We start from the raw sequence: 72089 nt of genomic DNA, 5'->3' as shown, positions 1-72089 counted from the left end.
TCAATGTTCCCTCCATACTTCGATAACCAATCCATGCCTAATATCACATCCAATCCTTGCGATTCCAGTACTATTAGGTCCGAGGGAAACACGTAGTTACCAATCCTTAATGGTAACTGATCACACCATAAACTAGCCATATACTCTGCTCCTGGCGAGGTTACTAACATGGGTGACCTAAGGGCTTGGGTTGGCAGTTTATACTTATCCACAAATCCCCTTGATATGTATGAATGCGATGCACCAGTATCAAAAAGAACGATTGCAGTAAATGACTTAACCAAAAACTTACCTATTACTGCATCTGGCTGAGCTTCAACCTCCTCCACGCTAACATGGTTCACATGTCCTTTGTTGAAAGGGTTCGGCTTCTTCCCAGAGCTTCCATTGCCATTTCCATTCTGGGCTTCCGGACATTCATTGGCATAATGTCCAGTCTTCTGGCACTTAAAGCAAGGGACTTGGCTCAGGTCTCTCTTAGCTGGGGTTGAAGGGTTGGTACGGTTCTGGCCGTTGCTTCCTCCATTCCCATTACCATTCTTGGGGCCATTATGGTTGTGCGAACTACCTCTTCCATGGGTATGCTGAAACTGTTCTCCCGATTTCGGGGTAAAACGTGGCTTCTGTTGAGCTCCAGAATTGTACTTCCCTTGTCCATACTTCCTTTTACGGTTTTCAATCTACTGCTGCTTCCCTTCAATCATGAGAGCTCTATCTACCAACTCTTGGTAGTTGTTGAAGGTTGCTACCATCAACTGCATGCTCAGCTCATCATTCAGTCCTTCGAGAAACTTCTCCTGCTTGGTTGCATCTGTAGCAACGTCATCAGGAGCATAACGTGCTAACTTACTAAAGTCCTCCACATACTGGCCTACGGTGCGTCCTCCTTGGCGTAGGTTGCGAAACTCACGCTTCTTCATAGCCATAGCTCCTGCTGAAACATGGGCAGTACAGAAAGCTTGCTGAAACTGTCCCATGTGACAGTGTCAATAGGGTGTGTGGCTGTGTAATTCTCCCACCATGATGCTGCGGGTCCATCAAGCTGATGTGTGGCAAAACGCACTCTCTCCGCATCTGTGCATCCTGCAGTGGTCAACTCCCTTCCAACTTTGCGGAGCCAATCATCTGCAACAATCGGCTCGGTGCTGCTGGAAAACACCAGCGGATTTAGCCTCAAGAAACGGGCTAAGTGATCAACAGGTGGTGGTGGTGGTGGGTTGTTGTTGTTGTTGTTGTTGCCTTGGTTCTGTACTGACACTTGCATCAGGGCATTCTGCTGCTGAATCAACTAAGTGATCTCCGGTGGGAAAACAAATCCGGTGTCGCGTCTCGGAGGCATCTGATAGGTTTAGAAAAGATGAGAATTTAGAATAGAATGAGGTCTAGAGAGAAAACACTACCCATATGCACATGAGACAACACAATCAATATCACTCAATCAATTCAAACAAGGCATACAATCGATCTAACTATCGTTACAAAGTGCTCGGACTATACTATATACATGGGGGAAATACTACTACTAATTATGGTGGTCTACTAGAAATTTTGATCGGTCGAAGGCTCCATGATATCTGCTCCAGCTTCATCAACAGTCATCTTCACTAGGGTCTGAGTCGGTGTCGTCGATGATGATGTAGTTATCCGGGCAAGTAGAATCGCCATCTTCTCCTCCTGGTGCTGGGTCTCCCATGAATACTCCGATCTTCTTTATCAGGTCATCATTCTTCTCCAACAACGTGGCGATCTCCTCCTCATATCCATCGCGCGTAGACTTGAGTTCTTCCTCCAACTCCGTGATCTTGGTCAATACCTTCTTCAGATCTAACATGTCTGCGCACATCTGGTTCTCCTAGCGACGAATGTGTTGGTTTTGCTCCTGGATGAAAGCTGCAATTGATCCATCCTTCTTGGTGCTGATCATCTCCCATTGCTCATCTCGGCGTCCACAAATCTGATAAATAGTATCCTTAAGCTCCCTATGGTAGACTTCTCCAATGCGTCCCATAGAGATGTGGGCTGCCATGCTCTTCCCTAAAGTCCAGGTTGGTGCATCAAAGGAAAACTCTATAGGCTCAGTGACTGGCGTAATCGTCCTTCCTGGAACTTGAACTTGAATCTTCCAGCGCTCCTCTTCTGGTAGTGTGGCTTTGTAAGTCCCGGTGAAGCTTGGTATTCCTATGTTCAGGTACTTAGTGACTTCCTTCAAGTGTCGTCCAAAAGGTGTATCTTCATCCGGTTGCATGAACTTGTTCCTTGCATCCGCCATTCCTAAAAGAGTAGAAAGTGGAGAGGGGTCAGAAATGAGAAGAGAGTAGTGTTCTAGGTTTTAAGCTTAGTGGTCGTGTCCTACAGTCAGCATGTGCTTTGATACCACCTTTGTAGCGATCAGACCTCAAATAGTCTGATCTACCGTGCACCAGTGTCATCCCTGGATCAGTAATGCTGACACGCACAGTACAAATGGAGGATTTATAACAGAGTAGCAATCACACACTTATTACAACGAGTATCTCAAGAGAGAAATAAGTATGACAAATATGGCTTAAGGCCATCTAATACGGTAACAGCGGAAGACTTGGAAGATAAGTGAGTCCATCAACTCCAACGGCATCACTGAGTATAAGACCACGACCTAAGGCACCTTACTCGTCGTCTGAAAAGTCTGCAACATGAAACGTTGCAGCCCGAAAACGGATCAGCACATGGAATATGCTGGCAATGTAACACATAGAGAGTAATGAACATAATAATGCTATACTACATGCATATATGGCTGGTGTTAAGCTCTATGGTTACAGTTTTGCGAAAAGCCAATTTTTCCCTACTACAAAGGAATAAATTTTATTTAACTATCATGGTGGTTGTTAAACATTGAGAATGGTTGACAACATTCTCAATCCCAATTAAGTATCATCATTAACCCAACAAAATTAATTAAAGTAACATGATGAGATTCACATGATAATCCAAGTACTAGATACTCAAGATGTCCATAACCGGGGACACGGCTAACCATGATTAGTTTATACACTCTGCAGAGGTTTGTGCACTTTTCCCCACAAGACTCGATCTCCTCCGTTGGGATTCTCGCACTTCATGGTGTTTGAGAAACGGATGACCGAGACACAGTCTTTCAGAAGCGTTAACTCTCTACTCCGGGTAGACAGTACCACCTACATCCCCTACATCTGCTAGTCTACCTCTTCAAGAGCTCACACAACCTACTCAACTATGCTAGAGCCCATACTAGCTTGCGGCTGCACACGGAAATTTCTAGCATGAATAATCTCATGATCCCTTTGAACCTGGGTGGCGGTCCAAAAGAAAACAGGCAATCCTGGAATACCCAGGTACCTCAATCCACCCGGATGTGAGTTTTAGTTGCCACCTTAAGGTTAACCATTAATTAACAATCTCACATCTGCCATGGTAACACTCAAACCCAATCCACGTCTACTAGCATAGCATAGCAATATAAGCAAACGTAGAAGTAACTCCCGAAGGTTTGATAATAAACAGGTAATAGGTACTACCTCAACTACTTCCCAATTCCCACAGCTTAATTAGATCCTAACCATGCAATGTTTGAGGGTTGGTCTAATGCAATAAAACTGGGTAGTAAAAGAAGTATGATCAAAGTGTTACTTGCCTTGCTGATGATCCGTGAAACCTAGAGATTCGAAGTAGCAAGCGGCGCACTCCGGGTACTCTATCGCAAACAAACAAGCAAACAATAAGCACTCATCTAATGCACAGGTAAAACTCATCTAATGCACAGGTAAAACTCAAATAAAAATCTAACCAGAAAGTTCAACTTAAGAACTCCGGTTTGCAAAAAGAATCGAATCAAACGAAGCAACGAAAGTTAAACGGCGAAAGAAACAAGCTTCGTTTACTAATCTGGATCTAAGTCAAATTTTACAGTAGCAAACACTTGTTTGAATAGGTTAAACGGAAAGATAATTTCGAGATGAAACTCTAGGCGCTTGAATCGCCTGATTCCGATAAACGAGCTAAAAGATAAACCAGAACGAAAATCTGATCAGAAATTGCGATCTGGAATAATCGCGGAAAATCGGACGAAAAAGAAAACTGACGAACAGTTAAACGAACGGACGTTCGTTAGCTGCGATAAACCGACGAACACGTTCGTTAAAACAAACGGATCGGTGAACGTTCACTAACTAACTAAACCAAAAAAAATAAACCGATCTATTAAAAAAAATCTAGGGTTTCATAAAAAGATAAACCGAACGGTTTAAAAAAACCGGCATGGCGGCGGCTTCGGCTACCTCGGTCCGGCGGACCTCCGGCGGGGTCGGGACGGGGCTCTGGCGGGTTCGGGAGAGGGCGGCGAGGGCGGCGGGGCTCGAGCGTCGTCGGGGGCGGCGAGGGGCGACGAGGGCGGCGGCGTACGGGGCTTCCCGAGGCGGCGGCGGCGGCGTCGGCTCCTGCTCCGGCGGGTCCTCTCGGCGGCGGGGCGGCTTCGGGTCGGGTCGGGGTGAGGAGAGGGGCGGCGGGGGAGTATTTAAGGAGGGGGGTGCTGCCTTGGGGGAGGGGGCAAGGGGCGGCGGCGACGAGCGGGACTCGGGGCGGCGGCGGTCTCCATCTCGGTCTCCAGGAGGGAGACGAGGCGCGGGGGCTGGGCTGGGCCGTCGGCTGGGTTTCGGCCCAGTCGGCGCGCTTCGCGAGTTTTTTTAAAATAATTTCAACGAACCTAAAAAAATCGTAGAAAAATAAATAAAAATCCAAAAATGCCAAAACAAATTTTCACAGTCTAATTAAAATAATTAGAACGAGATGAACATTTTCTTGGCCCAAAAATGCAGTTTTGAAAACGTGCAATTTTTCTAATGCAATTAAAATCCGAATAAAATCAAATATTTGATTTTAATATTTTTCCTCCAATATTTCAATTATTTTGGAGAAGTCATATTTTCGCCTCTCATTTATTTTAATACGTAATATTTTTCGGAGAGAAAAGTAATTAAAACCAAAAATCCTCGTTTCATTATTTGATAAAAAATCAAATATGAAAACCGCGAAAAATCCCCAACTCTCTCCGAGGGTCCTTGAGTTGCTTAGGATTTTCGAGGATTTGCCAAAATGCAATAAAATATGCTATGCAATGATGACCTAATGTATAACATTCCAAATTGAAAATTTGGGATGTTACACCATCTTTGATTAACGAGCTAGTCAAGTAGAGGCATACTAGGGACACTTTGTTTGTCTATGTATTCACACATGTACTAAGTTTCCGGTTAATACAATTCTAGCATGAATAATAAATATTTATCATGAAACAACGAAATACAAATAACAACTTTATTATTGCCCCGAATTGGACTAGGGGGAGGGGCGGCGCCCCCTCCTTCCTTCTGTTTCCCCCTCCTTCCTTCTTCTCCTAGTAGGACTAGGAAAAGGGGGAGTCCTACTCCTACTAGGAGGAGGATTCCTCCCCCCTTGGCGCGCCTATGAGGGCCGGCCAGCCTCCCCCTTGCTCCTTTATATTCGGGGGTAGGGGTGAGGGAGTCCTGGACTAAGGGGTCCTCGGGCGTCCGGCCTATCATCAACGGGCCGGACTGGTGGGCTGTGAAGACATGAAGGCCGAAGACTGCACTCGTGTCCGGATTGGACTCTCCTTGGCGTGGAAGGCAAGCTTGGCGACCAACTATGAAGATTCCTTCCTATGTAACCGACTCTATGTAACCCTAGACCCCCCCGGTGTCTATATAAATCGGAGGGTGTAGTCCGGAAAGGATATACTCATTACCATAGTCATACAGGCTAGGCTTCTAGGGTTTAGCCATTACGATCTCGTGGTAGATCAACTCTTGTAATACTCATATTCATCAAGATCAATCAAGCAGGAAGTAGGGTATTACATCCATAGAGAGGGCCCAAACCTAGGTAAACATCGTGTCCCCCGTCTCCTGTAACCATCGACCTTAGACGCACAGTTCGGGACCCCCTACCCGAGATCTGCCGGTTTTGACACCGACATTGGTGCTTTCATTGAGAGTTCCACTGTGACGTCGACGAAAGGTTCGATGGCTCGCCTTGTCCTTAAAGACAACATCACCTCCGGGGGAGTCCTGGCCCCAGGCCAAACCCTCCGGCTGGGCGGCTTTACCATGATCGCCCGTTCGGCCGTTGAGCCGACGATGACCTCTCGGGCCATCGAAAAACCCCTTCGCATCAACTCCGAACACTCCAAGCAGATGGATCCGGAAGAGTTTTCGTCCTTGAACGAGCTCCTAGATCGCATCGCCGCTTTGGGAATCGCCACAGATTACGATCGGATCGGGCCTAAAACCGATCAAGGAGAAATCAAAACTCCACTGGTCACCCACCAGATAGCGGTAGTTGAGGAGCAGGACGACAATTCTTCTTCTATATCGAAGATGGACTATGTTCGGATCGTCGATCAGGAAGAACCGGAATACCCACCAGCGAAAGTATGCGACCAGCCCTCCGAACATAGAATCGGGCGATAGTCCTAAACAATCAGAAGATACTCCGGAGCCCCGACTGTTGAGTCGGGAAGGTCTTCAGACTCCGGATAATCGGTCAGGTCAGGGTTCGGATTTAATTCCACCCACCCACCCGGACATAGACGCTCTCATGAGCATAAAACAGCAGTCTCAGGAAACGGTCCACCACTTCTGGGCCAGATTCCTCCTTGTCAAAGACAAGGTAAAAGATTGCCGCGACGAGGACGCGATATTAGCGTTCTGCAACAATTGCACGGACGAAGGAATCCTGAACACCATCAATCGCCACCGCATACTGAAGTTCGCTGACTTAGCAACTATCGTACAGAAGTACATCGCGATGGAAAGCGCCTGGAAAACTCAGGCAACTTGCTGGGAACCGTCGTTCCCAACTCAACTCCTCCTATAGGCGAAGAGGGCGCACCCCCGTGGCACGCCCAGTCCAACAGTCAAGAAACATAAACCCATTATGCGGCACGGCACCGTTCTGGAGGGATGGCTCGATGGCCCATGCAAAATACACACGACACCAGATACCATGGCAACCCACAGCCTTAGAGCATGTTGGATACTCCGGCAGGTAGCCAAGAGCGGCGAGGACATCCTTATCAAGGACACCCAGAACAGCACCCTCCAGAAAACGACGACACAAGAGTATTGACGGTCTTCGAGACATTCGCTTCAAACAACAAGCGCAAAAGGGCACTTCGCGACCTCGCCGAAGTCTGCCAAATCGCTGCAATAAACCCTTGGAACGACACGGCTATAACATTTAATGCCGGTGACGAACCGAAGTACAGGACAGTCCGAGTGCCAGCCGCATTAGTCCTCAGTCCCATCGTGGACGGGTTTCCACTTACCAAGGTCCTCATGGACGGCGGCGGCGGACTAAACCTCATTTATGAGGACACACTCCACAAAATGGAAATAGAGAGGAGCCGCATCAAGCAAAGTAGCACAACTTTCCGAGGAATCATTCCCAGTTGAGAGGCGCGATGCGCGGGAAAAATCACACTTGACGTGGTATTCGGCACGCCAGAGAATTATTGGTCCGAAGAAATCACCTTCCAAGTGGCCCCTTTCAGCAGCGGATACCGCGCCCTGTTGGGGGCGGATGCTTTCACACGCTTCCAAGCTATACCTCATTACGGGTATATGAAGCTCAAAATGCCCGGACCAAATGGTATAATCACTCTCGTCAGTGATCCGGACATAGCACTCCGCGCTGAAAACAAAACCGCATCCCTGGCCCTTGAGGCGCTATCCGAAGCCCTCGCGGCCGAAGAATTAACCGCACTGCGCTCCACGGTGGACAGAGACGATGTGATCCTCGACAAACGCCCCAAATCCACCTCCTTCAAACCAGCCGAAGAAATAATCAAATTCCAGGTCCACCCAACGGACCCCAAGAAGACAGCATCTATCGGAGCGCAACTAAACCCAACAGTTGACGCCGCACTACGAGAATTCCTGCGCGAAAACTGGGACATATTTGCCTGGCACCCCTCCGATATGCCAGGGATCCCACGCAAGCTGGCCGAACATAGCCTCAATATATTAAAGGGATTTAAACCGGTCAAGCAAACACGGCGGCGCTTTTCCGAACCCAAGCGACAAGCCATGGGGGAGGAGCTGGCCAAGCTTATCGAGGCCGGATTCATTAGAGAAATCAAACATCCGGACTGGCTGGCAAACCTGGTGATGGTACCAAAGAAGGACAAATCCTGGCGCCTGTGTGTCGATTTCAAAGACCTCAACAAGGCTTGCCCTAAGGATCCCTTCCCCCTCCCCCGCATTGATCAAATCATTGACGCCACCGCAGGACACGACTCACTGTGTTTCCTCGATGCATATTCCGGATACCATCAAATCAAAATGAAGGAGTCCGATCAAGCTGCAACAACATTCATTACCCCATACGGGCCATTCTGCTTCAACACCATGCCCTTCGGGCTCAAGAACGCCGGCGCCACATACCAACGCATGATTCAAACATGCCTGGAGAAGCAGATCGACAAGACAGTAGAAGCCTACGTCGATGACGTCATCATCAAAACTAGGCATGTCGAAACACTAATAGACGACTTACGTCTTACATTCGACAACCTCCATGCATATGACATTAAGCTCAACCCGGAAAAGTGTGTCTTCGGCGTCCCCGCTGGAAAACTGTTGGGCTTCATTGTTTCCAGTAGAGGAATCGAAGCAAATCCAGCCAAAATCCGAGCTCTGTCACAGCTGGCTCTACCAACAGACCTCAAACAAGTCCAAAAACTAGCTGGTTGCGTGGCAGCATTAAGTCGCTTTATCTCCAGATTAGGAGAAAAGGCACTACCACTCTATCGCCTCTTACGGCACACCGATAACTTCGAATGGACAGACGCGGCGACTGCCGGACTGGAGGAAATAAAGGCCCTCCTAGCAAGCAACCCAATCCTGGCCGCACCAAATGCTGGCGAACCCATGCTGCTATACATATCAGCAACACATCAGGTGGTGAGCGTCGTGCTCGTCGTTGAACGAGAACAGGACGGACACAAATTCCTGCTTCAAAAACCAGTATACTACGTATCTACTATCCTCACACCATGCAAATCCCGGTACCCCCATTACCAAAAGATAGCATACGCGGTCTTCATGGCATCCCGAAAGCTATGCCACTACTTCTAGAAGTGTTCAATCACGGTGGCTTCTGAAGTCCCACTCAATGACATAATAAACAACTGCGATGCCACGGGACGGATCGCCAAATGGGCCATAGAGCTACTTCCATTTGACATAACATACAAGCCACATCGAGCCATCAAATCCCAAGTACTGGCTGACTTCATCGCCGAATGGACAGAGGCCGAACTCCCTAAAGAGTACGGTGCATATTCCAATTGGGTTATGTATTTTGACGGCTCCAAAATGCTGGCGGGGCTAGGAGCGGGAGTCGTGTTAACATCCCCCACTGGAGATGTCGTCCAGTATGTACTCCAAATACTATACACAGACTCCAACAACGCAGCCGAATACGAGGCACTATTGCATGGTCTTCGAATGGCCGTATCCATGGGCATACAATGCCTAGAGGTGCGCGGGGATTCAAACCTCGCAATATCTCAAATAAACGGAGACTTTGATGCCAAAGATCGAAAGATGGCTGCTTATCGTAATGTCGTCTTAAAAACGTCGGCTCGGTTCGAGGGGCTCGAATTTCATCACGTCACCCGTGAAAGTAATCAGGCAGCGGACGTCCTCGCTCGCATTGGCACCAAGCGCGACCCTGTCCCACCCAACATTTTCCTAGAATGGCTTTTTCAAGCCATCCGTGGTGTGGCAAGGGGAGGGCGGCAACAACAGTCCAGATTCGAATACAACCCCAAATCCCGAATACACCGATAGTATCGGGGGCTCAGCCACCGAAATAACAGCGTCGACCCATCTCATTATGGCAGTCATTGCCCCATGGACCGAACCCTTCTTGGCGTACATTAATAGGAAGGAGCTTCCTGAAGACCAGAATGAGGCTCGCCGCATTGTCCGGCGTTCGAAGGCCTACAAGGTTCACGACGGAGAGCTCTACAAGAAAAGTACTACCGGAGTACTTCAAAGATGTATCTCCGAGGAAGAGGGGCGGCAGCTTTTAGCGGAAATTCACGCTGGTCTCGGCGGACACCACGCCGCAGCTCAGGCCCTTGTTAGCAAGGCCTTCCGTACTGGGTTTTATTGGCCGACAGCCCGAGCAGACGCGCAGGACCTTGTCCAACGCTGCGTCGGATGCCAACTCTTCGTCAACCAAAGCCACATGCCCCCAACTGCCTTACAAACTATCCCCATTACTTGGCCTTTCGCGATCTGGGGACTGGATACGGTTGGACCCCTTAAAGGGGGAAGCCATAAGAAAAAATATCTGCTGGTCATGGTGGACAAATTCACTAAGTGGATAGAGGCTAAACCGGTCAAAACGGCTGAGTCCGGCCCTGTGATAGAATTCATATCCGATGTTGTGCACCGTTATGGTGTCCCACACAACATCGTCACTGACAACGGCTCTAATTTCACAGCCGACGAGGTAAAAACCTGGTGTACTAATCTTGGCATTAAACTCGATTACGCCTCCGTCTACCACCCGCAAACCAACGGTCAAGTCGAACGAGCCAATGGTCTTATTATGAGCGGCATCAAGCCCAGACTAGTGTGGTCTTTGAGAGAATCAGACAAGCACTGGGTTGAGGAGCTCGACTCCGTACTCTGGGGGCTGCGGACCACGCCCAACCGTACTACCGGATACACACCTTTCTTCATGGTGTATGGCGTGGAGGCTGTACTGCCCTGCGATATTATCCACGACTCACCTCGAGTGCGTATGTACGAAGAGAGAAGCCGAGCTTGATCGGCAGGACAACCTAGATGCCCTGGAAGAGGAGCGCGATGTCGCAAAAGCCCGTTCAGCATTTTACCAACAACAGGCTCGAAGATATCAAAGCAGAGAAGTACGGGCCAAGACCTACAACATTGGAGAACTCGTTCTACACCTGCCGGAGAAGAAAAAGGACAAACTCAAGCCCAAATGGGAGGGTCCCTTCATAATTGACGAAGTTCTCACCGGAGGGGTGTACCGTCTTCGCGATGCATCAGACAATCGCCTCGAGCCGAACCCCTGGAACACGGCCAGACTCCGAAGATTCTATGCCTAGCGCCGAACTCCTTGTTCGCCTCCTTCTCCCCTGTAGTTTCCATCATTTTTTCTCTCTTTACCGATTACCTTTTTTTCTCGCTTTAAAGCTTTCGTACGGCTAGACCGCACACCCCTGACGCATACATCTTTAAATATGTACGTCCATTATACCTGGGGGCTTCTTGGATAGAAGCTTTTTATTATTATTCCTTGAGCTTCAAGCTCTTCACATATGAGTTTTTCCATATGTACCTTTTCTTCGCCACTATATGCTTCAATATGACTTAAGTTTTGGCCAAGCTGGGTTGCCTGGCTCCTGTGCTTATGCCCTACGTTCCCGTTAGTTCGGCTAGGGCATAAAGGGAGCACCTCTGCGATTGTTACTGCCGGGTCATCCGGATGTGTACCTCAGACTGGGTGAAGCCGAAAGCTAGTGTTCTTAAGGGAATATTCGGTCGGTGAATTAAAGATGTTTTTTGCACTCACTCCATTGTGAACCCCCAGAAGCTATACACACTCTGATTTTGACATCACAATTCGGACATGTACACTAATGCATGCACACCCAGGGAAAGGAACCCTTAACGAAACTATTCTCTCTGGAAGATGTTTCTTACAATCTCAATGTAATATAACATAGCTAGTCGGATACAACTTGTCTGTTCAAGCAACTATGACCCCTACGCCTAGTTTCCGCGCATACCCCGGTCTATTTGGCCGTGCGGGTATTCGGAAACACTCCGCACCTTTGGGTCCGGAGGTTGAAGTGAAAAGGTCTACCATGACAAATTCTATACAATTCAGCTAGAGTTACATATATCAAGGAAAGTACATAGTCACTTGGACTCAAACACTTCCTCCTCTACACCGTCCAAAAGGCGGTCTAACTTACAATCCTGTTGGGAATATTTGGCGGCCACCTCTACTTGGTCATATAGTAAACTAACGGGAATTTCTTCCCATTCAACCCTAGCGGTCCGACACGGGCCATGTGATTAGGATCCAGCTTGGTATATCGCGTCTTCACCATGGCCCAGGCCTCTCGCGCACCCTCTCGGCAGGCCAATATCTTCCATAGACGGATACGCCGACGTGCTCCTTTGAACAGCTCTACAAGCTCCTCCATACTTCCTGGAGGGGAGGCGGATGGCCATAGGGCCTTGGCAACACTCCGCATCGCCAGCCGAGCCTGTTCGTGCACTTGCGACAGCCCTTGCAGCAGATCACTTGATGATCCGGACACCTCATCTTCAGGACGGCCCGTCAATATACCTGCAATCATAACTATATCAGCTCCATTTATCTCCGAACTACTTTAAAATAGTTCAGACACGTACTGAATATGCCGCCCCGCAGCTGCTTGTTCTCCTTCACGGAGTCAGCTAGCTGGGCTCGCATATCTTTCAATTCTTCACCCAATGTAGTGTTGGAATCCTGTAGCTTGTTTTTCTCCCCTCTGACTCGGGTCAGCACACGCTCGCCTATGGCATGTAGCCTTTTCGCCTCTTTTTCTCCCTCTTGGGCGATCTTCAACTTCTCTTCAAGTTGATCGGGCAATCCTATTATGCGATCAGCAATAGTATTAGTACAGTTGGTATACAATTATTGTTCCTCGATGGAGGGGAATGTTACCAGAAGACGCCTTCTTGAAGTTTTCCAGTTCGGCGGTAGCAGCATTTAGCTGCGCCCGACACTGCTCCAGCTCTTGGGCTAGCAGGCCATTCTTCTCTGTAAGGACCTGGTTATACAACGATCCTTAAATCAGTTGTACCAACTGCTTTCAGTCTCGGGGGCTACGGGCATATGGTTATCCTTTTCGGACAAAGAAAAACTTACCTGCACATATGTCAAATGTTGCTTTGTGGCTTTTCTAAGCCCATCTCGAGCAGCTCGGATGTATGCGTCAGCCAAGCTGAAGGCATTGAATGCCTCTCCCGAGAACTTGGGGTCTCGTAAGACAGCCCTGCAGCGCCGATGATTCATGGCGCTCTCTACTTCTGAATTGGTAACGGACATGTCTTCCGAACCCTCGGCCGATGGACAGTCCAGCGTTGTCCCCATAGCGGCCCCCACCTCTCCGGTGGGATCTAAATCCCGGTTGTTGGGAGTGCGACCGGCCGAATCCCCGGACATAGTCCGGCGAACCTTTTTCCTGATACAGGACCAACATAACAATCACGGTTGGGTACGACTGCCAAAGCATACCTTCAAATCCATACCTCTTCGATGAAGGACCGGCCTTGTCTTCGCCGAACTTCCTTTTCGAGGCCTTGCTCGGCGCGGGAGCCGCTCTTCTTGGAGTCATCCCCGGCGTAGCATGACGTGCCGAATGCCTCCCCTTTGAAGCATGAGACAGTGCGGTGGGTGAGGCAGTGCGAGAAAACTCTTTCGAGGGGGATTTCTCCTGATTACTTACGCGGGAAGTTGGAAGAAGACCAGGATAATCGGCGATGATGGCCACTTCTGTGCCGTCATATCTCGCCTGGTAAAACACCCCTTCCGCGAGTACCACGAATATGTCCAGGTCCTCTTCGAACCCAGGATCAAGCTCCCGGTTGTGGTTCTTCGGCTGTGGGGCAGAGCTATTAAGCCCCTCGGTTACCTTCCGCCAGTGCTGTTTCAAAATAGACGGATTGGGAATTCGTTGAAGATGGCTAAGAGAGCGGAGTGAATAAAAGCAAAGGGGTTAGGACTTACCCAGCTGGGAGGGTTGTACATGGAGTACCCGTCTCTGCGATTAATGCGGATAAATTCTTCTTCCTCCCCTTTAAACAACTCGTCTAGTATCTTGGCTAGAGCGGCGGGGGTGTCCGGACCTTTTCGACCACAACGGGAGGCATCATCCTCCCCATTGTAGTGCCACATTGGGAGCCCTCTGTATTGAAGTGGCTGAACCCCTCGCACCATGGAGGTCGCCATTACCTCTACTATTGTAAAACCAGACTGGGCAAGCATCCTTATCTTGCCCAGGAGCTGACGAACCTCCGCGATGTCCTCCTCTTCAAGACTTCGGGGACGCGAGCTGTGACGTTTCTTCAACGGAATGCTTGCAAATTCTGGGAGACCCTTGCGAACTGGGTCGGGAAGAGCGACGTCTTCTATATAGAACCATTCGGAAGGCCGTTCTTCAGATGCCTTCCTTGGTGTGCCGGACAGGTATCCGGTATCAGTGACGCGCCATACTTCAGCTCCACCCACTTCAAATATTGACCCCTGGTGGTTGCGCGAGACAAGACAGAACAACTTTCTCCACAGTTCGAAATGGGCCTCAATGCCCATGAACAGTTTGCACAAAGCGACGTAGCCCGCAATATGCAAAATGGAGGCGGGAGTAAAGTTATGCAGCTGAAGGCCATAGTATTCCAGAAGCCCCCGGAGGAATGGATGGATTGGAAACCCAACGCCCCTTAGAAGATAAGGGACGAAACAAACTCGCTCCCTCCCGGATGGATTGGGAAAATCCTCCGCCTGGGTCTCATCGTTAAGGGAAGCTTGCCCTGCTTGAATAGGGACTAGATCTGCAGGGGGAGGAATCCCTGCGTTTGCAGCTTGTCTAATTGGCTGTGGGCCACTGAGCACCTCTCCCACTCGCCTCTCTCTGAGTCGAAGGAGGAACTGGGAATGCTAGCCATGTTTGAATGGCTTCTCCTAGTAGTCTTTGGGGATTTTTCTCCGCAAGATATTGAATGGATCTAAGATCCGATCTCTTTTAAATAGGCGCTCTTCCTGGCCTGAATGGGGTGTTATTTGCAAAAATACCCTGACCCCCCGCATTCACTCGACACGTGGAAGACGAGGTTATTAACGCGCAGAAGCCGAGGGGAGACATTGAATCTACGGCCGAATACACTACTTGAAAATCATTAAAGGAGGAACCCGCTTTGCAATGCCGAGGACAATTTGTGTGCCGAACACCTCGCTATTGAAGACTGGTTCGGGGGCTACTGAGGGAGTCCTGGACTAAGGGGTCCTCGGGCGTCCGGCCTATCATCAATGGGCCGGACTGGTGGGCTGTGAAGACATGAAGGCCGAAGACTGTACCCGTGTCCGGATTGGACTCTCCTTGGCGTGGAAGGCAAGCTTGGCGACCAACTATGAAGATTCCTTCTTATGTAACCGACTCTATGTAACCCTAGATCCCCCCGGTGTCTATATAAACCGGAGGGTGTAGTCCGGAAAGGATATACTCATTACCATAGTCATTCAGGCTAGGCTTCTAGCCATTACGATCTCATGGTAGATCAACTCTTGTAATACTCATATTCATCAAGATCAATCAAGCAGGAAGTAGGGTATTACCTCCATAGAGAGGGCCGGAACCTGGGTAAACATCGTGTCCCCCGTCTCATGTAACCATCGACCTTAGACGCACAGTTCGGGACCCCCTACCCGAGATCCGCCGGTTTTGACACCGACAGGGGGCACCCTAGAACACACAAGTTGATAGTTGTCTTTGCCGTGTGCGGTGCCCCCCTCCACAGATTTCCACCTCGGTCATATCGTTGTAGTGCTTAGGCGAAGCCCTGCGTCAATAACTTCATCAACAATGTCACCACACTGTCGTGCTGACGGAACTCTCCCTCGGCCTCAGCTGGATCAAGAGTTCGAGGGACATCACCAAGCTGAACGTGTGCAGATCGCGGAGGTTCCGTGCGTTCGGTACTTTTTTTGAGAAAGAATGACAGTGGGAGAGGCTCCCACTGACTTTGTATTACTCACAAAGGAACAATTACATATGTGTTACAAAGGGTTTTTGTGGCCCCCCGGCCATGCAAGCTATCCACGGTCCTAGTGACCCAAATTTACAATGTAATTAGACAGGAAGGGATGAAGTTCCTCTCGGCAGTTATGTGTTAGCAGCTCCAAGAGATGCTTGAATCTAGCCAGCCATGCTCCATAGGAGTGCTGAATCCCTCTAAAGTGTTGATTGTTTCTCTCCATCCAAAGACTCCAAGCAGCCAAGAGAAAGATATCCATGAAAAGAGGTTGTCTCCAATTATCCCTACCTCCATGCAGAAGAGCCAGTCTGTTGTCATCTATCGGCCATGTCATTCCAACTACATCCCAGCAGCGTTGACTAAAGGGGCAATTGAAGAACAGATGTTCCACCGTTTCCTCTGGAGGGTTTTGACAGAACATGCATGCATAGTTGCCCCCCACTACAACAAAATGTCTGCGTTTGAGCATATTCCTGGTATTCAGACGATCAACTAGGAGTAGCCACCCAAACATCTTGAATTTGATCGGGCTTTTAGCTTTCCAGAGCCATCCAAATGCCTCATCTGCCACAACCTGTTTGTAGCAGTGGTTATAGAAGTTCTTGGACGAGAAACGCCCGAACATGCATTCCCAGACATCACAGCGATCGGCGGCCAGCCGATTTTGCGGCAACCCCTCCTGGATCTCTTTGATTTCCTCTCTCGTCTGGGTCGAGAGAGGTAGACTAAAAATCGTGGTTGGGTCAGTTGCAGTAAGAACCTTAGTAATGGAGTCGTCCTCATTCAAGCAAAATGAAAAGGCTCATGGGTATATATCCATTATTGGGGAATCCTGAGTATTATCAAACCAAACATCTTTCCAGAACAGAGCACTAGAGCCATCCCCGGGGGTGACTTTAGTGATCCCTCGGAAGATCCCACTGAGTTGCATCACATCCTTCCACCAGAAAGAGCCCACCGCCTCAGATGCATGCGGTATCCTGTTTCTGTAGTAGGCATCCCAAACAAGCTCCACCTAGGGAACATCTTCATGATTATAGAATTTGAATAGATGTTTTAGGAGGAGGGCTGCATTTTGTGTTTTAATATCAATAACACCAAGGCCTCCGCAGCGTTTTGGGCAGCAGACAAGTTCCCAGGCCGCGAGAGAGTTATTTTTGACCCCATCGTCAGAGTTTTTAGCCCAGAGGCAATATCTACGCAGCTTGTCCAGATGTTCAATCACCTTTGGGTGCATTTTGATTGTGCACATTGCATATATCAGCATCGAAGTCACAACTGAATTGACCAAGGTCAGTTTAGCCCCGGATGACATTAGTGACAGCGCAGTGGATGTCTTCCGCTCAACTGCATGAACCAGCGGCATAAGATCAAGGACACTAGGCCTCGTCGTGCCCATTGGCAGGCCGAGGTATGTGAAGGGCATGGAACCAACAGAGCAACCAAAAACCCCAGCCAGTTCACAAGCACGTCGGTGATCAATGTTAATGGGTATAAGAGTTGATTTCTGAAAATTGATCTTCAGCCCAATGGAAGTAGCATAATCTTCTAGGATTGCTTTCATACGGGCAGCCTGCACGGGACATGCCTGCATAACTAAAATCATGTCTTCAGCGTATTGGACAACCGGGAAGTCACCCGCCCTATCACGAGGGAGAGGAAGATCAAACAGTCCTCGAGTAAAAGCATCGTTAACTGCTGCTTGGAGGAGGTCAGCCGCAAGGACAAAGATCAACGGTGAGAGAGGGTCCCCCTGGCGCACTCCACATTTACAGTTGAATTTTCGACCAGGGACTCCATTAAGGAGTACAGAAGAAACCCCCGAGCCAAAGATCGTATTCATCCATCCAAGCCATTTGTCATCAAAACCCATGTGTTTCATAATTGCCATCATGGGGGCGTGCTCAATAGTGTCAAACGCCTTGGCAAAGTCTAGTTTGAGGAGGATGTTTTCCCTTGCCGAGGTATGGCATTGATGGATGTATTCAAACGACCACGCTAGGCAATCTTGGATTGTCCTCCCTTTGAGGAAACCGTACTGATTTCTGTGTATGATCTTGAGGATGACTTTCTGTAGCCGATTTGCCAAGATCTTAGTGATGATTTTCAGACAACAATTCAGTAAAGTAATTGGTCTATAATCATTTGCAGTTTCTGGAGAAGAGTTATTTGGGATCAAGGTGATATAGCCCTCACTAATACTGGTTATATCTAGCCCTCCGGCATGAAATGCATGGCACAACTCATAGAAGTCCGACTTGATGATCTGCCAGCAGCTCTTAAGGAAACAACCATTAAAACCATCAGGACCCGGAGCCCGATCACTCGGCATTTCCTTAATAACAGTGTCAATCTCTTCATTGGAAAAAGGTGCCGACAAGTGCTCCAGTCCCTCAATCCGACAGATGATTCTGGAAAGATCAAAACGCATGTGAGTGGGTTTAGAAGAACCCAAACGTTCCTTATAGGTTTTGAACAACACCCCTTCCTTGCCAACATGGTCATGTATTTCCACATCGCCATCACGAAGCATGGCGATAGAGTTGTGTCTGTATCTCTCTGTGGCCAGGGATTGAAAGAGTTTGGTATTTTCATCCGCAAATCTGAAGTATCTGATCGTGCATCTTTTCCTCCAGTATTCATTCTGAAACTGTAACAATGTCTGCAAGTGAGATTTCAAAAAATTTCGAAAGTTTGATTCCTGGATAAATAGAGGTCTTTTGTCCTCGAGATTATCCATCGTAGCTAAAGATTCATTACTGTTCTGAATTATGATTTTCAGCTTTGAGATATCCCTGCTCCATCGCTTGAGATCATACCTCAGAGTTTTCAGTTTTTTACAAATGCGGGCGGCAGCGTTCGGGGCATGGCATGCCTTGGACCAGGAGGCGGCAACCACCTCCATAAACCCAGAATGGTTAATCCAAAAATTCTCAAAACGGAAGAGTTTGGACTTGGGGATAGAGGACTCAATTGTAACCACACAGGGAATATAATCAGACACCAGTTTTCCTAGTGGCAAGACCATTGTGTTTGGGAACGAGGTGGTCCAGCAAGAGGACGAAAAGAACCAGTCAAGCTGTTCAAGTAAGGGGTCGTCTTGCATATTACTCCAGGTATATGTTCGGCCCTTCACAGGTAACTCCATCAGAGACTGCGCTTGAATGATTTCATTAAAAAGCAACATGTCCGCAGCGTCACCCCCAGGTTTGTTTCTGTTATTCGTGGAACGAATAAAGTTGAAGTCACCGAGGATCAACCAGTTCTCATCATCAGGTATATGTAGGTCAAATAACCAATTAGTAAAATCCACCCGACGCTGACCAGAACATGGACCATAGACATTGATCAATTTCCACGAGTCACTGGACTGTGTAGCAACAAAAGAGACACCCACAGCAAACGAATCAACATACCAAGGTGTGCCCACAAACACGGAGCTATTCCAGATAATAATAAGACCACCAGAGGAACCCACAGATGGGGCAAACACAAATTTATCAAACCGCTTAGGGCAGAAAGTTTTAATAAACGCCAGATCAAAAGAGTCACGCTTTGTTTCCTGGATACATATCACAGAGCAACCACTAGCATCGATAGCATTCCTGAGAGCCAAAGTTTTAGCATCGGAGTTGATGCCCCTGATGTTCCACGACAAAACATTCCACGACTTATTCATGAACAAGCAAAAGTTCAGTCTCCAGCTCCCGTGGACGAGCGCTGATCATCCAGCAGCTTCTCGGGAGAAAGAACATCCTGCGCAATCCCGCAGCGTTTGCCCATCTGTTGAAGATCTTCAATCGTCATAGGAGGGGGACAATCATCAGACCGAACCTGCACGGGGGCAGCAGCCAAAGAAACAGCTGTGATAAAAGAAGTTTCGCGTGGTTTCACCCGTGACTTAGAGCGTTTGATGTCAGAGACGTGATTGATCTTGAAACCATCATACTTAGTAGAACGAGTGCTTCTTCTGACAGTGGTTGTGTCAAGAGGCACAAGCACATTGCGGGACTGGGAAGCATTATAAAGATAAGTAGAAGCAATCACCTGAAGAGCCGTCTCTTGAACAGACAAGGTCACTGGATGTAACTCTGCATCTTGGGGGGCAAGTCGTGAAATCTCCTTGAGACCAGGAGAGCGAGCCGCCCTCCCCCAAGCAGTGTCAAACGCTGAAAACCTGCATTCAGCGGCCTCCTGCAGCCAAGACGACGGTATGATGGCAGCCCCCATCTGAAAGATTGAACTGAACACCTCTGTCAGAACATCACGCTCTGGGACTATGCCTTCCAGCCAGGTAGTCACAGCAACATTCAACTGGTTCTGTATAAACTTGAAAGGATTAAGGGGAAACATAACAACCTCAGATGTCTGAAAGGTTAGGGCTAGCGTATATATGCTTTTGAGCATCCCTCCCATCCAGAGCAACAAATCATGATCGACAGCCACAAAGAAACTAGCTGAATCTCCTCCAGCTCTGACGAACGCAAGTCGTGCAGTAGGATTCCCAAGCACAAAACCATCCGCCAATGCTTCCACCGCTTGAAACTCTAAGTCAGAAGACCAAACATCCGACAGGTTGTCCTGGACATTGTTTTCAGGATCCACACCATCCATCAGAGACGGTCCGTCGTACTGGAAGAACGTTCTGAAACTGAACCCTACGTATGGCGGAGGAACCACAGGCCACATAGGCCAACCATTATCCTGAAATTGCACCTGGGCCGGTTCTGGGGCGTTCCATGCCGCTTCATTCAGAGCCTCTTGGGCAGCCATCTCATCAATTCTTGCTTGCTGCATGAGGGTGTAGTAGGGAAGCTCATAAGGGTGGGGTGATGCATTCAGAAGCGGAGGAGCATCTTCATTGCCAACTAAACTGGGAATAGTATTCCTGCCGTTCAGAACATACACTGGTACAGACCAGGATCGAGCAAGCCCTGGCAGCAAACCAACCCTGGTAACCAACAGACTGTGTGGCACTTCAGCCACATCTTTGAGATATGACACTTAACCAGAACTCTAGCTTTGTTGAAACCCGGACGTGGCCACACAAGGAGCTTTCCAAAATTAGAAACGGCCTTATGAATATAGTGCTCAGTCTGGTAATTCATAGGGAAAGCTAGAAACATAACCCAAACCTCATATTCAAAAGCAGGCATGCGCATATTGAGACCTTCATCATGAGGTACTAAAGAGAAAGTAGAATCCTCAGACAGAGCGTGAGGTCCCTCCCTAATTGCAGCATCCCGACTCTCCATATCCGCAAAGACCACACAGCCAATTCCTAACGGGTAAATAAAATCATCCACCAAATCATACTCTAGATCCCCAGTGATGATGCGACAGACCTCGGCCAACCAAAGCTCCTTTTGATGATCAGGGACTGGAGGATGGACTGTAACAATGGCATACCTGTCATGATTGAGGGGCGGATCATCGACCACCATGACATGGCGCTGAATGCGATGAACAGGGCCACGGTCGAAGGTCGATCCAACCGGAGCGAAGGCGAACGGGCGCACTGGAAAGTTCGCCATAGCTAGAGTTGTCGGAGGTGTGGAATCCGCCGAAAGAGGAATCGTCGATGACGGACAACAAGAAATCGGTGGGAGCGGGGGCAATGAAGGTTGGGGTGGTGAGCTCGAGGACGCCGGCTGACTCGATTGGGGTTTTTGGCAGGCTGAAGTGACTACACCCTGACCAGGGAGGCGTATCGTCAAGCGTTGGGCGGTGGCCACTTCCGAGGAGCGTGGGATTTTCTGTTTCTGTTTCCAAATCCAACGGGCCCGCGTATCCCTCGCAACACGGGCCATACCAACAACCATAGAATTACCAAACACAGACGCCCCCAGCTCACCCCGAGGCAGGATCCTCTCAGATTTTGTTTCTGGTAAAGATTTTTGTGCCCAAACCAAATGAGGTAAAGAATTGCAATATCTGGGCTTACGGGCCGCATGACCCAGACGGTGGCATAACGTGCAACGACGAAGCCCAGGACAGAGGCTAGTCATGTGATCAATTACAGAGCAGGCATTGCATGGATGGCCTAGAGGGTCTGGGCCCACCTTGCATGGCATATGGTAATTGGGATTATTACGTGAAGAAACACAGGAGCCATGCACAGAAACATCCCCACAAGGCTGATAAAAATACCCATTGCAACGGTCAGCAACATGACCAAGCCGATCACATAAAGAGCAATGCTTAAGCCGCTTGTATATATAATCTTTGGTGGGAACTGAAGAGATTTGTACCATTTGCTTGACACTGTCATTATCATAACCAGCCTGCCATCCATCCAATATGGAATAAAGAGTATCATCCGGAATGGACTCCCATAAACCCCGATCAAACAACCCACCTCGAAAAGAGGGCAACTTGGCTGGAATATCGGAGGAAATAGGTACGGATAAGGATCCAATCCGAAAAATCCGAAGAAACCGGAGCCCGAAAACTACCAAAAGAGAGCACAGTCGGGGGCTCACCGGAATGCAAGTCCGTCGGCGGCGGGATCAAACCAAAGTTCTGAAACACTGGAATAGATGCAGGATCCATAGTCATATTATGTTGTGAGGATAACCATTTAGATTTGATCGCCGGGCCAGGTGAAGAAGCCAAACCAGTCAGCTCAGAATCCGTATGCCATGATTGAATCCTGGGGCGCTTGTCCATACCGCGATGCAAGTGAAAATGACAAATAAAGTCCGGCCAAATACGGTCCCGTAGCCCAAAAATAAAATGTCCCACTCGATTTGATGCCACAGAGAACCGGAAATGAAGATCACCCAAGCAAACGACATTGAAACCCGTCCCAAGCCCTCCAATACAAGACTGAAGAGCCAAACCAACCGAATCCACCGAAAGGGGAAAAGAGGCCGAGGAGAAGGAAACTTCAAGGAAGAATTCCTTGGAGCCGGAGTTGGGGACGAAGTGGACTGTAGATCCAAACCGTGCACGCACCTGTGCCTCGACCTTAAGGCCGGGGGAAAAGTCCCAATGGAGGAGGCCATCCATTGGGTACGCCAGGAGGAGATCGTAGGGTTAAACCCTAGAATCGCCATCGTAGTCGCCAGAGGTGGAGAGGAGAGAGGTGCGTTCGGTACTTGATCGGTTGGATCGCGAAGATGTTCGACTACATCAACCGTGTTACTTAACACTTCCGCTTTCGGTCTACGAGGGTACGTGGACACACTCTCCCGCTCGTTGTTATGTATCACATGGATAGATCTTGCGTGATCGTAGGTAAATTTTTTGAAATACTACGTTCCCCAATAGTGGCATCCGAGCCAGGTCTATGCGTAGATGTTATATGCACGAGTAGAACACAAAGAGTTGTGGGCGATAATAGTCATACTGCTTACCAGCATGTCATACTTTGATTCGGCGGTATTGTTGGATGAAGCGGCTCAGACCGACATTACGCGTACGCTTACGCGAGACTGGTTCTACCGACGTGCTTCGCACACACGTGGCCAGTGGGTGTCAGTTTCTCCAACTTTAGTTGAATCGAGTGTGACTACGCCCGGTCCTTGTTGAAGGTTAAAACAGCACACTTGATGAAAAATCGTTGTGGTTTTTGATGCGTAGGTAAGAACGGTTCTTGGCTAAGCTCGTAGCAGCCACGTAAAATTTGCAACAACAAGTACAGGACGTCTAACTTGTTTTTGCAGGGTATGCTGTGATATGATATGGTCAAGATGTGATGATATATAAATTGTTGTATGAGATGATCATGTTTTGTAACAGTTATAGGCAACTGGCAGGAGCCTTACGGTTGTCGCTTTATTGTATGAAATGCAATCGCCATGTAATTGCTTTACTTTATCACTAAGCGATAGCGATGCAATCGCCATGTAATTGCTTTACTTTATCACTAAGCGATAGCGATAGTCGTGATAGCAATAGTTGGTGAGACGACAACGATGCTTCGATGGAGATCAAGGTGTCAAGCCGCTGGCGATGGTGATCTTGACGGTGCTTTGGAGATGGAGATCAAAGGCACAAGATGATGATGGCCATATCATATCACTTATATTGATTGCATGTGATGTTTATCCTTTATGCATCTTATTTTGCTTAGTTCGGCGGTAGCATTATAAGATGACCTCTCACTAAATTTCAAGGTACAAGTGTTCTCCCTGAGTATGCACTGTTGCGAAAGTTCGTCGTGCCGAGACACCACGTGATGATCGGGTGTGATAAGCTCTACGTTCACATACAACGGGTGCAAGCCAGTTTTGCACACGCAGAATACTCGGGTTAAACTTGACGAGCCTAGCATATCCAGATATGGCCTCGGGACACTGAGACCGAAAGGTTGAGCGTGAATCATATAGGAGATGTAATCAACATAGTGATGTTCACCAGTGAAAACTACTCCATCTCACGTGATGATCGGACATGGTTTAGTTGATCTGGATCACGTGATCACTTAGATGATTAGAGGGATGTCTATCTAAGAGGGAGTTCTTAAGTAATATGATTAATTGAACTTTAATTTATCATGAACTTAGTCTTGGTAGTATTAGCATATCCATGTTGTCGATCAATAGCTCACGATGTAGCTCCCCGTTTATTTTTGATATGTCCCTAGAGAAAAATAAGTTGAAAGATGACAGTAGCAATGATGCGGACTTGGTCCGTGATCTGAGGATTATCCTCATTGCTGCACATAAATATTATGTCCTTTATGCACCGCTAGGTGACAGACCTATTGCAGGAGCAGATGCAGACGTTATGAACGTTTGACAAAGCTCGGTATGATGACTACTTGATAGTTTAGTGCACCATGCTTTACGGCTTAGAACCGGGACTTCAAAAATGTTTTGAACGCCACGGAGCATATAAGATGTTCGAATTGTTGAAATTGGTATTTCATACTCATGCCCATGTCAAGAGGTATGAGACCTCTGACAGTACTTTGCCTACAAGATGGAGGAGAATAGCTCAACCAGTGAGCATGTGCTCAAATTGTCTGGGTACTACAATTGCTTGAATCAAATGGGAGTTAATCTTCCAGATAAGATAGTAATTGACAAAGTTATCTAGTCACTATCACCAAGTTACTAGAACTTCGTGATGAACTATAATATGCAAGGGATGACGAAAGTAATTCCCGAGCTCTTCGCGATGCTGAAATCAGCGAAGGTAGAAATCAAGAAAGAGCATCAAGTGTTGATGGTTAAAAATACCACTAATTTCAAGAAAAGGGCAAAAAAGGAAACATCAAGAAGAATGACAAGCAAGTTGTCACTCCCGTGAAGAAACCCAAAGCTAGACTTGAGCCTGAAACTGAGTGCTTCTACTGCAAGGGATTAATCACTGGAAGAGGAACTACCCCAAATAATTTGCGGATAAGAAGGATGGAAAAGTTAACAAAAGTATATCTGATATACATGTTATTGATGTGTACTTTACTAGTGTTTATAGCAACCCCTCAGTATTTTATACTGGTTTTGTCGCTAAGAAAAGTAACTTGAAACAGGAGTTGCAAAATGAACAGAGACTAGTTAAGGGCGAGGTGACGATGTGTGTTGGAAGTGATTCCAAGGTTGATAAGATCACCATCGCACACTCCCTATACTTTCGGGATTGATGTTGGACCTAAATAAATGTTATTTGGTATTTGCATTGAGCATGAATGTGATTTGATCATGTTTATTGCGATACGATTATTCATTTAAGTCAAAGAATAATTGTTGTTCTGTTTACATGAATAAAACCTTCTATGGTCATACATCCAATGTAAATGGTTTATTGAATCTCGATCTTAATGATACACATATTCATAATATTGAAGCCAAAAGATGCAAAGTTAATAATGATAGTGCAACTTATTTGTGGCACTGCTGTTTAAGTCTTGGTGTAAAGCACATGAAGAAACTCCATGCTGATGGGCTTTTTGTTGGGGAACGTAGTAATTTCAAAAAATTTCCTACGCACACGCAAGATCATGGTGATGCATAGCAACGAGAGGGGAGAGTGTTGTCCACGTACCCTCGTAGACCGAAAGCGGAAGCGTTAACACAACGAGGTTGATGTAGTCGTACGTCTTCACGATCCGACCGATCAAGTACCGAAGGCACGGCACCTCCGAGTTCAGCACACGTTCAGCTCGATGACGTCCCTCGAACTCCGATCCAGCTGAGTGTTGAGGGAGAGTTTCGTCAGCACGACGACGTGGTGACGATGATGATGTTCTACCGACGCAGGGCTTCGCCTAAGCTCCGCAACGATATTATCAAGGTGTAATATGGTGGAGGGGGGCACCGCACACGGCTAAAAGATCGTTGATCAATTGTGTGTAGAGAGGTGCCCCCTGCCCCCGTATATAAAGGAGCAAGGGGGAGGCTGCCGGCCTAGGAGGTAGAGGCGCGCCAGGAGGAGTCCTACTCCTACCGGGAGTAGGACTCCCCCCTTTCCATGTTGGACTAGGAGTGGAAGGGGGAAGAGGTGGAGGGGAGGAAGGAAGGGGGGGCGCCGCCCCCTCTCCTTGTCCTATTCGGACTGGGGGGGAAGGGGGGCGCGGCCCTGCCCTAGCCTCCTCTCCTCTCTTCCACCTAGGCCCACTAAGGCCCATTAAGTTACCGGGGGGGGGGGTTCCGGTAACCTCCCGGTACTCCGGAAAAATCCCGATTTCACCCGGAACACTTCCGATGTCCAAACATAGGCTTCCAATATATCAATCTTTATGTCTCGACCATTTCGAGACTCCTCGTCATGTCCGTGATCACATCCGGGACTCCGAACAACCTTCGGTACATCAAAACATATAAACTCATAATATAACTGTCATCGTAACGTTAAGCGTGCGGACCCTACGGGTTCGAGAACTATGTAGACATGACCGAGACACCTCTCCGGTCAATAACCAATAGCGGAACCTGGATGCTCATATTGGTTCCCACATATTCTACGAAGATCTTTATCGGTCAGACCGCATAACAACATACGTTGTTCCCTTTGTCATCGGTATGTTACTTGCCCGAGATTCGATCGTCGGTATCTCGATACCTAGTTCAATCTCGTTACCGGCAAGTCTCTTTACTCGTTCCGTAATACATCATCCCGCAACTAACTCATTAGTCACAATGCTTGCAAGGCTTATAGTGATGTGTATTACTGAGTGGGCCCAGAGATACCTCTCCGACAATCGGAGTGACAAATCCTAATCTCGAAATACGCCAACCCAACAAGTACCTTTGGAGACACCTGTAGAGCACCTTTATAATCACCCAGTTACGTTGTGACGTTTGGTAGCACACAAAGTGTTCCTCCGGTAAACGGGAGTTGCATAATCTCATAGTCATAGGAACATGTATAAGTCATGAAGAAAGCAATAGCAACATACTAAACGATCGAGTGCTAAGCTAACGGAATGGGTCAAGTCAATCACGTCATTCTCCTAATGAGGTGATCCCGTTAATCAAATGACAACTCATGTCTATGGCTAGGAAACATAACCATCTTTGATTAACGAGCTAGTCAAGTAGAGGCATACTAGTGACACTCTGTTTGTCTATGTATTCACACATGTATTATGTTTCCGGTTAATACAATTCTAGCATGAATAATAAACATTTATCATGATATAAGGAAATAAATAATAACTTTATTATTGCCTCTAGGGCATATTTCCTTCAGTCTCCCACTTGCACTAGAGTCAATAATCTAGATTACACAGTAATGATTCTTACACCCATGGAGTCTTGGTGCTGATCATGTTTTGCTCGTGGAAGAGGCTTAGTCAACGGGTCTGCAACATTCAGATCCGTATGTATCTTGCAAATTTCTATGTCTCCCACCTGGACTAAATCCCGGATGGAATTGAAGCGTCTTTTGATGTGCTTGGTTCTCTTGTGAAATCTGGATTCCTTTGCTAAGGCAATTGCACCAGTATTGTCACAAAAGATTTTCATTGGTCCCGATGCACTAGGTATGACACCTAGATCGGATATGAACTCCTTCATCCAGACTCCTTCATTTGCTGCTTCCGAAGCAGCTATGTACTCCGCTTCACACGTAGATCCCGCCACGACACTTTGCTTAGAACTGCACCAACTGACAGCTCCACCGTTCAATGTAAATACGTATCCGGTTTGCGATTTAGAATCGTCCGGATCAGTGTCAAAGCTTGCATCAACGTAACCATTTACGATGAGCTCTTTGTCACCTCCATAAACGAGAAACATATCCTTAGTCCTTTTCAGGTATTTCAGGATGTTCTTGACCGCTGTCCAGTGATCCACTCCTGGATTACTTTGGTACCTCCCTGCTAAACTTATAGCAAGGCACACATCAGGTCTGGTACACAGCATTGCATACATGATAGAGCCTATGGCTGAAGCATAGGGAACATCTTTCATCTTCTCTCTATCTTCTGCAGTGGTCGGGCATTGAGTCTTACTCAATCTCACACCTTGTAGTACAGGCAAGAACCCTTTCTTTGCTTGATCCATTTTGAACTTCTTCAAAACTTTGTCAAGGTATGTGCTTTGTGAAAGTCCAATTAAGCGTCTTGATCTATCTCTATAGATCTTGATGCCTAATATATATGCAGCTTCACCGAGGTCTTTCATTGAAAAACTCTTATTCAAGTATCCCTTTATGCTATCCAGAAATTCTATATCATTTCCAATCAGCAATATGTCATCCACATATAATATCAGAAATGCTACTGAGCTCCCACTCACTTTCTTGTAAATACAGGCTTCTCCAAAAGTCTGTATAAAACCAAATGCTTTGATCACACTATCAAAGCGTTTATTCCAACTCCGAGAGGCTTGCACCAGTCCATAAATGGATCGCTGGAGCTTGCACACTTTGTTAGCTCCCTTTGGATCGACAAAACCTTCCGGTTGCATCATATACAACTCTTCTTCCAGAAATCCATTCAGGAATGCAGTTTTGACATCCATTTGCCAAATTTCATAATCATAAAATGCGGCAATTGCTAACATGATTCGGACAGACTTAAGCATCGCTACGGGTGAGAAGGTCTCATCGTAGTCAATCCCTTGAACTTGTCGAAAACCTTTCGCAACAAGTCGAGCTTTATAGACAGTAACATTACCGTCAGCGTCAGTCTTCTTCTTGAAGATCCATTTATTTTCAATGGCTTGCCGATCATCGGGCAAGTCAACCAAAGTCCATACTTTGTTCTCATACATGGATCCCATCTCGGATTTCATGGCCTCAAGCCATTTTGCGGAATCTGGGCTCACCATCGCTTCTTCATAGTTCGTAGGTTCGTCATGGTCTAGTAACATAACCTCCAGAACAGGATTACCGTACCACTCTGGTGCGGATCTTAATCTGGTTGACCTACGAGGTTCAGTAATAACTTGATCTGAAGTTTCATGATCATTATCATTAACTTCCCCACTAATTGGCGTAGGTGTCGCAGAAACTGGTTTCTGTGATGATCTACTTTCCAATAAGGGAGCAGGTACAGTTACCTCATCAAGTTCTACTTTCCTCCCACTCACTTCTTTCGAGAGAAACTCCTTCTCTAGAAAGGATCCATTCTTAGCAACGAATGTCTTGCCTTCGGATCTGTGATAGAAGGTGTACCCAACAGTCTCCTTTGGGTATCCTATGAAGACACATTTCTCCGATTTAGGTTCGAGCTTATCAGGTTGAAGTTTCTTCACATAAGCATCGCAACCCCAAACTTTAAGATACGACAACTTTGGTTTCTTGCCAAACCATAGTTCATAAGGTGTCGTTTCAACGGATTTTGATGGTGCCCTATTTAGAGTGAATGCAGCCGTCTCTAAAGCATAACCCCAAAACGATAGCGGTAAATCAGTAAGAGACATCATAGATCGCACCATATCTAGTAAAGTACGATTACGACGTTCGGACACACCATTACGCTGTGGTGTTCCGGGTGGCGTGAGTTGCGAAACTATTCCGCATTGTTTCAAATGAAGACCAAACTCATAACTCAAATATTCTCCTCCACGATCAGATCGTAGAAATTTTATTTTCTTGTTACGATGATTTTCAACTTCACTCTGAAATTCTTTGAACTTTTCAAATGTTTCAGACTTATGTTTCATTAAGTAGATATACCCATATCTGCTCAAATCATCTGTGAAGGTGAGAAAATAACGATATCCGCCACGAGCCTCAATATTCATCGGACCACATACATCTGTATGTATGATTTCCAATAAATCTGTTGCTCTCTCCATAGTTCCGGAGAACGGTGTTTTAGTCATCTTGCCCATGAGGCACGGTTCGCAAGTACCAAGTGATTCATAATCAAGTGATTCCAAAAGTCCATCAGTATGGAGTTTCTTCATGCGCTTTACACCGATATGACCTAAACGGCAGTGCCACAAATAAGTTGCACTGTCATTATCAACTCTGCATCTTTTGGCTTCGACATTATGAATATGTGTGTCACTACTATCGAGATTCATTAAAAATAGACCACTCTTCAAGGGTGCATGACCATAAAAGATATTATTCATATAAATAGAACAACCATTATTCTCTGATTTAAATGAATAACCGTCTCGCATTAAACAAGATCCAGATATAATGTTCATGCTCAACGCTGGCACCAAATAACAATTATTTAGGTCTAAAACTAATCCCGAAGGTAGATGTAGAGGTAGCGTGCCGACCGCGATCACATCGACTTTGGAACCATTTCCCACGCGCATCGTCACCTCGTCCTTAGCCAATCTTCGCTTAATCCGTAGCCCCTGTTTCGAGTTGCAAATATTAGCAACAGAACCAGTATCAAATACCCAGGTGCTACTGCGAGCATTAGTAAGGTACACATCAATAACATGTATATCACATATACCTTTGTTAACCTTGCCATCCTTCTTATCCGCCAAATACTTGGGGCAGTTCCGCTTCCAGTGACCAGTCTGCTTGCAGTAGAAGCACTCAGTTTCAGGCTTAGGTCCAGACTTGGGTTTCTTCTCCTGAACAGCAACTTGCTTGCTGTTCTTCTTGAAGTTCCCCTTCTTCTTCCCTTTGCCCTTTTTCTTGAAACTAGTGGTCTTACTGACCATCAACACTTGATGCTCCTTTTTGATTTCTACCTCCGCTGCCTTAGCATTGCGAAGAGCTCGGGAATTGTCTTATTCATCCCTTGCATGTTATAGTTCATCACGAAGCTCTTGTAGCTTGGTGGCAGTGATTGAAGAATTCTGTCAATGACGCTATCATCCGGAAGATTAACTCCCAGTTGAATCAAGTGATTATTATACCCAGACATTTTGAGTATATGCTCACTGACAGAACTATTCTCTTCCATCTTGCAGCTGTAGAACTTATTGGAGACTTCATATCTCTCAATCCGGGCATTTGCTTGAAATATTAACTTCAACTCCTGGAACATCTCATATGCTCCATGACGTTCAAAACGTCGTTGAAGACCCGGTTCTAAGCCGTAAAGCATGGCACACTGAACTATCGAGTAGTCATCAGCTTTGCTCTGCCAGACGTTCATAACTTCTGGTGTTGCTCTTGCAGGAGGCCTGGCACCTAGCGGTGCTTCCAGGACGTAATTCTTCTGTGCAGCAATGAGGATAATCCTCAAGTTACGGACCCAGTCCGTGTAATTGCTACCATCATCTTTCAACTTTGCTTTCTCAAGGAACGCATTAAAATTCAACGGAACAACAGCACGGGCCATTTATCTACAATTAACATAGACAAGCAAGATACTATCAGGTACTAAGTTCATGATAAATTTAAGTTCAATTAATCATATTACTTAAGAACTCCCACTTAGATAGACATCCCTCTAATCATCTAAGTGATTACGTGATCCAAATCAACTAAACCATGTCCGATCATCACGTGAGATGGAGTAGTTTCAATGGTGAACATCACTATGTTGATCATATCTACTATATGATTCACGCTCGACCTTTCGGTCTCCGTGTTCCGAGGCCATATCTGCATATGCTAGGCTCGTCAAGTTTAACCTGAGTATTCCGCGTGTGCAACTGTTTTGCACCCGTTGTATTTGAACGTAGAGCCTATCACACCCGATCATCACGTGGTGTCTCAGCACGAAGAACTTTCGCAACGGTGCATACTCAGGGAGAACACTTTTATCTTGAAATTTTAGTGAGAGATCATCTTATAATGCTACCGTCAATCAAAGCAAGATAAGATGCATAAAAGATTAACATCACATGCAATCAATATAAGTGATATGATATGGCCATCATCATCTTGTGCTTGTGATCTCCATCTCCGAAGCACCGTCATGATCACCATCGTCACCGGCGCGACACCTTGATCTCCATCGTAGTATCGTTGTCGTCTCGCCAACTATTGCTTTTACGACTATCGCTACCGCTTAGTGATAAAGTAAAACAATTACATGGCGATTGCATTGCATACAATAAAGCGACAACCATATGGCTCCTGCCAGTTGCCGATAACTCGGTTACAAAACATGATCATCTCATACAATAAAATATAGCATCATGTCTTGACCATATCACATCACAACATGCCCTGCAAAAACAAGTTAGACGTCCTCTACTTTGTTGTTGCAAGTTTTACGTGGCTGCTACGGGCTTAGCAAGAACCGTTCTTACCTACGCATCAAAACCACAACGATAGTTTGTCAAGTTGGTGCTGTTTTAACCTTCGCAAGGACCGGGCGTAGCCACACTCGGTTCAACTAAAGTGAGAGAGACAGACACCCGCCAGTCACCTTTAAGCAACGAGTGCTCGCAACGGTGAAACCAGTCTCGCGTAAGCGTACGCGTAATGTCGGTCCGGGCCGCTTCATCTCACAATACCGCTGAACCAAAGTATGACATGCTGGTAAGCAGTATGACTTATATCGCCCACAACTCACTTGTGTTCTACTCGTGCATAGCATCAACGCATAAAACCAGGCTCGGATGCCACTGTTGGGGAACGTAGTAATTTCAAAAAATTTCCTACGCACACGCAAGATCATGGTGATGCATAGCAACGAGAGGGGAGAGTGTTGTCCACGTACCCTCGTAGACCGAAAGCGGAAGCGTTAACACAACGAGGTTGATGTAGTCGTACGTCTTCACGATCCGACCGATCAAGTACCGAACGCACGGCACCTCCGAGTTCAGCACACGTTCAGCTCGATGACGTCCCTCGAACTCCGATCCAGCCGAGTGTTGAGGGAGAGTTTCGTCAGCACGACGGTGTGGTGACGATGATGATGTTCTACCGACACAGGGCTTCGCCTAAGCTCCGCAACGATATTATCGAGGTGTAATATGGTGGAGGGGGGCACCGCACACGGCTAAAAGATCGTTGATCAATTGTGTGTAGAGAGGTGCCCCCTGCCCCCGTATATAAAGGAGCAAGGGGGAGGCCGCCAGCCTAGGAGGTAGAGGCGCGCCAGGAGGAGTCCTACTCCTACCGGGAGGACTCCCCCCTTTTCCATGTTGGACTAGGAGTGGAAGGGGGAAGAGGTGGAGGGGAGGAAGGAAGGGGGAGCGCCGCCCCCTTCTCCTTGTCCTATTCGGACTAGGGGGGGGAAGGGGGGCGCGGCCCTGCCCTAGCCTCCTCCCCTCTCTTCCACCTAGGCCCAATAAGGCCCATTAAGTTACTGGGGGGGGGGGGTTCCGGTAACCTCCCGGTACTTCGGAAAAATCCTGATTTCACCCGGAACACTTCCGATGTCCAAACATAGGCTTCTAATATATCAATCTTTATGTCTCGACCATTTCGAGACTCCTCGTCATGTCCGTGATCACATCTGGGACTGCAAACAACCTTCGGTACATCAAAACATATAAACTCATAATATAACTGTCATCGTAACGTTAAGCGTGTGGACCCTACGGGTTCGAGAACTATGTAGACATGACCGAGACACCTCTCCGGTCAATAACCAATAGCGGAACCTGGATGCTCATATTGGTTCCCACATATTCTACGAAGATCTTTATCGGTCAGACCGCATAACAACATACGTTGTTCCCTTTGTCATCGGTATGTTACTTGCCCGAGATTCGATCGTCGGTATCTCGATACCTAGTTCAATCTCGTTACCGGCAAGTCTCTTTACTCGTTCCGTAATACATCATCCCGCAACTAACTCATTAGTCACAATGCTTGCAAGGCTTATAGTGATGTGTATTACTGAGTGGGCCCAGAGATACCTCTCCGACAATCGGAGTGACAAATCCTAATCTCGAAATACGCCAACCCAACAAGTACCTTTGGAGACACCTGTAGAGCACCTTTATAATCACCCAGTTACGTTGTGACGTTTGGTAGCACACAAAGTGTTCCTCCGGTAAACGGGAGTTGCATAATCTCATAGTCATAGGAACATGTATAAGTCATGAAGAAAGCAATAGCAACATACTAAACGATCGAGTGCTAAGTTAACGGAATGGGTCAAGTCAATCACGTCATTCTCCTAATGTGGTGATCCCGTTAATCAAATGACAACTCATGTCTATGGCTAGGAAACATAACCATCTTTGATTAACGAGCTAGTCAAGTAGAGGCATACTAGTGACACTCTGTTTGTCTATGTATTCACACATGTATTATGTTTCCGGTTAATACAATTCTAGCATGAATAATAAACATTTATCATGATATAAGGAAATAAATAATAACTTTATTATTGCCTCTAGGGCATATTTCCTTCAGTCTCCCACTTGCACTAGAGTCAATAATCTAGATTACACAGTAATGATTCTTACACCCATGGAGTCTTCGTGCTGATCATGTTTCGCTCGTGGAAGAGGCTTAGTCAACGGGTCTGCAACATTCAGATCCGTATGTATCTTGCAAATTTCTATGTGTCCCACCTGGACTAAATCCCGGATGGAATTGAAGCGTCTTTTGATGTGCTTGGTTCTCTTGTGAAATTTGGATTCCTTTGCTAAGGCAATTGCACCAGTATTGTCACAAAAGATTTTCATTGGTCCCGATGCACTAGGTATGACACCTAGATCGGATATGAACTCCTTCATCCAGACTCCTTCATTTGCTGCTTCCGAAGCAGCTATGTACTCCGCTTCACACGAAGATCCCGCCACGACACTTTGCTTAGAACTGCACCAACTGACAGCTCCACCGCTCAATGTAAATACGTATCCGGTTTGCGATTTAGAATCGTCCGGAATAGTTTCACAAAACTCATGCCACCTGGAACACCACAGCATGATGGTGTGTCCGAACGTCGTAACCTTACTTTACTAGATATGGTACGATCTATGATGTCTCTTACCAATTTACCACTATCGTTTTGGGGTTATGCATTAGAGACAACTGAATTCACCTTAAATAGGGCACCATCTAAATCCGTTGAGACGACACCGTATGAACTGTGTTTTGGCAAGAAACCTAAGCTGTCGTTTCTTAAAGTTTAGGGTTGCAATGGTTATGTGAAAAAGTTTCAGCCTGATAAGCTCAAACCCAAATCGGAGAAGTGTGTCTTCATAAGATACCCAAAAAAAACTGTTGGGTACACCTTCTATCACAGATCCGAAGGCAAGATCTTTGTTGCTAAGAGTGGATGCTTTCTAGAGAAGGAGTTTCTCTCGGAAGAAGTGAGTGGGAGGAAAGTAGAACTTGATGGGGTAGTTGTACCTTCTCTTGAATTGGAAAGTAGCTCATCACAGAAAACCGTTCCCGTGATGCCTACACCAACTAGTGAGGAAGCTAATGATAATGATCATGAAACTTCAGATCAAAGTTACTAAAGAACCTCGTAGGTCAACCAGAGTACGTTCCGCACCAGAGTGGTACGGTAATCCTATTCTGGAGGTCATGTTACTTGACCATGACGAACCTACGAACTATGAGGAAGCAATGATGAGCCCAGATTCCGCGAAATGGCTCGAGGCCATGAAATCTGAGATAGGATCCATGTATGAGAACAAAGTATGGACTTTGGTTGACTTGCCTGATGATCGGCAAGCCATAGAGAATGAAATGGATCTCAAGAGGAAGACGAACGCTCATAATAGTGTTACTATCTACAAAGCTCGAATTGCCGCAAAAATGTTTTCGACAAGTTCAAGGTGTTGACTCCAATGAGATTTTCTCACTTGTTTTGATGCTTAAAAGTCTGTCCGAATCATGTTAGCAATTGCCGCATTTTATGAAATTTGGCAAATGGATGTCAAACCTACATTCCTTAATGGATTTCTTAAAGAAGAGTTGTATATGATGCAACCAGAAGGTTTTGTCGATCCTAAAGGTGCTAACAAAGTGTGCAAGCTCCAGCAATCCATCTATGGACTGGTGCAAGCATCTCGGAGTTGGAATATATACTTTGATGAGTTGATTAAAGCATATAGTTTTATACAAACTTGTGGTGAAGCCTGTATTTACAAGAAAGTGAGTGTGAGCAGTACATCTTTTCTGATAAGTATATGTGAATGACATATTGTTGATCGGAAATAATGTAGAATTTTTTGGAAAGCATAAAGGAGTGTTTGAAAGGAGTTTTTCAAAGAAAGACCTCGGTGAAGCTGCTTACATACTGAGCATCAAGATCTATAGAGATAGATCAAGACGCTTGATAAGTTTTTTCAATGAGTACATGCCTTGACAAGTTTTTAAGTAGTTCTAAATGGAACAGTCAAAGGAGGAGTTCTTGCCTGTGTTGCAAGGTGTGAAGTTGAGTAAGACTCAATGCCCGACCACGACAGAAGATAGAGAGAATGAAAGTCATTCCCTATGCCTCAGCCATAGGTTCTATAAAGTATGCCGTGATGTGTACCAGACCTATTGTATACCCTGCCCTGAGTTTGGCAAGGGAGTACAATAGTAATCTAGGAGTGGATCACTAGACAGCGGTCAAAATTATCCTTAGAGGACTAAGGAAATATTTCTCGGTTATGGAGGTGATAAAGAGTTCGTCATAAAGAGTTACATCGATGCAAGCTTTGACACCAATCTGGATGCTCTGAGTCTCGATCTGGATACATATTGAAAGTGGGAGCATTTAGCTAGAGTAGCTCCGTGCAGAGTAAGGACGGCAATTTTACCCATGGACATGGATATCCATGGATATCCAACCCGAATGGATAGGGTTTGGATATGCTTTTGTGTCCATGGGCGGCCCCCAAACCCGACCCGATTGGTCGTGGGTAGGGCATGGATATAATCTTGTACCCATGGATATACCCAAACCCGACCCGATAGTATGACTTAATGGGCAAAAATTTGCTATCCCTACCCCACAGTCATATGTTCACTGCAATTTTACACTTTGTTATCTAAAACATGCAAAAGAAACTACACAATCCTCGTCGTAACTTTTATTAATTGACATTCAATCCCTTCTGTGACATACTCGAATGATCCTTCCCTTATTTTTATCTCCTTGTTAAATGACCCGTCGTTCTCATTTGTTAGAAAACTACTAAATGATCTTAGGTTTTCAGTGGACGTTGATTAACCATAAGTGAAGCCGAGCCTGCTACGAGGTGAACAATGGAAGAGCTTATGTTAACATTGTGTTATGTCTTATTTATATGTCTGGAGAGGACCCAATGGATATCCAGTGGGTATGGATGTCCATCAGGTTTGGACATGGATAAAATTTTCCACCCATAGATTTTTTCATGGGTGGGCAAAGACTGTCTTCATGGATATGGATATGGATTTGATATTGTTCAACCCGATCCAAACCCGACCCATTGCCATCCTTAGTGCAGAGCATTGTAGACATAAAAATTTGCAAAATACATAGAGATCTGAATCTGGCAGACCTATTGACTAAACCTCTCTCACAAGCAAGATAAGATCACACCTTAGTACTCTTTGGGTGTTAATCACATGGCAATGTGAACTAGATTATTGACTCTAGTGCAAGTGGGAGACTGAAGGAAATATGCCCTAGAGGCAATAATAAAGTTGTTATTTATATTTCCTTATATCATGATAAATGTTTATTATTCATGCTAGATTTGTATTAACCGGAAACTTAGTACATGTCTGAATACATAGACAAACAGAGTGTCCCTAGTATGCCTCTACTTGACTAGCTCGTTAATCAAAGATGGTTAAGTTTCCTAACCATAGACATGTGTTTGTCATTTGATGAACGGGATCACATCATTAGAGAATGATGTGATGGACAAGACCCATCCATTAGCTTAGCACTATGATCGTTTAGTTTATTGCTATTGCTTTCTTCCTGACTTATACATGTTCCTCTAACTATGAGATTATGCAACTCCCGAATACCGGAGGAACACTTGGTGTGCTATCAGACGTCACAACGTAACTGGGTGATTATAAAGATGCTCTACAGGTGTCTCCGATGGTGTTTCTTGAGTTGGCATAGATCGAGATTAGGATTTGTCACTCCGTGTATCGGAGAGGTATCTCTGGGCCCTCTCGGTAATGATCATGACTATAAGCCTTGCAAGCAATGTGCTTACTGAGTTAGTTGCGGGATGATGCATTACGGAACGAGTAAAGAGACTTGCTGGTAACGAGATTGAACCAGGTATGATGATACCGACGACCGAATCTCGGGCAAGTAACATACCGATGACAAAGGGAACACGTATGTTGTTATGCGGTTTGACCGATAAATATCTTCATAGAATATGTAGGAGCCAATATGAGCATCCAGGGTCCGGTATTGGTTATTGACCGGAGATGTGTCTTGGTCATGTCTACATAGTTCTCGAACCCGTAGGGTCCGCACACTTAACGTTCGATGATGATCAGTATTATGAGTTTATGTGTTTTGATGTACCGAAGGTAGTTTGGAGTCCCGGATGTGATCACAGACATGACGAGGAGTCTCGAAATGGTCGAGACATAAAGAATGATCTATTGGACGATGTTATTTGGACACCAGATGAGTTCCGGTGGTCACCGAATAAATATCGGAGTTCCGGAAGGGTTACCGGAACCACCGGAGAAGTAATGGGCCTTATTGGGCCTAGGGGGGAGAGAGAGGGGCTGCCAAGGGCTAGCCGTGCCCCCCATGGGCCTAGTCCTAATTGGACTAGGGGGAGGGGCGGCGCCCCCTCCTTCCTTCTTCTCCTAGTAGGACTAGGAAAAGGGGGAGTCCTACTCCTACTAGGAGGAGGATTCCTCCCCCCTTGGCGCGCCTATGAGGTCCGGCCGGCCTCCCCCTTGCTCCTTTATATACGGGGGCAGGGGGGCACCCTAGAACACACAAGTTGACAGTTGTCTTAGCCGTGTGCGGTGGCCCCCTCCACAGATTTCCACCGCGGTCATATCGTTGTAGTGCTTAGGCGAAGCCCTGCATCGGTAACTTCATCAACACCGTCACCATGCCGTCGTGCTGACGGAACTCTCCCTTGGCCTCAGCTGGATCAAGAGTTCGAGGGACGTCACCGAGCTGAACGTGTGCAGATCACGGAGGTGCCGTGCGTTCGGTACTTGATCGGTTGGATCGCGAAGACGTTCGACTACATCAACCGCGTTACTTAAAGCTTCCGCTTTCGGTCTACGAGGGTACATGGACACACTCTCCCGCTTGTTGCTATGCATCACATAGATAGATCTTGCGTGATCATAGGTAAATTTTTTTGAAATACTGCATTCCCCAACATCTCCTCCATCTTGTAGGCAAAGTACTTGTCAGAGGTCTCATGCCTCTTAAAAAGGGCATGAGTCTAAAATACCAATTTCAGCTGTTGGAACATCTCATATGCTCCCTGGTGTTCAAAACATTTTTGATGTCCCGGTTCTAAGCCGTAAAGTATGGTGCACTAAACTATAGTCATCATACCGAGCTTTGTCAAACGTTCATAACGTCTGCATCTGCTCCTGCAATAGGTCTGTCACCTAGCGGTGCAACAAGGACATAATTCTTCTGTGCAGCAATGAGGATAATCCTCAGATCACGGACCAAGTCTGCATCATTTCTACTATCATCTTTCAACTTAATTTTTCTCTAGGAACATATCAAAAAAACGGGGAGCTACATCGCGAGCTATTGATCTACAACATAATTTGCAAATCCTATCAAGACTAAGTTCATGATAAATTAAAGTTCAATTAATCATATTACTTAAGAACTCCCACTTAGATAGACATCCCTCTAGTCATCTAAATGATCAGGTGATCCATATCAACTAAACCATGTCCGATCATCACATGAGATGGAGTAGTTTTCAATGGTGAACATCACTATGTTGATCATATCTACTATATGATTCACGTTCGATCTTTCAATCTCAGTGTTCCGAGGCCATATCTGCATATGCTAGGCTCGTCAAGTTTAACCCGAGTATTCTGCATGTGCAAAACTGGCTTGCACCCGTTGTATGTGAACGTAGAGCTTATCACACCCGATCATCACGTGGTGTCTTGGCACGACAAACTGTAGCAACAGTGCATACTCAGGGAGAACACTTATACCTTGAATTTTAGTGAGGGATCATCTTATAATGCTACCACCGTACTAAGAAAAATAAGATGCATAAAAGATAAACATCACATGCAATCAAAATATGTGACATGATATGGCCATCATTATCGTGTGCCTTTGATCTCCATCTCCAAAGCACCGTCATGATCTCCATCGTCACTGACTTGACACCTTGATCTGCATCATAGCATCGTTGTCATCTCGCCAACTATTGCTTCTACGACTATCGCTACGCTTAGTGATAAAGTAAAGCAATTACATGGCGATTGCATTTCATACAATAAAGCAACAACCATAAGGCTCCTGCCAGTTGCCGATAACGGTTACAAAACATGATCATATCATACAGCAATTTATATCTCATCACGTCTTGACCATATCACATCACAACATGCCCTGCAAAAACAAGTTATACGTCCTCTACTTGGTTGTTGCAAATTTTACGTGGCTATTACGGGCTTCTAGCAAGAACCGTTCTTACCTACGCATCAAAACCACAATGATTTTTGTCAAGTGTGTTGTTTTAATATTCAACAAGGACCGGCCATAGTCAAACTCGATTCAACTAAAGTTGAAGAAACTGACACCCGCTAGCCACCTGTGTGCGAAGCACGTCGGTAGAACCACTCTCATGAACGCGGTCATGTAATGTCGGTCCGGGCCGCTTCATGCAACAATACCGCTGAATCAAAGTAAGACATTGGTGGTAAGAAGTATGACTATTATCGCCCACAACTCTATGTGTTCTACTCGTGCATATAACATCTATGCATAGACATGGCTGTGATACCACTGTTGGGGAACGTAGTATTTCAAAATTTTCCTACGATCACGCAAGATCTATCTAGCAGAAGCATAGCAACGAGTAGGGAGAGTGTGTCCACGTACCCTCATAGACCGAAAACGGAAAAGTTTAGTAACGCGGTTGATGTAGTCGAACGTCTTCACGATCCAACCGATCCAAGTACCGAACGTACGGCACCTCCGTGTTCAGCACCCGTTCAGCACGATGATGTCCCTCGAGCTCTTGATCCAGTTGAGGACGAGGGAGAGTTTCGTCAGCACGACGGCGTGGTGACGATGATGATGAAGTTACCGATGCAGGGCTTCGCCTAAGCACTATGACGATATGACCGAGGTGTGTAACTGTGGAGAGGGGCACCGCACACGGCTAAGACAAATCTTGGAGTGCCTTTGGGGTGCCCCCTGCCCACGTATATAAAGGAGGGAGGGAGAGAGGCCGGCCCTCTAGGGGCGCGCCAAGAGTATGGAGTCCTACTAGGACTTCCAAGTCCTAGTAGGAATCCCTTTCCTTTTTGGAGTAGGAGAGAAGGAAAGAGGGAAAGAGAGAGGGAGCAGGAAAGGGCAAGAGGGCGCCGCCCCCTTCCCCTAGTCCAATTGGGACCCATGGGGGGGCACCTCCCCTTGGCATGCCTCCTCTTTTCCCGTATGGCCCAATAAGGCCCATTACTTCTCCCGGTGAATTCTCGTAACTCCCCGGTACTCCGAAAAATACCCGAATCACTCGGAACCTTTCTGATGACTGAATATAGCCTTCCAATATATGAATCTTTACCTCTCGACCATTTTGAGACTCCTTGTCATGTCCTTGATCTCATCTGGGACTCCGAACAAACTTCGGTCATCAAATCACGTAACTCATAATACAAATCGTCATCGAACGTTAAGCGTGCGGACCCTACGGGTTCGAGAACTATGTAGACATGACCGAGACACATCTCTGGTCAGTAACCAATAGCAGAACTTGGATGCTCATATACGCTCCTACATATTCTACGAATATCTTTATCCGTCAAACCGCATAACTACATACGTTGTTCCCTTTGTCATCGGTATGTTACTTGCCCGAGATTTGATCGTCGGTATCATCATACCTAGTTCATCGTTACCGGCAAGTCTCTTTACTCGTTCTGTAATGCATCATCCCGCAACTAACTCATTAGTCACTGGTTGGAAGGCTTTTAGTGATGTGCATTACCGAGAGGGCCCATAGATACCTCTCCGATACACGGAGAGACAAATCCTAATCTCGATCTATGCCAACTAAACAAACACCATCGGAGACACCTGTAGAGCATCTTTATAATTACCCAGTTATGTTGTGACGTTTGATAGCACACTAAGTGTCGTGGAATTGTCACGGCAGATGTCCTAGTGGAAGGACTTGGTCGTGGAGACATTGTAACTAGGTTAGTTTAAAGGGGTTAATCGGGACAAAGGACATAGAGAGTTTATACTGGTTCAGCCCCTTGCGGTGAAGGTAAAAGCCTACTCCAGTTTGAGGTGGTATTGCTAGGGTTTCGATTACCAGGGCGTGAATACGCTTGACCTAGTTCTCAATCTCTTCTTTCTTGCCCTAAGCCGCCGCCGGGTCATCCCTTTATATACACAGGTTGATGCCCGGCGGCTCATGGAGTCTCGGCCGGCTCATACACAACGTGTCCGGCTTGGTGACTAACTATGCTTGCCTTACAAAACAAGTCATACACATATGGCTGTTCATCCTCCTGGGCCTCAAGTCGCCTCTAGGTCTTGGGCCGTCAACGGGCTTATTGATCTGCCATCTTCTTTATAAGTCGCCAGTGGTATGACCCGGCCCCTCCTGGCGGTTCATACCCAGTACTTATATCTCCAACATTAGGCCCCAGGTTGATTTGAACTTGTTCATGTCAATCTTCCATACCAAACTTGACAAAATCTTGCATTGATTTGTTTGATAACCCTTGCTATAACCCTCCATGACGTCAGCTCACAGAATTTTCTTAAACCGCCATGACGTCACTTTGCATTAATATCGCGCGTGGTCCAAAACATTTTAATTGATTCTTATCTTGCTAATCATCCCGAGAATCGAGGCATCCATATAGCCATATGATGATTTTAGCCTCCTCGATTCCCGTGCATGCCTTTATCCACCCCTTATAAATAGGACAGGGTATTTATAATTTTCACCCCTTCCTTTGCCTTCCTCTTGCGTCTCCTCTGTCGCTCGAGCTCCGCCACCGCGGCCTCCGGCCACTGCACCAACTCAGGCCGCTACATCAACCTGATTCGACCAGAGAACTCCGGGGCACCACCGCTGCTCCTCATCCCCTGTAAGCGCATCTCTCTTTTCATCTCAAATCCGCATTAGCGTTTGGGCAGTTCATGGGCGTTCTTGCTGTTCTTCGTTGTTTCTTTCAACTCCGATAGCTTTTAACCTGGATAGGTCATAAACCTTGCGCGGAAGTAGTTTTAGCATTCATTTTTACCATCAGAGTAGCATCTCTCCATAGAAGATCTCATGGGAGCAGCCACACTTTTCCACTGCCGCCACCTTAGGTTTAGAATTTTATTGCTTTTTCTGAACTGTGGTAGATCCAAAATTATATTGCCAAATTTGAAGTACCATAACTGCCAAGGCGACTTATACTGTAAACTGTGATCCGCCATAATACACTAGGCCTTGTTTAAACCGCCGCTATACACTTTATAATATTCATGACCCGGCAATGCTTCTCCAGTTTAACCATGCTTTCATTCTTATAAATTGGCTCTACATAACATACTTTGACTTTTAAACTCTGCCCAGCTTTTCAGCAGAGTCCTTAATCCGGTAGGTACCATTAGTCCCCTTTTAAGATGCCAATATGAATATCTGTGTACTTCAATGTTCATTCTTCGGCTTATAGCATTTTTCCTTTGCATCAATTGTTCGGCTTAATAACATGATCTTAAGCCGGTAATATTTTTTCTTTTTAGGCCTTTTTCCTCAAAAATGGTCAAGACCGTCACCGCCTGCAACTGGGTTGTTTCCCGGGTCACCGAGGAAGACTTAAACCAATATGTTCAGTCTGGCGTCTTAGCCAAAAAAGAGGTCAGCCACTGGAGGGTTCCAGCCAATGAAACTCGTCCTGAACCGATGGCCGGCGAAGTGGTTGTTTTCACTGATCACATAAACCGGAGCTTCAGCCCTCCTGGCTCAAAATTCTTTCCTGACGTGCTGCATTTCTTCAAACTTCATCCACAAGATATCGGCCCAAACTCCGTCTCAAATATCTGCAACTTTCAAGTGTTCTATGAGGTGTACCTTCAACAAGAGCCCACCATAGAACTATTCAGAGAGTTCTTCTATTTGAATCGGCAGAATGAATTCACTGATGGACCTAGTTTGGAGCTAGGTGGCATATCTATACAGCGCCGGAAACAAGCCACCTTCCTAGCTTCTACCCTTCCTAGTCACCCCAAAGACTGGAATCAGACTTGGTTTTATTGCCAAGATACTTCACTGGAAGGAGAAAATCCCTTGCTGAGTTATCGGGCCAGCCGGCTTAGTAGCAAACACCATCTTCCAGAACGTATCAGCACAACAGAACAGAAAAAATATGTGCCGGTTTATGCAAAAATCCGGGCCTTGATGGCCAACGGGTTAACTGGAATTGATCTAGTTGGCTGCTGGGTCGCCTGGAGAATCTTGCCTCTAAGCTGCCGATCCGGCTTAATGTGCTAATATACTGGTGAACTAACAGATCCTCAGTGCCATTGTGACACCGAAATAACTGAGGAAGACATCAAGAAAATGACCCAGACTCTGTTGAACGAGAGCTTGCCAGATTGTAGTTAATTCGGACTGAGTCCTTTCTACACTCTGAATAAACCGCTAGCTGTAAGGTTTGAATCAAGCTCATACTTGACTTATATTTTCATCCGTACCGCCTGCTCATGTTCATTAAATGGTTATAGGCCAACTCACCTTTATGGGACAAGAAGCTGCAAGACAAGCCAAAGAAAACCCGGACAAAGAGAAAGGCTAAAAAGCCTGCTAAGAAGAAAACCAATGCTGCCGAGTTATTCAACTTGGATGAGAATGATGATGATGAGTTGGAGGTAGAACTCGACTCCCTTGGCTTATTTTTTGTACATCTTATTGACAATGACCATTATCAGGATGATGCGGAAGCCAACCGTGCAGATGATGACGAGGTAACTATCCTTTCCTTCAGCTCAGAACCTCTGCCAACACAGAGAACTCGACAAGCAAGCCGGAAAGTAAGATTTTCTCACCCTTTAGCTTACTTGGATCCCAACTTTCTTTTGAAGAAGCAGCAAAACGAAGCTCGCCACACAACCGGGCACAGCGGTGGTGTAGTTTTATCCTCCGGCTTACCGAATACCCCAGTACCTCGCAAGCGTCGACCAAAGGTTTCAAAACTTTCTGATTCAGATTATCCCAAGGCGGGTCTTTTCTGTCATCCTCTTAATCCATCTGATTCAAATTATCAGGGAACAACTCACTCCTCCTCTGGTGACTCAACGGGAACTAAAATCCCGGCCTTCAAGACCGTGCTTGGGTAAGGGTACATTCAATCATTCAAAACTGCATGCTTAATCAATATGCTGACATCTTTGCATCTTATTTCCAGTGGTATAGCGAAGCCTAGCAAGAAGGCAAAATTGAACAAGCCGGCTGAAGACTCCAACCCTTCTGAGCCGGAAAAACAGTTACCCGAGACTTCTCATCCAACCACTGAAGCCACCACTGACGACCCGCCACCAGAAGAACACGACATTACCGTTGACCATATGGACATTGAACCGGTCATCCCTAAACCGCCAAGTCCCATCAAGCCTACTGAAGAGAAGGCTGATGATGTCGTCGTCACCGGGTTTGGCTATACAACGCCGGGTAACCCCACCGTCTTATCCAAGCACAGTACCAAGGAAGAAATTGATGCTGCTGATAAAGGCAAATGGAAGGTAGACTTAGAAGAGTACTCCTAGTTCAGTGCCCAAGAAATCCACTCTGGTTATTTGAACCGTCTATACACCAGCCGTGATTTTGAAGCCGGCTTAGTCAATTTGATGAAGGAACGTTATGAGGTAATTCAATCACTATTCTCTTCATAAGTATATGTCTATCAGCGGCCAAGTCTATAGGATATGATAGGATTGAATATGCTGTAGACTTTCCAATTGCCATAAAAAAACTGCACATCATCACTAGTAGCCCCCAAGGGCCGGCTTGAATCATCTAGTTAAGCCGGGACTTGAAGTAGCAGTAATGAACTTCGCATTCGTAGCCCCCAAGGATCGATTTAACTAGCATAGTTAAACCGGGACTTAGCAACATTGATAATTCAACATTTCAATATGTAACCGTGGTAAACCATAACATATCATTCTACCCAAGTCATCTGATAAATTTGTATTTGAGAAGAGCATTAGGCATTAGCCCCCAAGTGCCAAGTATAATACTTGTATTGTGCTTGGGACTTCAAAAATTTCTTTAAGAGCAATAGAAATAACCCCCAAGTGCCAAGGATAATACTTGTATTGTGCTTGGGACTTCACAGATAATCCTGATCATAATACTTTCCATGTTTGCTTTATGTCACAGACTGAACTGATTGAGAAGGATTCGCAGCTCAATGATCTGAAGGCCAACATTAAAACTCAGCAATCTGAGACATCCAAAGCCAAGTCAGAACTGAAGACTGCTTTAGAAAACATCAAGCAGCTTAAACAAAACTTCAATACTGATAAGAATGGCTGGGAGACCAAAAAGTGGCTCTTTTGAAGAGAGCAGAGGATGCTGAAGCCGCACTTAAACCAGTGACTGAGGAGTTATCCGGCTTAAAGCAACAGATCAATAACATGTCGTCAGCCATCTTCGGTAAGTAGGAAATCCTTGCATATCAATAAACATATTATAAACATCTGCCGGCTTATCAATAAATCTACCGATACAGGTTCTCGAAGTACCAAGTTGGGCTCAGATATGCGCATCAGGCTTAAAGCTGTCTACACGCTTGTAGAACAGTTATATACTGGCGCTCAACGGACCATTGCTGCTGCTATGCATAAGAAATCTCCACCCACACTCATCAAGGATACATTGGCGAAGTTATCAGTGCTGCCCCAAAGGATCGACGACTTAAAACGGGCAACTACCAGAGCCAGCGCTTTGACTGCTTTAAGCCGGGCAAAGGCGTGGCAAGCAGATCTGGATCCAGAAGATTTGGCCAATGGTTGCCCAAGTGTCAAAGAAGACGGATCTGCCTTCAGTGCTAATGACTTTGCAGAAATAGCAAGAGCAATGCATCCATTAGCAAGTAAGTTGGCTGAAGAAACCAATCTATCCACATATCAAGCGGCTTATGATGCGGAGAACAAGAAAGTGAGGGCGCCGGTTCATCAGGAGACAGATCTCATCCCACCGATTCGTAAGCACACCTTCGCTCCTGACATTGATCCATCCAACCTTATTGATGATGAAGCTGTGTTTAAAGCGTTGACCGGTATCAGCTGGGCTACGCCTAACTTCGAGCTGATGGATAATCAAGGAGCTGAAGAAGAAGAAGAGGCGCATGATAATCCAGAGGCTTCAACTCGCCAAGATTCATGAGTCATTTTATTGGTCATAGCACTTTGATGTTTATGTCTCAAAAACACTTATCCTTTGTGGGCCATCGGAGGCCTTGTACTAGGCTAGTTAAACTGTGATCCGCCGTGCCATCGTGCACGTTTTGTTGACATAACACTGCTGATCCGTCATTTGGAGATCCGCCACTTATGCTCATAACATCATCAAGTATGCAAATTAGATTTATCATTTTTCCTGCACACAAACAGGTCACAAGTGCCCTGGCGGTTTACTGCAAGGCGGGTCACAATGCCCTATATAAAAACCATTGGTGACTATAAAAGTTCATAACCAGGGCCAGCTTAAGCACAACCTCATATAATCATAACAAAATATCATACTTGTGATATTTACTCACACTGCCGGCTTATCACACCTGTGTAGTAAGGGGTAACATCCCAAAGATTGAGAGCACAACACCCTATTCAATTGATTCATATTGCCGGCTCATAATGCCAGATTCAGCAAGGGGTAACATCCCAAAGCTTAGAGCCAGTACTCTAAACACAAGATTATCATATGCTGGCGACTTAAAGTCCAAAGCCAGGCCGGGTTAATAAACTCCGGATAAATTTATATATGAACCATAAGGCAACATAGCCCTTATCGGTTTTCCACCATGTATTAACATACCACAAGAGATGAATCTCAAAAAAGTTCAAATCAAATATAAATCAAAACCAAGGCTTTCATCGGCCGCCAAGCCTCAAAGTCAAGTGCTGTTCAAGGGCTGCCAAGCCACTGAGTTAAACCTTCATTCAAACCTTGTAAGCCGGACCTCACATGACCAATCGCCGTTTTAACTTTGATAAGCTTAGGGTCTTTATAAGATTGACTGTCAAGAGTACGACGAGTCATTCCAGGATTACCTAGGCGGAGTGGCAGACTTATAAAGGCAGGATAATCCAGATTGTTTGGTGAATACACTAGGCGTCCAAGCCTATTACAAGGGTCATCAAAGCTCTTGTCCATTAACAAGAGCCCCCAAGTAATATTTCATTATAGGCGTACAAGCTGGATCAGTAGGGTAGTCATAGCTATGCTCAATGAGCGGGAAGCCCCCAAGTATTTAGCAATTATGGCGTACAAGCCGGAGCAAGAGGGTAGTCATTGCTATGCTCAATGAGCAGTGATACGTCTCCAACGTATCTATAATTTTTGATTGTTCCATGCTATTATATTATATGTTTTGGATGTTTAATGGGCTTTATTATGCACTTTTATATTATTTTTGGGACTAACCTACTAACCGGAGGCCCAGTGCAATTACTATTTTTTGCCTATTTCAGTGTTTCGCAGAAAATGAATATCAAACGGAGTCCAAACGGAATGAAACCTTCACGATGATCATTTTTGGAACAAACGCAATCCAGGAGACTTGTAGTGGACGTCAAGGAAGCCACGAGGTGGCCACGAGGTAGGAGGGCGTGCCCGGGGGTAGGTGCGCCCCCACCCTCGTGGGCCCCTCGTAGCTCCACCGACCTACTTCGTTCGCCTATATATACTCTTATACCCTGAAAACATCGAGGGGAGCCACGAAACCTATTTTCCACCGCCGCAACCTTCTATACCCGTGAGATCCCATCTTGGGGCCTTTTTCGGCGCTCTGCTGGAGGGGGAATCGATAACGGAGGGCTTCTACATCAACATCATAGCCTCTCCGATGATGTGTGAGTAGTTTACCATAGACCTTCGGGTCCATAGTTATTAGCTAGATGGCTTCCTCTCTCTCTTTGGATCTCAATACAAAGTTCTCCTCGATTCTCTTGGAGATCTATTCGATGTAATACTTTGGGACAATTGCATTTTTACCCCTAGTTGGTTCCTACCCACAGGTTTTGCCCTTACTTTTCGAGCATGCTCAGTTTTGCCCTTACTTTTTCCGTCGAGGTCCCTCGAATGCCCTTTGACCGTTTGACCAAAACTTTGAAAATTCATAACTAATTCATATGAACTCAGAAAAATGCAAATAAGATATCAAACTGTTCAGATAAACATTACCTTTATGTGCATATCATTTGCATTCAGGACAAAAGCACCCTTTAAACTACCTGAGGTAATTAATATTATTAACATTATTAAAAATAAAAAGGTATAAACAATATATTTTTTCATGAATAAAAATTACATGCAAATGTAGGTGATGTTTTCTGAACATCCTGATATCTTATTTGCATTTTTATGGGTTCGTATCAACTTGTTATGAAGTTTCCAAATAATGGTCAAAGTCGTTTGAATATTCTTAACAAGATGATACGAACTCAGAAAAATGCAAATAAGATATCTGGATGTTCAGAACACATCACCTACATTTGCATGTAATTTTTATTCATGAAAAAAATATTGTTTATACCTTTTTATTTTTAATAATGTTAATAACATTAATTACCTTGGGTAGTTTAAAGGGTGCTTTTGTCCTGAATGCAAATGATATGCACATAAAGGTAATGTTTATCTGAACCTTTTGATATCTTATTTTCATTTTTCTGAGTTCATATGAATTAGTTATGAATATTCAAAGTTTTGGTCAAACGGTCAAAGGGCATTCGAGGGACCACGACGGAAAAAGTAAGGGCAAAACTGAGCAAGCTCGAAAAGTAAGGGCAAAACCCGTGGGTAGGAACCAACTAGGGGTAAAAATGCAATTGTCCCTAATACTTTTTGCGGTGTGTTTGTCGAGATCCGATGAATTGTGGGTTTATGAACAATATTTGATTCTTCTCTGAATTCTTATATGCATGATTTGATATCTCTGCAAGTCTCTTCGAATTATCAATTTGGTTTGGCCTACTAGATTGATCTTTCTTGCAATGGGAGAAGTGTTTAGCTTTGGGTTCAATCTTGCGGTGTCCTTTCCTAGTGACAGCAGGGGCAGCAAGGCACGTATTGTACTGTTGCCATCGAGGATAAAAAATGGGGTTTATATCATATTGCTTGAGTTTATCCCTCTACATCATGTCATCTTGCCTAATGCGTTACTCTGTTCTTATGAACTTAATACTATAGATGCATGCTGGATAGCGGTCGATGTGTGGAGTAATAGTAGTAGATGCAGAATCGTTTTGGTCTACTTGTTACAGACGTGATGCCTATATACATGATCATGCCTAGATATTCTCATAACTATGCGCTTTTCTATCAATTGCTCGACAGTAATTTGTTCACCCACCGTATAATTTGCTATCATGAGAGAAGCCACTAGTGAAACATATGGCCCCGGGTCTATCTTCCATCATATTAATCTCCCGTCAACTAGCTATTTCTATCGCCGTTTATTTTGCAATCTTTACTTTTCAATCTATACAAAAAAATACCAAAAGTATTTATCTTATTATCTTTACCAGATCTCACTTTTGCAAGTGGCCGTGAAGGGATTGACAACCATTTTATCACGTTGGTTGCAAGGTTCTTAATTGTTTGTGCAGGTACTAGGGACTTGCGTGTAGTCTCCTACTGGATTGATACCTTGGTTCTCAAAAACTGAGGGAAATACTTACGCTACTTTGCTGCATCACCCTTTCCTCTTCAAGGGAAAACCAACGCATGCTCAAGAGGTAGCACGAAGCCCCCAAGTGATCATATGAAGTGATAATAAAGACTCATTATTCTCAGAGATGAAACGACAGAAGCCCTGAATTATCAGGGATGCCGGCTTTATTATATTCATCATAATATATACATTGTCAAAATATTTACATCACAAGAGCCAGTGGCTAAAGTGTAATAAGGCCGAAGATGAGCAATATTCCACGGCCAGCGGGTCTCGTCCTCCGACGTGCGTGAGTACTTGTGGTCTCGAACATCCATAAGGTAGTATGACCCATTGTTTAGATTCTTGCTGACCATAAAGGGTCCTTCCCAAGGTGGGGATATCTTGTGCATATCAGATTGATCCTGGATAAGCCGGAGCACCAAATCGCCTTCTTGAAAGGTCCTGGTTTTAACCCGGCAGCTATGATAACGGCGCAGATCTTGCTGGTAAATCGCCGAACGAGCCGCCTCAAGGTCACGCTCCTCATCCAACAGGTCAAGTGCATCCTGACGTGCCTTTTCATTATCAGCTTCAACATAAGCCGCCACATGAAGGAAATATGCCCTAGAGGCAATAATAAAGTTGTTATTTATATTTCCTTATATCATGATAAATGTTCATTATTCATGCTAGAATTGTATTAACCGGAAAACTTAGTACATGTGTGAATACATAGACAAATAGAGTGTCACTAGTATGCCTCTACTAGACTAGCTCGTTGAATCAAAGATGGTTAAGTTTCCTAGCCATAGACATCAGTTGTCATTTGATTAACGGGATCACATCATTAGAGAATGTTGTGATTGACTTGACCCATCCGTTAGCTTAGCACAATGATCGTTTAGTTTATTGCTATTGCTTTCTTCATGACTTATACATGTTCCTATGACTATGAGATTATGCAACTCCCGAATACCGGAGGAACACTTTGTGTGCTATCAAACGTCACAACATAACTGGGTGATTATAAGATGCTCTGCAGGTGTCTCCAATGGTGTTTGTTGAGTTGGCATAGATCGAGATTAGGATTTGTCACTCCGATTGTCGGAGAGGTATCTCTCGGCCCTCTCAGTAATGCACATCACTATAATCCTTGCAAGCAATGTGACTAATGAGTTAGGTACGGAATGATGCATTACGGAACGAGTAAAGAGACTTGCCGGTAACGAGATTGAACTAGGTATTGAGATACCGACGATCGAATCTCGGGCATGTAACATACCGATGACAAAGGGAACAACGTCTGGTGTTATGCGGTTTGACCGATAAAGATCTACGTGGAATATGTAGGAACCAATATGAGCATCCAGGTTCCGCTATTGGTTATTGACCGGAGATGAGTCTCGGTCATGTCTACATAGTTCTCGAACCCGTAGGTTCCGCACGCTTAACGTTCGGCGATGATCGGTATTATGAGTTTATGTGTTTTGATGTACCGAAGTTTGTTCGGAGTCCTGGATGTGATCACGAACATGACGAGGAGTCTCGAAATGGTCGAGACATAAAGATCGATATATTGGATGATTATGTTTGGACATCGGAATGGTTCCGGGTAAGTTCTGGCATTTACCGGAGTACCGGGAGGTTACCGGAACCCCCGGAGAGTATATGGGCCTTATTTGGCCTTAGTGGGAGAGAGGAGGAGGCGGCCAAGGTGGGGGCGCTCCCCGCCAAGCCCAATCCGAATTGGGGTGGGGGCCGACCCCCCTTTCCTTCTCCCTCTCTCCTCCTTCCTTCCTCTCCTACTCCAACTAGGGAAGGGGGGGGGGGGGAATCCTACTCCGGGTAGGAGTAGGACTCCCCTTGGGCGCGCCATAGAGAAGGACCGACCGTCCCCTCCTCCACTCCTTTATATACGGGGGAGGGGGCACCCCATAGACAAATAAGTTGATTGTTTACCCGTGTGCGGTGCCCCCCTCCACAGATTTCCACCTCGGTCATATCGTTGTAGTGCTTAGGCGAAGCCCTGCGTCGATAACTTCATCATCACCGTCATCACGCCGTCGTGCTGACGAAAGCGCTCCCTCGACACTCAGCTGGATCTACAGTTCGTGGGACGTCACCGAGCTGAACGTGTGCAGATCGCGGAGGTGCCGTACTTTCGAGACTAGGATCGGTCGGATCATGAAGACATACGACTACATCAACCGCGTTGTCATAACACTTCCGCTTTCAGTCTACGAGGGTATGTGGACAACACTCTCCCCTCTCGTTGCTATGCATCACCTAGATGGATCTTGCGTGTGCGTAGGAAATTATTTGAAATTACTGCGTTCCCCAACAGTGGCATCCGAGCCAGGTCTATGCTATCGGATGTGGGGTTTCGGCAAAACCCTTAAGGTTCGAACTCTGGGGTGCACGCGAAGTCTTTTCCTCCTACCGATCCACGCCATAACTCACTAAGATCTCGCGGACGAACTCGACGAACTCGCAACACGGAAAGACACAAGATTTATACTGGTTCGGGCCACCGTTGTGGGTAATACCCTACTCCAGTGTTGTGGTGGTGGATTGCCTCTTGGGCTGATGATGAACAGTACAAGGGGAAGAACAGCCTCCTGAGGTTGAGGTGTTCTTGTGGCTAAGGTAGGCTCTCGATCAGATCAGATCAAGCTGAGATGCCCTACTGTGGTGGCTAGTTCTACTTATATAGGCCCTGGTCCTCTCCCCAAATATTGAGCGGGAAGGGAGCCAACAACGGCGGGCAAATTTGAAGAAGGACAGCTAGTACAAGCTATCCTGACAGAAATGGTCTTCGCCTGCGAAAGGCCCTGGTGGTGACGCCGTCTTGGGCTCCACGATGACCTCCGTCCTGCCGTCCTTCTAGTCTTAGTCTCGTTGCACCGATATGGCAACCTTTGCCTGATACCTCGGTACTCCTCGCCTGCGCTTGCCTCCTTAGCACCAAAGAGGAAACAAGGACGCTGTGCGCGCTGGCGCCCGCTTGGCGCTTGCCTGGTCTCGATCGTCATGGCTCACATCACGAGAGCCTCGTGAGGTTTGCCCCGCCTTGATATCTCCGCTCCTGTGAGCCTGCCTGGCTAGGCCTCTCCTGAGGAGGTCTTGCGTCGTCCGCCTCGCGAGGCTTGGCCCCTCGCGAGGGTCTTGGATGCCTTGTTGATGAAGATGGGCCATACGGCCCGCTGACTTAGGCACGCCGTGGGCCGCAGGCAGGCAAGTCTGGGGACCCCCGTTCCCAGAACGCCGACAGTAGCCCCCAGGCCCAAGGTGCGCTCGGGCTTGGCTTCGCGGCGAAGCCAAGGGTCAAGTACGGAGCGCCGCGGGCCCCAAAAGCCTGCGGCCTCGGTTGACGCGTGGCGGTTGATTGGACGTGGGCATCTCCACTTCCCCATGCTGCCTTGGCAACTGCACGACTTGACAAGTCCCTGCGACATACAAGGAAAACCATCATTACCTGCGATCGTGGGAGGCGCCGGTTGGCCTTCTTTTGCTATAAATGGGGAGGGGGCGGAGCCCCCGTCGCGCATCTCTTCCTTGCTTGTTTGCTTCTTCCTCCTTGCTCCAGCGCCAGTTGCAATGGCGCCGTCGAAGAGGTTCTCTGCTGCGGAGAAGGCAAGGCCCCTCCGGAGGGGCCCGACTCCCAGGTGCCCAAGCGAGGACGTGGCCGTCCCCGCAAGCATGCCGTGACCCCCGCCGTGGCCCTCGGCTCCTGGGGCGGCACCGCGATGCGTGGCAGGAGTGGCTCTGGTCGCTGCAGTCCTGTCGTTGAAAGGAGGAGCGCCGTGGTTGCGCCCCCCCGATCGCGGTTCCATGCGTCGGAGGTGTTGCCGGAGTTTGTTGTCTGGTCGGAGAATCCGGCCGGCAACTGGCTCCAGCTCCCTCGCTTCTTCGCCGACGAGCTGCCAGCCTTCGGTGCCGGCGGGCTTTGGTTGCAGACGGACGGTTGCTGCAGCCGGGCTTCTGGGGTCGCGGTCCAGGTCTCCGTCACGGGCAACATAGCTCTGGCCCGCGGTTGGCAGACGTTTTCCCGCGCGCGCGGCCTAGGCAGGCGGTGCACCCTCCACTTCAAGTTCGACGGCGACGTGACCCTCTTCGTGAGGGTGTTCGGGGAAGAAGGTCATCGCGCTAGATGCTGCCTCGAGGTGAACGACGGCGAGGAGGTGCTCGGCCTTGGCGACGGTCGGGACGAGGAGGAGGACGAACCCGCCGGCCGCGCCTCGTCTGGCTATGGTGACTCCTCCCTTGGCGACAGTTCCAGCAGCGGCGGCCTTGATCAGCCGCCGCGCTCGCCTCCAAGGTGGTAGCGGGTCGTCTCGTCACCGCGAAGAGGTGTCCGACTAGACCCGAGACGTCGCCGTGACCCTGCCTCTGTCAGCTGCTGCAGGGGCGAGCGCCGCTTTTATTATGTTTCCCTTTCCCTTCCTGCATCGAAATGAAACCGGCATGGGCCCAGAGGGGCATGTATCGAACCATAACCTATCAACCATTATGCTACGCTTGTTGTTTCAGTGTTGTATGGCCATTTTGCACAAAGATAACTTAACCTGGTGCTTTCGGGGTGCCCTCCTCCTTGCGAAGCGTTTATTTCTTCGTGTCCATCTTGACCTGTTTGCTCAGGAACTGCGAAAATTCGTTAGAAGGTGCGGCCAGAGATTCGCCGTTCACCCGAGCCTTGACCTGGCGCTTTGCATCGCAGTACCCGAGGGGCACGGACTAGGAGGGATGCGCTAGTTTTTGGGTTCGCACGAGGGTGGCTCGCGAGAAGGCAGAGAGGAGAGAAATGCTCGCGAGGCAGGTGGGAGAGAAATGCTCGCGAGGGCACCTTCCTAGCCCCCTCGCGAGGTATGCGAGAGAAAGAACATGAGCGAACCAGAGCCGGAAAATGCAGTAAGAGGCGAGGGAACCGAATTAGCAAGGAACACCAAAGGCGAACTTCGATTTAAGAAAAAGCGAGCCAACCACGGAAAGCACATGAAAAGCCGCGTCCAGCACCTAGTCTAGTCTTCAAGTCTTCTCACCAGCGCGGAGCTAAGTGCTGCCACTAGGCGTGGGCGGGAGCCCCAGGGCCTGAGGCCGGCGCACCTGAGACACCGGGGCGTGTAAAGCCCCACTCAATATTATGTGAGTGTCACGGGCGGCAATTCTTCACAGGCACCGGGCCTTCTTTACAGGCTCTGGGCCTTTCTTCACAGGCTCTGGGCCTTGCTTCATGGGTAGAACTTCCGGAGGTGCGGGATGTTCCATGCGTTCTGGATGGGCATCCCGTCCTGCGTCTCCAGGCGTGCTGCACCAGGCCTGGAGACATGGACGACCCTGAACGGGCCCTCCCACATGGGCGAAAGCTTGTGCAACTCTTCCCTGGAGCGGACCCGCCTTAGGACGATGTCCCCCACCTCGAGCGTCCTGGAGCGGACGTTGCGGCAGTGGTATCGCCGCAGCGCTTGTTGGTACCTTGCCTCCCTTAATGCAGCTTCGCGACGGCGTTCCTCCCCCAGCACGAGATCCATCCCCCGCGTGGCGTCCTGCTGTGTTTCGTCGAACGCCAGGACCCGTGCGGAGCAATGCTTGACCTCGTGAGGAACGACTACTTCAGCTCCGTAGACGAGGAAGAATGGAGTCTCGCCCGTTGGCTTGGTGGTGCGGATGGACCACAACACGGAACCCCTGCCGCAGGCCTCCAGCTTCTTCTTGAAGGTCCTGGCCTTGAGGCCCCTCAGGACCTCCGCGTTGGCGCGTTCGGCCTGACCATTGCTCCTGGGGTGCACCACCGAAGCGTAGCAGATCTGCGTTCCAAGGTTAGCACAGTAGGTTTTGAAGAGGTTACTAGTAAACTGCGAGCCGTTATCTGTGATGATGCGGTTGGGGACCCCGAAGCGGCTCACGAGGCCCTTGATGAACTTGACAGCAGAGCCGGCCGGGATGGTACGGACGACTTCCACTTCTGCCCACTTGGTGAACTTGTCGACGGCAACGTAGAGATAGCGGTAGCCCCCTGGCGCCCGAGGGAACGGGCCTAAGATGTCAAGCCCCCAGACCGCGAACGGCCACGTGAGCGGGATGGTCTGGAGGCCCTGAGCTGGCTGGTGAATTTGCTTGGCGTGGAATTGACAAGCCTCGCAGGACTTCACCAGCTCGGCTGCATCGTTGAGTGCGGTAGGCCAGTAGAATCCACTGCGGAACACCTTGCCGACGAGGGTCCGTGACGACGAATGGTGCCCACAGTCCCCACCGTGTATGTCAACCAGCAACTCCCTTCCTTGATCACTGGAGATGCAGCGCAGCATGACATCGTTCGGTCGTTTCCTGTACAACTCGCCGTCTTGGATACAGTATGCCGTGGCCTGCCGGGCCACGCGCTCTGCGTCCTCTTCCTTCTCTGGTAGCGTCCCTTGCATCAGGTACTCCTTGAATTCCTTGATCCAGCATTCCTCCTGGGGCTCGAGCGCAAAGAGCAGCCGAGCTCCTGAGGTTGGGCCACAGGCTGGGGCTCCCGTGGCTGGAGGCTGCGGGAGCTCCTCCCGAGGCTGAGTCGTGCTTGAAAGTGGTGGTGTAGTTGATGGCTTGAAGAGCCGCTCCTCAAAGACACCGGGCTCTTGCGGTTGCCGCTTGGATGCTCTTCTGGCGATGTCGTCAGCTTCCTTGTTGGTGCCCTGGGGCACGTGCTGCAGCTCCAGGCCTGAGAACTGCTTTTCCATCTTGCGCACCTCCGTGAGGTATGCCTCCATATGCTCGTCCTTTGGCTCGTATACCTTGTTCGAGAAGTTGACGAGGAGTTGCGAGTCGCCTCTGACGGTAAGGCGTTTCACCCCTAGAGCTGCCGCAGCCTTCAGGCCAGCTATGAGGCCTTCGTATTCTGCGATATTGTTGGAGACCTTCTCGCCGTGCTGAAAGCAGAGTTGCACGGCGTAGTAGAGCTTGTCCTGAGTGGGCGAGATGAGCACTGCTCCAGCCCCCGTGCCCTGGTGCGCGAAGGCGCCATCAAAATACATGACCCAGCCGTCTAGAGCCTCGCTCCCTGGTGAGGTGGACCGGTCTTCGCCTTCTTCAAGTGTCGGGGCATCTGTCCATTCTGCCACAAAATCAGTGAGCGCGGCCCCCTTGATGACCCTGGTAGTGCTGAACTCCAACTGGAATGATTGCAGCTCGATGTTCCACTCATCGACCCTTCCAGCTGAGTTGGGGCTCCTGAGCACCCTCTCCAATGGGTAGGCTAAGACGACCTTAATGGGGTGGCCTTGGAAGTAGTGTCACAGCTTGCGTGAGGCCACCAAGAGTGCGAGCAGGAGTTTCTGAGGCATGGGGTAGCGTGCCCGTGTGTCCCGCAGCACGGTGCTGACGAAGTACACTGGGTGTTCGACGAGGGCTGACACACTGTCGAGGCCCGGGTTCTGCGGAGATTGGGGCATCTCCTGAGGTGGAGGGGTTCCTGAGACCTGACTGTCTTCGGGAGTTTCTGCGACGTTGTCCTGCCGAGCTTGGTCTTCTGCCGCTGAGGCCTTCGCTGCGCCTTCCTGACCCTGCACCACCTTAGCTCCGGCTTGGCGAAGCGCGCCCTTGGCTTGGCGCTCCTGCCGAACCGCCACCAGCGCCGCGCTGGCGGAGTACGGGGTGGCGGTAAGGTAGAGTACTAGGGGCTCGAGAGGCTGTGGTGCCACCATCACCGGAGGGCTGGTAAGGTATTTCTTGAGGTCTCAGAAGGCCTGGTCGGCCTCCGGGGTCCACTCGAACGGGCCCTTCTTCTTCGTGAGCTTGAAGAAGGGTAAGGCGTGCTCTCCCAGCTTCTGCATCTCTTTGAGGGTCTGTGGTGGGCTCATGTCCTCGATGGCCTTGATCTTCTCCGGGTTCGCCTCGATCCCTCTGTGGGATACGAGGAATCCCAGCAGCTTGCCAGAGGGGACGCCGTACACGCACTTCTTTGGGTTAAGCCTCAAGTTCACTTGGCGCAGGCTCTCGAAGGTCTCCTCCAAGTCTTGAATCAATGTCCTCGCCTCGCGAGACTTTACCACTATGTCGTCGACGTAGGCCTCTGTGTTTCTCCCGAGCTGCCGCCCCAAGGCGATGTGCATCAGCTGCTGAAAAGTTGCGCCCGCGTTGCGCAGCCCGAAAGGCATGCAGGTGTAGCAGTACACCCCACATGGTGTCAGGAAGGCTGTCTTCTCCACATCTTCCACAACCATCTTGATCTAATGATACCCTGAGAACGCATCCAGGAAGCACAGCAGGTCGCACTCGGCGGTGGAGTCGACGATCTGGTCGATGCGCGGGAGCGGGAACGGATCTTGGCGGCAGGCTTTATTAAGGTTGGTGAAGTCGACGCACATCCGTTCCTTCCCGCCTTTCTTTGGCACTACGACGGGGTTCGCCAGCCACTCGGGATATCGAACTTCGTGAATGGCACCCGCCGCCTCCAGCTTGCGGGTCTCCTGGACGATGAAGGCCTGCTTCTCAGTGGACTGCCGTCTTGCTCGCTGCTTCACGGGGCGTATGTTGGGGCATACCCTTAGATGAGGCTGAATCACCTCCCTCGGGACCCCTACCAGCTGATTGGGCTCCCATGCGAATATCTCCTTGTTTGAGCGCAAGAACCTCACCAAGGCCTCCTCTTGACCCGAGTCAAGGCCGGCGCCTATGGAGATGCCCATCAATAGATATCAATGTGAGTGAGTAGGGATTGCCATGCAACAGATGCACTAGAGCTATAAGTATATGAAAGCTCAACAAAAGAAACTAAGTGGGTGTGCATCCAACTCGCTTGCTCACGAAGACCTAGGGCATTTTGAGGAAGCCCATCATTGGAATATACAAGCCAAGTTCTATAATGAAAAATTCCCACTAGTATATGAAAGTGATATCATAGGAGACTCTCTATCATGAAGATCATGGTGCTACTTTAAAGCACAAGTGTGGTAAAAGGATAGTAACATTGTCCCTTCTCTCTTTTTCTCTCATCATTTTTTTTATTTGGGCCTTTTTCTATGGCCTCTTTTTTTTCGTCCGGAGTCTCATCCCGACCTGTGGGGGAATCATAGTATCCATCATCCTTTCCTCACTTGGGATAATGCTCTAAAAATGATGATCATCACACTTTTATTTTCTTACAAGTCAACAATTACAGCTCAATACTTAGAACAAAATATGACTCTATGTGAATGCCTCCGGCGGTCTACCGGGATATGCAATGAATCAAGAGTGACATGTATGAAAGAATTATGAACGGTTGCTTTGCCACAAATACAATGTCAACTACATGATCATGCAAAGCAATATGACAATGATGGAGCATGTCATAATAAACGGAACGGTGGTAAGTTGCATGGCAATATATCTCGGAATGGCTATGGAAATGCCATGATAGGTAGGTATGGTGGCTGTTTTGAGGAAGGTATATGGTGGGTGTATGATACCGGCGAAAAGTGCGCGGTATTAGAGAGGCTAGCAATGGTGGAAGGAGGAAAAGTGCGTATAATCCATGGACTCAACATTAGTCATAAAGAACTCATATACTTATTGCAAAAATCTATAAGTTATCAAAGCAAAGTATTACGCGCATGCTCCTAGGGGGATAGATTTGTAGGAAAAGACCATCGCTCGTCCCCGACCGCCACTCGTAAGGAAGACAATCAATAAATAAATCATGCTCCGACTTCATCACATAACGGTTCACCATACGTGCATGCTACGGGAATCAAAAAATTTAACACAAGTATCTCTCAAATTCACAACTACTCAACTAGCATGACTCTAATATCACCATCTTCATATCTCAAAACAATTATCAAGCATCAAACTTCTCATAGTATTCAACACACTCATAAGAATTCTTACAAATCTTGTATGCCAAGCATATTAGGATTATTTAAGCAAATTACCATGCTATTTTGTAGGACTCTCAAAATGATCCAAGTGAAGCATGAGAGATCAATAGTTTCTGTAAAACAAATCCACCACCGTGCTCTAAAAGATATAAGTGAAGTACTAGAGCAAAAACTATATAACTCAAGAGATATAAGTGAAGCACAGAGAGTATTCTAATAATTTCCGAATCATGTGTGACTCTCTCAAAAGGTGTGTACAGCAAGGATGATTGTGGTAAACTAAAAAGCAAAGACTCAAATCATACAAGACGCTCCAAGCAAAACACATATCACGTGGTGACTAAAAATATAGCTCCAAGTAAAGTTACCGATGGAAGTAGACGAAAGAGGGGATGCCTTCCGGGGCATCCCCAAGCTTTAGCTTTTTGGTGTCCTTAGATTATCTTGGGGGTGACATGGGCATCCCCAAGATTAGGCTCTTGCCACTCCTTGTTCCATAATCCATCAAATCTTTCACCCAAAACTTGAAAACTTCACAACACAAAACTCAGCAGAAAATCTCGTGAGCTCCGTTAGCGAAAGAAACAAAAGACCACTTCAAGGTACTGTAATGAACTCATTATTTATTTATATTGGTGTTAAACCTACTGTATTACAACTTCTCTATGGTTTATAAACTCTTTTACTAGCCATAGATTCATCAAAATAAGCAAACAACACACGAAAAACAGAATCTGTCAAAAACAGAACAGTCTGTAGTAATCTGTAACTAACGCAAACTTCTGGAACTCCAAAAAATCAGAAAAAATAGGAAGACCTAGACAATTTGTTTATTGAACAGCAGCAATTGGAATCAATATTTTATCACGTTCTGGTGATTTTTAACAATTGTTTTCGTGAACAGAAAGTTTCTGGAATTTTCTGCAAGATCAAATAACTATCATCCAAGAAGATCCTATAGGTTTAACTTGGCACAAACACTAATTAAAACATAAAAACACATCTAACCAGAGGCTAAATCAAGTATTTATTCCTAAACAGAAGCAAAAAGCAAAAAAATAAAAATAAAATTGGGTTGCCTCCCAACAAGCGCTATCGTTTAACGCCCCTAACTAGGCATAATAGCAAGGATAGATCTAGGTATTGCCATCTTTGGTAGGCAATTCTTCAATGAGACATCTATCATCCCTTAGGGTTTCTTTCTTTCTATTAATTATCAAACTTTTAGGAACAAGATCGAAAAACTCATTGGTAGCAAATGGTTCCTTAATGATAGCAAAAAGATTGGGATGAATACTTATAGATTTAAGATCCGCAGTTTCTTTACTAGAGGATTCACCCTTATTTTTAGGAACATACATAAGCTTGGAAATTTCAGTTGGGGGACTAGGAGTATTCTTTACTAAATAAAAAGCGGTTCCCAAGTTGGTAATGATATCCTCAAGTTTATCGATTCTAGTGGAATCTTGATTTATTCTCACATTAACTATGGGTTCCTTTTCCTTAATAGTTTTCAAAGTGACTCCTACCTTAGATCCATATTGGGTAATTTGGTTGTGGATCTTTTTATCCAGATTTTCAATTAACTCTACGGTAGCAACTTTAGTTTCAATAATTTCAAGTCTTTGCACTACATGCTCCAAAGTTAACATAGTTCCATTAACCAAAAGAGGTGGTGAGCCAAATAAATCTATCATAGCATTATAAGAGTCAAAAGTATGGCTACCCAAGAAATTCCCTCCGGTAATGGTATCAATGATATATCTATACCAAGGATTAGCGCCTACATAAAAATTGCGGAGAAGAACGGAAGTAGATTGCTTCCTGGCAGATCTATTTTGAGCATTGCAAATTCTATACCAAGCGTCTTTTAGATTTTATCCCTCCCTATGTTTAAAATTTAGAACTTCATTCTCGGGAGACAACAGAGAAGATAGAGGACTAGCCATAACGACAAGCAAACGGAAAAGAGGCGAACGAAAAAGAGAGGGCGAATAAAACGGCAAGGGTGAAGTGGGGGAGAGGAAAACGAGAGGCAAATGGCGAATAATGTAATGCGGGAGATAAGGGTTTGTGATGGGTACTTGGTATGTTGACTTTTGCATAGACCTCCCCGGCAACGGCGCCAGAAATCCTTCTTGCTACCTCTTGAGCACTGCGTTGGTTTTCCCTTGAAGAGGAAAGGGTGAAGTAGCGTAAGTATTTCCCACAGTTTTTGAGAACCAAGGTATCAATCCAGTAGGAGGCTACGCGCGAGTCCCTCGCACCTACACAAAACAAATAAATCCTCGCAACCAACGCGATAAGGGGTTGTCAATCCCTACACGGTCACTTACGAGAGTGAGATCTGATAGAAATGATAGGATAGTATTTTTGGTATTTTTATGATAAAGATGCAAAGTAAAATAAAAAGCAAAGGAAATAACTAAGTGTTGGAAGATTAATATGATGAAGATAGACCCGGGGGCCATAGGTTTCACTAGTGGCTTCTCTCAAGAGCATAAGTATTTTACGGTGGGTGAACAAATTACTGTTGAGCAATTGACAAAATTGATCATAGTTATGAGAATATCTAGGTATGATCATGTATATAGGCATCACGTCCAAGACAAGTAGACCGACTCCTGCCTGCATCTACTACTATTACTCCACACATCGACCGCTATCCAGCATGCATCTAGAGTATTAAGTTCATAAGAACAGAGTAACGCCTTAAGCAAGATGACATGATGTAGAGGGATAAATTCATGCAATATGATAAAAACCCCATCTTGTTATCCTCGATGGCAACAATACTATACGCGCCTTGCTGCCCCTACTGTCACTGGGAAAGGACACCGCAAGATTGAACCCAAAGCTAAGCACTTCTCCCATTGCAAGAAAGATCAATCTAGTAGGCCAAACCAAACTGATAATTCGAAGAGACTTGCAAAGATAACCAATCATACATAAAAGAATTCAGAAGATTCAAATATTTTTCATAGATAAACTTGATCATAAACCCACAATTCATCGGTCTCAACAAACACACCGCAAAAGAAGATTACATCGAATAGATCTCCACGAGAGAGGGGGAGAACATTGTATTGAGATCCAAAAAGAGAGAGAAAGCCATCTAGCTACTAACTATGGACCCGAAGGTCTGAGGTAAAATACTCACACTTCATCGGAGGGGCTATGGTGTTGATGTAGAAGCCCTCCGTGATCGATGCCCTCTCCGACGGAGCTCCGGAACAGGCCCCAAGATGGGATCTCCTGGGTACAGAAGGTTGCGGCGGTGGAATTAGGTTTTTGGCTCCGTATCTGATCGTTTGGGGGTACGTAGGTATATATAGGAGGAAGAAGTATGTCGGTGGAGCAACAGGGGGCCCACGAGGGTGGAGGGTGCGCCCTAGGGGGTAGGCGCGCCCCCTACCTTGTGGCTTCCCTGTTGGTTGCTTGACGTAGGGTCCAAGTCTCCTGGATCAAGTTCGTTCCAAAAATCACGTTCCCGAAGGTTTCATTCCGTTTGGACTCCGTTTGATATTGTTTTTCTGCGAAACTCTGAAATAGGCAAAAACAAACAATTCTGGGCCGGGCCTCCGGTTAATAGGTTAGTCCCAAAAATAAAATAAAAGTGAATAATAAAGCCCAATAATGTCCAAAACAGAAGATAATATAGCATGGAGCAATCAAAAATTATAGATACGTTGGAGACGTATCAGCCGCCCAGCAGGGCCGCGACTGTGTGGTGCGCCGGCACCGCGTAGCGGGCAGTGAAGAGGTTGCGGAGCTCCCCCCAGGACGCCACCGTGGATCCAGGGAGGTTGAGCACCCAGGCGCGTGGCTCGCCGGCGAGGGCCATGGGGAACCAGTTGGCCATGATCTTTTCATCGCCTCCGGCCTCGAGGACAGCCTCGTCGTACGCCAGCAGGAACGGCGACGGGTCTGCCGCGCCGTCGTAACGCGGCGGCATCTCTGGCTTGAACTTGGTCGGCCACCGCACCCGCCGCAGGGCAAGGGCCAGGGCTCGGTACCCAGATGCCCCGCTGTCGATGCCGGCCGCAGAGGTGGATGGCGGGGCACCTGCCATGGGGGCGAAGTGCGGCGGCGCGGGGCGCAGGCTGGTGGAGAGGAGCTACGGCACACCCCTACCTGGCGCACCAGATGTCGGATCTGGGGTTCCGGCAAAACCCTTAAGGTTCGAATTCTGGGGTGCGCGCGAAGTCTTTTCCTCCTACCGATCCACGCACTAGCTCACTAAGATCTCGCGGACGAACTCGACGAACTCGCAACACAGAAAGACACGAGATTTATACTGGTTCAGGCCACCGTTGTGGTGTAATACCCTACTCCAGTGTGGTGGTGGTGGATTGCCTCTTGGGCTGATGATGAACAGTACAAGGGGAAGAACAGCCTCCTGAGGTTGAGGTGTTCTTGTGGCTAAGGTAGGCTCTCGATCAGATCAGATCAAGCTGAGATGCCCTACTGTGGTGGCTAGTTCTACTTATATAGGCCCTGGTCCTCTCCCAAAATATTGAGCGGGAAGGGAGCCAACAACGGCGGGCAAATTTGAAGGCGGATAGCTAGTACAAGCTATCCTGACAAAAGTGGTCTTTGTCGGATGTGGGGTTCCGGCAAGCCCTTAAGGTTCAAACACTGGGGTGCGCGCAAAGTCTTTCCCTTCTACCGATCTACGCCCTAGCTCGCTAAGATCTCGCGAACGAACTCGACGAACTCACGGCACAGAAAGACACGAGATTTATACTGGTTCGGGCCACCGTTGTGGTGTAATACCCTACTCCAGTGTGGTGGTGGTGGATTGCCTCTTGGGCTGATGATGAACAGTACAGAGGCAAGAACAGCCTCCTGAGGTTGAGGTGTTCTTGTGCTTGGTGTCTTAGCGGGTGAGAGCTGGATGAACTGCTTCACCCCCCCTACTATGGTGGCTAGCTCTACTTATATAGGCCCTGGTCCTCTTCCCAAATATTGAGCGGGAAGGGAGCCAACAACGGCGGCCAAATTTGAAGGGGGACAACTAGTACAAGCTATCCTGACAAAAGTGGTCTTCGCCTGCAAAAGGCTCTCGTGGTGACACCGTCTTGGGCTCCACGATGACCTCCGTCTTGCCGTCCTCCTGGTCTTATTCTCGTTGCACCGATATAGCAACCTTTGCCTAATGCCTCGGTACTCCTAGCCTGCGCCTGCTTCCTTAGCACCAAAGAGGAAACAAGGACGCTGCGCGCGCTGGCGCCCACCTGGCGCCCGCCTGGTGTCGATCGTCATGGCTCACGTCATGAGAGCCTCGTGAGGTTTGCCCCGCCTTGATATCTCCGCTCCTCGTGAGCCTGCCTGACTAGGCCACTCCTGAGGAGGCCTTGCGTTGTCCGCCTCGCGAGGCTTGGCCCCTCGCGAGGGTCTTGGATGCCTTGCTGATGAAGATGGGCCGTACGGCCTGCTGGCTTAGCCACGCCGCGGGCCGCAGGCAGGCTAGTCTGGGGACCGCCGTTCCCAGAACGCCGACAGTAGCCCCCGGGGCCAAGGTGCGCTCGGGCTTGGCTTCGCGGCGAAGCCAAGGGTCAAGTTCGGAGCGCCGCGGGCCCAAAATCCCGCGGCCTCGGTTGACGCGTGGCGGTTGATTGGATGTGGGCGTCTCCGCTTCCCCATGCTGCCTCGGCAACTGCTCGACTTGACAAGTCCCTGCGACATGCAAGGAAAACCATCATTACATCGTGGGAGGCGCCGGTTGGCCTTCTCTTGCTATAAATAGGGAGGGGGGCGAAGCCCCCGTCGCCCATCTCTCCCTCGCTTGCTTGCTCTTTCCTCCCTGCTCCTCTGTTAACAACAATGGTGCCTATCAGAAGGTTCTCTTCTGAAGAAAAGGGGAAGGCCCCCCGGGATGACCCGAGGCCACTTCCGCCGAAGAAGAGGTCGGTCCACCGCCGTGATGAAGCGGCGATGCCGGTGGTGACGAGGCCTTGGTGCGAGCGGCCTCCTCCAGGGTATCCGCTACCCTTGTATGCCCGAGCCGAGGGCTCAGGAGGATGGAGCGACGAGCAGCATCACGCACGCCGCGCCCGGGGTCGCCGCGCCACGGCGACACGCGCTGTCACCCCTGGAATCCACACCGCGGACTCCTCGCGCGAGCTGGTGCTGTGGGCGCCGATGCCTCCATGCGCTTGGATCCGCTTCCTGCGGTTCTTCTCCGACGTGATGCCACCGAGGGGGCCTCTCGAGCTCTGGTTGCAGCACGCCGACTGCAGCGCTTCCGTGACCGGAGCAGAGATGGAAGCGGTCCCCACTGGCAAGATCTTCATGACTCGCGGCTGGGGCGAGATCGCGCGGGTCTGCCGTGCAAGTGGCGCCCTCGCGATCCACTTTGAGTATGATGGCGCCTTCACGCTCTTCTTCAGGGTCTTCGATGTGGAGGGCCGCCGCCTGGAGTGCTGCTCCGGAGAGGAGCGTGAGGCTAACGCGCGTTCCGCTCGCGGCCACTCCAGCAGCAGCAACCCTTGGGAGTCCAGCAGCTCTCCTGAGCTCTATGAGACTCCGGAGACGAGCGATACAGCTACGTGCCCCTGAGCTCTCGCCGCGCTCGGAGCAGAGTTGTGGTGTCCAGCCGTCGCCGCCACTGATCTGGATGGGGTTGGCGCCGGCCTCCCGTGGCCCACTGTTGATGATGGTGTCCGCCACGGGTGGGTGTAGATAGGATCCCCCTTAGTTTTAGCTTTTGTTCCCTGCGAAGAGTCATGAAGTGCCCCGTGGAGGCATGTAAGGGTCGGTAATGTCTTTTGTGCTTATCTTCCCTGTTATGAAAATTTGGTGAACGCATGTCCCGTTAAAGCTCGGTCCCCCCTTTCTTTCCTCGCGATAGCTTGTTGCTCTACGCTGACGGGTCCCGGTCCCCAGGCAGGCTATAGCCGTCGGTGGTATGCCAGGTCGCCTGGCGTGGTCAAGGCCAGGAGGTGTGCGGCCCGAGGTCCAGTAAGAGCCCCTGAGGCGCGATGCTCAGGAGGTCCCCCTTAGCGCCCAAGCGGCCATGGTAAGGCAAGAAAGGGAGTTGACGTGGCCGCAATGGGGTTGCGGCAAGGTGTAAGCGACCATTAGGCCCAAACATTTATCCGATCCGAGAGCGGGACTTATCTTGTTGACTTCGTGGCGATTCCTGACGTTACGCTATGGCTGCACGTGTGACGCCCCCGATTTGACCGTACACTAATCATGCACACAAACGTGTACGATCCAGATCAGGGACTCACGGGAAGATATCACAACACAACTCTAAAACATAAATAAGTCATACAAGCATCATAATACAAGCCAGGGGCCTCGAGGGCTCGAATACAAGTGCTCGATCATAGACGAGTCAGCGGAAGCAACAATATCTGAGTACAGACATAAGTTAAACAAGTTTGCCTTAGGAAGGCTAGCACAAAAGTAACAACGATCGAAAAGGCAAGGCCTCCTGCCTGGGACTTCCTAACTACTCCTCGAAGCCGAACTCCATGTAGAATCTCTAGCTCCTGGACTCCAGCATCTGGTTGTGACAACCAGGTAGAATGGAAAGGGAGAAAAGAGGGAGAAAAGCAACCGTGAGTACTCATCCAAAGTACACGCAAGCAAGGAGCTACACTACATATGCATGGGTACATGTGTAAAGGGCCATATCGGTGGACTGAACTGCAGAATGCCAGAATAAGAGGGGGATAGCTAATCCTGTCGAAGACTACGCTTCTGGCCACCTCCATCTTGCAGCATGTAGGAGAGAGTAGATGGTAAGTTCACCAAGTAGCATCGTATAGCATAATCCTACCCGGCGATCCCCTCCTCGTCGCCCTGTTAGAGAGCGATCACCGGGTTGTATCTGGCACTTGGAAGGGTGTGTTTTGTTAAGTATCCAGTTCTAGTTGTCATAAGGTCAAGGTACAACTCCGGGTCATCCTTTTACCGAGGGACACAGCTATTCGAATAGATAAACTTCCCTGCAGGGGTGCACCACATAACCCAACACGCTCGATCCCATTTGGCCGGACACATTCCTGGGTCATGCCCGGTCTCGTAAGATCAATACGTCGCAGCCCCACCTAGGCTCAACAGAGAGGTCAGCACGCCGGTCTAAATCCTATGCGCGCAGGGGTCTGGGCCCATCGCCCATTGCACACCTGCACGTTGCGTACGCGGCCGGAAGCAGACCTAGCCTAGCAGGCGTTCCAGTCCAATCCGGCGCGCGCCGCTCCGTCGCTGTCGTCAAGAAGAGCTTCGGCTGATACCACGACGTCGAGTGCCTATAAATGTTCCCGCGTAGTTGGTTAGTGCGTATAGACCAAATGGCCAGACTCAGATCAAATACCAAGATCTCGTTAAGCGTGTTAAGTATCCGCGAACGCCGACTAGGGCCAGGCCCACCTCTCTCCTAGGTGGTCTCAACCTGCCCTGTCGCTCCGCCACAAAGTAACAGTCGGGGGCCGTCAGGAACCCAGGCCCACCTCTATCGGGATGGAGCCACCTGTCCTTTCAGCCCCCTCATCAGAATCACTTGCGGGTACTCCTCGAGCCGACCCGACTTTAGTCACCACATGTATCATGTATAAAGTATAAAGTATATACCCGTGATCACCTCCCGCAGTGATCACGGCCCAGTAGTATAGCATGGCAGACGGACAAGAATGTAGGGCCACTGATGGAAAAACTAGCATCCTATTCTAAGCAGTAGGATAGCAGGTAAGGGTAACAACTGTAGCAACAATGAGAGGCTATGCAACAGAATAGGGTTAACCGAAAGCAGTAACATGCTACACTACTGTAATGCAAGCAGTATAGAGAAGAATAGGCGATATCTGGTGATCAAGGAGGGGGGGCTTGCCTGGTTGCTCTGGCAAGAAGGGTTCGTCGTCGATGTAGTCGATCACAAGGGTACCAGATGCGGTCTCGGAGTCTACCGGAAAGAAGTAACGGAGGGGGAACACAATAAATAACAGAGCAATCAAAGCATCACAAAGCATAACATGGCAATACACGGTGCTAGGGGTGACCTAACTTAGTACTAGGCGATACTGGCGAAGAGGGGAAACATCCGGGAAAGTATCCCCGGTGTTTCGCATTTTCAGACAGACGGTCCGGAGGGGGAAAGTTGCACGTTCGCTGTGCTAGGGACGCGTGGCGGACGAGCGGTCTGCGTATTCGGATTCGTCTCATCGTTCTGAGCAACTTTCATGTACAAAGTATTTTCATCCGAGTTATGGATTATTTTATATTAATTTATAAAGATTTAATCATTTTCTAGATTTCCTGGTTTTAATTTAATTCGAAATTAAATAGCTAAATGCTAGGTGCACCCAGCTCTGCGTACACAGAAGTGTACCAGAGGCTGACAGGTGGGCCAGGGGGTCCCTGTTGACCAGCCAACGTTTGACTGGTCAACAAGGGGTGGGGCCCCCTGTCATTGGCTGTTACATTAACTAACTAGTTAATTTAGTCTAACTAGGTTATTAGGGTAACAGATTTTAATTAGTTTAATTGAACCTAATTAATTAATTAATTAATTAAATTAATTAACTTAATATTAATTAATTAGTTAATTAAATTAATTAATATTTTTATTTACTTATTATCTTTTTTATTCTTTTTTTATATACATTCTGAGGGGTGCGGCCCCACATGTCATAGGGCCAGGGGGACTGGCCCAGTGGTAAGTGGCCCTGGCCATAGCGGGCACGGGCGCACGGGCGCTAGCCCGACTGGGCACTGGCCAGGCCAGCCACGGCGAGGCTCGCCGGCCGGAGCAGCAGCAGGCAGCGGCAGCGGCGGAGCGGGAGCAAGGGGGCGAGGCCGCAGAGCAAGGGCGGCGAGTGCGGGAAGCGTCAGCGAGCGCGACGCGCGGTTCAGTGGCTCCCGGCAGCAAGCGGATGGTGCGGTGGCGCGGGCGAGCGCCGACGTGAGGGCACGGGGAGGAGGAGGAGGACCGGGGTCCTCACCTGCGTTGGTGAGCAGGGGGGCGGCGAGGCTCGGTGGAGCCTTTGGGGAGGAGGACGAGGATGCGTCGTCGGCGAGGAGGACGAGGCGATGGGCGGTGGCGGGGTACGGTGAGGAGGAGGCCGTGGCACGGGGACGACGGAGAAGCTGCGGGGCGGAGGCGGCAGCCCTCGGGCACGGCCGTGCTCCTCGGGGCCGCGGGGAGCCATGGTGGACGCGACCGAGATGGCGAAGCGCCGGCACGGCAGTGGTTGCGGAGGCGGGCGCCGGTCGAGGCCGGATAGGGAGGTGAGGGTCGACGATGGGCGGAGCAGGAGAGAATGGAGGGAGAAGAGGCTGCGAGGGTTGGTCGGGCATGAGGCTTCTCGCCTCTGGGCGTGCGGCGGCGCGAGGGATGGTGAGGGGAGCGAGAGGAGTTCGTGGGGGGGGGGAGTGGTGGTAGTGGCAGTTTCTTTTTGTTTCTTTTGGTTTTTTGTTTATTTGTGTTTTCTTTTTCTGTGTACTTATTTTCCTTTTTCGTTTGACCTTAGTTTTTGATTTATTATAGTCTTGTAAAATACTGTATTTAACTCCTAAATTAGTGTCATGGTCTAGCCTTGTGCCACAAAAAGGTTGGGCCCCCAAATAAAATAGTGTAACAATTTAATATTTACAGAAGGCATTATTTCAATTGTTATAGCCAATGTTTTAGTTATTTTGGAGCATTTACATATTTTATAAAAATGTGGCTTCATCACCATAATTACCTATGCATTATATGTCACCTCTGGAACACTTTAGTTTTGATTTTCGAAAACTTTTAATGTTTGCCTAAAATTCAAATTTGATTTTGAAACGTTTTGATCTAACGCGAGGTTAGCAACAGTAACAGAGGTGACGTGGCATCATTAGCGTAGGTTTACTGTAGCGTAATTATCCGGGCATCACAATTCTCCTCTACTACAAGAAATCTCGTCCCGAGATTTAAGAGGGGAGTAAGGGGAAGATTAGGTTACGAAATTCCAACGGATCTTATTGGCCTTGGTTGCTCTTCTCGAAGAGATCGATCCATTTGTTGATGCCTTCATTCCTCTTCTCCAGGTCATTATGATGAAGTTGTCGTCCTTCCTTCAGGATCTTCACCGTACTTACGAAAGGTTAAGAGGCGAAAACTCTATAAGGA

This window comes from Triticum aestivum, chromosome 6D (genome assembly GCF_018294505.1).
Source record: "Triticum aestivum cultivar Chinese Spring chromosome 6D, IWGSC CS RefSeq v2.1, whole genome shotgun sequence".
In the NCBI taxonomy this organism is placed as follows: domain Eukaryota; kingdom Viridiplantae; phylum Streptophyta; class Magnoliopsida; order Poales; family Poaceae; genus Triticum; species Triticum aestivum.
Note: the sequence above shows the minus strand (reverse complement) of the source record.